Source organism: Hemiscyllium ocellatum, unplaced genomic scaffold, assembly GCF_020745735.1.
Source record: "Hemiscyllium ocellatum isolate sHemOce1 unplaced genomic scaffold, sHemOce1.pat.X.cur. scaffold_1454_pat_ctg1, whole genome shotgun sequence".
Taxonomy (NCBI): Eukaryota; Metazoa; Chordata; class Chondrichthyes; order Orectolobiformes; family Hemiscylliidae; genus Hemiscyllium; species Hemiscyllium ocellatum.
This window is the reverse complement of record NW_026867779.1, coordinates 52,123-109,259: the sequence shown is the minus strand read 5'-3', so window position 1 is coordinate 109,259 and position 57,137 is coordinate 52,123. Positions and strand designations below refer to the sequence as shown.

Here is a 57,137-nt window from a genome sequence, read left to right as displayed (position 1 = left end):
AAGTCGAGGCGCTACTGTACTGTTGTCCAACATCTCAGTTTCAGTAAAGCGTTTGATAAGATTATCTACGGTATAGCTATCAAGAATATACGGAGGCATGGGATTGAGAGTGATCTAGTGGTTTGGATCATTAATTGGCTGCTGGAAGAAGAGGGTGGTGGTTGATGGGAATTGTTTCATCCTGGAGTTCAGTTACTAGTGGGTGTACTGCAAGGATCTGTTTTGGTGTCACTACTGTTTATCAGTTTTATAAATGACCTGCATGATGGCATAGAATGATGAGTTAGTACACTTGCAGATGCCCTTAAGGTTGGTGGAGTTGTGCCAAAGTATGTTGTAGATTACAGTGAGACATAGATAGGCTGCAGGCTGGGCTGGGAAGTGGAAAATGGAGTTTAATGCAGAAAAGTGTGAGGTGATCCACTTTGGATTGAGTAACAGGAATACAGAGCAATGTGCTAATGGTAAAATACTTGGTAGTGTGGGTGAGGAGATAGATCTCGGTGTCCATGTTAGAGCCCTGAAAATTTCCACCCGGGTTAAAGGATTGTTAAGATGGCATATGATGTGTTAGGTTTTATTGGTAGAGGGATTGAGTTTTGGAGCCATGAAGTCATGTTGCAGCTGTACAAAACTCTGGTGTGGCCACACTTGGAGTTATTGTGCATAGTCCTGGTCATTGCATTATAGGAAGGATGTGGAAGCTTTGGAAAGGTTTTAAAGGAGATTTACCAGGATGTGGTCTGATACGGAGGGTAGGTCTTATGAAGAAAGCTTAGGGACTTAATGCTGTTTTCCTTAGAGAAAAAAAAGGTTAAAAGGTGACTTGACGGAGGCACACAAGATGATCAGAGGAATAAATAAGACAGACAGTGAGAACCTTTTTCTTCGGAAGGTGATTGCTAGCACGAGGGGGCATAGTTTAAAACTGAGAGGGTGATACATATAGGACAGATATGAGAGATAGATTCTTTACTCAGAGAGTACAACGGGCATGCAATGCCTTGCCTACATCAGTACAGGACTCACTAACTTTAAGGGCATTTAAATGGTCACTGGATAAACATATGGATGATAATGGAATAGTGTAGGTTAGATGGGCTTCAGATTGATTTCACACGTCGGCAAAATATCGAGCCAGTACTGCGCTGAAATGTTCTAATGTTCTAACACACCCTATCTCTGTAAGCTTGTTCAGTCTCTCAAACATTTTGTATCTATGTTCTATCTCTGTCTGCAGTGAGCAGCAGGGTTGGAATAAGACTGATACTGAAAATTTGGGACCAGTATTGGGTTGCATTTGCAGATGTGTTGTTGGACAGGAAAAAGAGGTTGTGAATGGAATTGATTTTGACTGTGAGGATTCTTGAATTTATTGAGTTGATAACTGACTTTTATTCTCTGATGACATCTCATTTGATTCATTGAATGTTAAGCAGAAAGGATTGTTGGTAAATTTGGATTTTTATATTGTTTTGAAATGTGATAGATGTATTTGAATACGCACTCCACCCATTTACAGAAATTCCCAAATCCCTTAGTATGTTAAGTCAATTCTTGGAGTCTGTTCGATGCAGTATTCTGGAGCGGAGCATTCTTTACACCTGATTGGGTATTCTATAGCACACCTTCTGACATGAACCCGGTATTCTCTACTGCAGCCAGCTTTTCTCGGATTTCCTGGTGTCACCTCTGATCTGCATCGTGTGCAAATATTTTACTGAAGACAAAATACTTGTGAATGTCTGGTTCAGTCCATATGACCGGAAATGGGGATTTTTGCAAGGCATGGATGAACTGACAATTCCCCGTGTTACTGAAGCATTGATCTAGACATGGGCTGTAGGTGGTGTAGAGAATGATACAGCCCATTAGCTGGTTATTGTGCTGGGTTCTGTTATTCAGCAGAGTTTGGAAAAGCTGAGCTGCGGTGCGGTTCCCGTTGATCTGGGCGGGGTTCAGCAACTTACTTTCTGGGCAACTACTGCTGTTGTTCGGGAAGACAGCGAGGTAATTTCTACCTGGGTAGTTTTGGAAAAAGTTCACATCGGAGGTAATGAAAGGATGTGTTGATATGCTGGTGTTCAAGTCTATATATCTATTGGAGTTTCCGCACTGGGAAGCAGGTAAAGCCACCAGGAAGGCGAAGTGTTCTCTCCCATAATCAGATGCCCAGTGCCCAGCACCAAGCGGAAACTGAAATGGGTAAAGTCAGGGTGTGAGTCAAGGGACGGACTTCAGGTGAAACATTCTCTGTGATGACAATTCAAACTTGTGCATCATTGTGACAGGAGGTAAGAGGGCTTCAGAATATGAACAATTTCAGTAAATGGGGGAACACATGGAAGGTGCAAATGGGAAATTGTCCACGTCAATAGGAAATAAGATACATATTTGTAGAGTATTATTCAAATAGTGATTGAATGGAGCAATATTGGCGTCCATAAGGAGAGGAGGGATAGGCTGGGACATTTGTTCACTGGAATGTACGAGGTTTGAGGGGTGACCTTAGAGAGGTTGAAAAATCATGAGTGAGCGGCGGAGATGAGGTAAATAGCAACGGTCTTTTTCTGAAGATGGGGAGTTCATAACTGGAGGGCAGAGTGTTTAGGTGAGAGGAGAGAGATTTAAAAGGGACCTGAGGGGCAACATTGTTACACAGAGGGTAGTTCGTGTGTGGGTTGAACTGCCAGAGGAAGAGGGAGATGCATGTACAGTGACAGCATTTAAAAGACAATTGGACAGATACATGGATAGGAAATGTTCAGAGAGATATGGGCCAAATGCAGCACAATGGAACTAGGTTAATTTGGGAAACCTGATGAGTAGGGACACATTGCACCGAAGGGTCCGTTTCCATGCTGTATGAATCTATGGACGTCTTTTTCCAGAGGTCACTGAAATTCAAAATGAAGGTGCAGCTGGCTGGATAGCAACATGTTAGAAAGACAAACGGCATGTTGGCCTTCATTGGCTGTGGATTTCAGTACAACTTGAAAGCTTATACAGTTGGTGAGACCACAGCTGGAGTATTTTGTACATTGTTGATTCAAGTACCTATGGAAATTGATACCTACTGCGAGGGGATAGCAGTAAGGGTTTATCAGAATAATTGTTGCTGTACAAGGTTGGTCCTATGAGGAGTGTTGGGGTTGGGTGGGCCGGCATTCAGTGGATGGTATCAGAAGGTGAAGTCTCTCACTGATGTGTATAGGATTCTGACAGGGCTCAGGATGCAATGATGATGTTTCCCGGCCTGGGAATCCAGAGAAAGGGGCCAGGGTCACAGCATATACACGGGACACCATTTCTGACTGAGATGCTGAGAAATGTCTTCACTCAGACAATGGTGACCATCTGGAGACCTCTACCGCAAAAGTCACTGTTTTTTTTTAAAGAAAGAAATATATTGATTTCCAGGAGCTAACAGTGTCAGTGGGTCTGAGAAAAGAACAGGTGATAAAGGATCAGCCAGAATCATATCGGAAGATGGAGCAGGGCTGATGGGAAGGTCACCCTTTGTTTCATTGCCCATTCTCTCCTATTCTTAGCATCTATTAACACATATTCAACTTTTCTTCTATCCTGGCCTGCTCTCCGTTATCTCCTTGTTTACCCAACCCTTTCGTATTTTATGGAACAGACCAAATGCCCTGAAGTCAGGGGTGTGAGTCAAGGGACGGACTTCAGGTGAAACATTCTCTGTGCAGTGCCAGTGGGCCCTGTTTGAGATGTGTTACATGGAACAATGCCCATCATATTAAAGAAAAGGAATTCACATTTCAAATTCTTGCATGGGAAGGTCAATGTTGCTTCATTTTGTACCCCTATCTCAGTGTTGTAGTAAATTCTGGGATCTGTGTCAGGTTTAAAGACAGAGTGATGCGACAGAAAGCAGAACATTGCTACTTATTTTTATACAAAACCTCGTGCAATGAATCACAGAATGCCACAAGCCTTCTTGATAACTCACTGTACCTTCATCATAAGGTCCTTTGACTGATGCACTACTCGATGCTCCATGCCATACGTATTGATGGGAAACGTATTGCCATACGTTTCTAACAAAGAGAGATGGGGAGGGAGAAGGAGAGAGACAATGAAGGCTACAGGAGCAGTGAACTAGAACTGGAGGTAGAGAGAATCCTGGAAGAATTGGAAAACAGAAAATGTTTGGGAAATAAGGACAAGGTGTGGAGCAACTAGAAAGCAAGGGAACAGAAGAAAGGGACAGAGAGAAAACAAAGACTTGTGACTGACAGGAAATTGGAATAATAAGTGAAGGAGACGGAGGGAGACAAAGTGAAACTGAGAGGTGAGGCGATTCAGTAAACAGTAAAATGTTGCCTGTGCGTGGGATTTGAGCATTTTCTCCAAACCTCACTTCGATGTATTACACTGTCTCCTTTATTTCAGGGTCAGCGGATGCTATCAATTTCACTCTTAGTGATGTACAGCCCCCCTCCCCCCAACAGCTTTTTTTTAGATTACTTACAGTGTGGAAACAGGCCCTTCAGCCCAACAAGTCACACCGACCCGGTCGGGGCGCAACCCACCCACATTTTCCCCTTCACCTAATACGACTGGCAATTTAGCAAGGCCAGATCACCGAACCTGTCCATCTTTGAGCTTTGGGAGAAAACCGTAGCACCCGGAGGGAACCCACGCAGACACTGGGAGAATGTGCAAACTCCAGTCAGTCGCCTGAGGCGGGAATTGAACCCAGGACTCTAGCGCTGTGAGGCAGCAGTGCTAACCATGCCCCCTGGTCAGGTAAGATCTGTTTCACTGACACTTACCATTTAAAAATGCCAGTCACGGCATGGTTATCCAGTACAGCCGCATCTGACATGGGGATTGTGAGCAGCACCAACAGGAAAAGGCAGAGTGTCCGCATTTTTCGGATTGGTCAGCACCCTTTAAAACTGGAAAGGATGAAAGAAAAACTTGTTCAATTCATAACTGCATTGGCAAGAGCGTGAAAGATATGCAGGGACACATATGTTGGCAAACAGAAACTGTCTCTATCGTCCTGGGTGGTGTTTGCCATTAATTAAGCAGAAGGTCTGGTTACCTCCCATGGGTACAATTTGCAGGTGAAGATTGGAGTTTCTTCCAGGAATTATGGAGTATAGCCAAACTTTCGGAATAGGTGCAACAGGCCCACAGCTCTCTTGGAGGAGATGTGTTCTCAGACTCCAAATACAACAGGACCTTGAAAATGTCCAAAACAATGTGCACTTATATGGAACCTTTAAAGGATCGAATCATCCCACAGGATATTGCACAGGTTCCCTGTATTATAGGAGAAAGTGAGGACTGCAGATGCTGGAGATCAGAGCTGAAAATGTGTTTCTGAAAAAGGGCAGCAGGCCAGGCAGCATCCAAGGAGCAGGAGAATCGACGTTTCGGGCATGAGCCCTTCTTCAGGAATCCTGATTCCTGAAGAAGGGCTCATGCCCGAAACGTCGATTCTCCTGCTCCTTGGATGCTGCCTGACGTTTCCACTGATCACAAACTGACTCTGGTGCAGGTCCAGTTAAGCACAACACATATCACCAATTTGGATGGGTGAATCAAGAATAAAATATCCAGGTTTGATGACAATTCAAACTTGTGCATCATTGTGACAGGAGGTAAGAGGGCTTCAGAATAATATGAACAATTTCAGTAAATTGGGGAACACATGGAAGGTGCAAATGGGAAATTGTCCACGTCAATGGGAAATAAGATACATATTTGTAGAGTATTATTCAAATAGTGATTGAATGGAGCAATATTGGCGTCCATAAGGAGAGGAGGGATAGGCTGGGACATTTGTTCACTGGAATGTACGAGGTTTGAGGGGTGACCTTAGAGAGGTTGAAAAATCATGAGCGGCGTAGATGAGGTAAATAGCAACGGTCTTTTTCTGAAGATGGGGAGTTCATAACTGGAGGGCAGCGTGTTTAGATGAGAGGAGAGAGATTTAAAAGGGACCTGAGGGGCAACATTGTTACACAGAGGGTAGTTCGTGTGTGGATTGAACTGCCAGAGGAAGAGGGAGATGCATGTACAGTGACAGCATTTAAAAGACAATTGGACAGATACATGGATAGGAAATGTTCAGAGAGATATGGGCCAAATGCAGCACAATGGAACTAGGTTAGTTTGGGAAACCTGATGAGTATGGACACATTGCACCGAAGGGTCCGTTTCCATGCTGTATGAATCTATGGACGTCTTTTTCCAGAGGTCACTGAAATTCAAAATGAAGGTGCAGCTGGATAGCAACATGTTAGAAAGACAAACGGCATGTTGGCCTTCATTGGCTGTGGATTTCAGTACAGCTTGAAAGCTTATACAGTTGGTGAGACCACAGCTGGAGTATTTTGTACATTGTTGATTCAAGTACCTATGGAAATTGATACCTACTGCGAGGGGACAGCAGTAAGGGTTTATCAGAATAATTGTTGCTGTACCAGGTTGGTCCTATGAGGAGTGTTGGGGTTGGGTGGGCCGGCATTCAGTGGATGGTATCAGAAGGTGAAGTCTCTCACTGATGTGTATAGGATTCTGACAGGGCTCAGGATGCAATGATGATGTTTCCCCGGCCTGGGAATCCAGAGAAAGGGGCCAGGGTCACAGCATATACACGGGACACCATTTCTGACTGAGATGCTGAGAAATGTCTTCACTCAGACAATGGTGACCATCTGGAGACCTCTACCGCAAAAGTCACTGTTTTTTTTTAAAGAAAGAAACATATTGATTTCCAGGAGCTAACAGTGTCAGTGGGTCTGAGAAAAGAACAGGTATGTGACTGCGTGATAAAGGATCAGCCAGAATCATATCGGAAGATGGAGCAGGGCTGATGGGAAGTCACCCTTTGTTTCATTGCCCATTCTCTCCTATTCCTAGCATCTATTATCACATATTCAACTTTTCTTCTATCCTGGCCTGCTCTCCGTTATCTCCTTGTTTACCCAGCCCTTTCGTATTTTATGGAACAGACCAAATGCCCTGAAGACTATCAAGGAGATAGCCTAGACCGTAACTGTTGTCTTATTTTAAGGCTAGTTTAAGGTGCTTCATTCCGGATTTGAGTGGTCAATCTCATCGGATTTAAGCAAAAGACACTTCGTTCTTAACCACAGTTAGAAAAACTGCAAAACAAAAAAAATGCTCATTTTAATTCTGTCGAAATACTTAACAAAATAATGTATTATTTAACTAATACTCATCAGCGTCCTAGCACAGCAACATCACATAAATGCAGCCTTGGACAAGGCAAATCAAGCAGATTCTAGTCCAGGAGAAGGAACAGTAACAGCAGGAATCTGGCAGCAGGGAGAGAGGGACACCTGTATCTGGCAGCTTCAATTCCAAAACCCCCAACTTCAACAACTGAAAGCAACCCCTAAAATCCGGGGTCTGTGCATGAGGCTCATTCATGCTTCTGTCCTTTCCCTTAAACTGTGACACTGCCCTCACTTTCACAAGGTCGTTGTGTCCTCGGGTTTTTTTTAAGAGACGTCTTAAAGGCAGAGGTGTTGATGGGTCTGGAAAGAGCCGAGTTTAACAACGGCTGGGAAGTGGCCAGTTCTCTCAGCTCAGGGTTTTTTTTTCGAGTTTGTTTAGCAGGCAGTCTGAAGATGATGGATTCCAGGGAAGATTGAAAACTTCGGCAGATGATTCCTGATTGCCTTTCTCTCTGAAATCGCTTTGGAAGTTATTCCTTCCTCTCTGTAAGAAGCTGTGCTGCAATTTACCTTTTTGCCAAGGGGTGTGTTAACGAAGTGTTGCTGTACTGGACTAGTTACCTAGTAGGAGTTACTGTATTGTGTCGGTTAATGTTTTCCATAGTTCGGTTATTTTAAATTCCGTTTTGTTTAGTTTGTGTTTCAACTGTAGGATTTAAATAAATTCTGTTTTGCTTAAAGCTCAGTTATTTGAGCAATTGCTTTTCACCGGGAATATCCACTTCACATCTGCCTTTAAAACAGGATGAAGTTAGGGTCTCGGCTACCTTCTTAAAACATTTTGAGGAGTTCTGGCCTGGTCTGTAACAAAATAAAAGCTACTTACTCTGCTTTCCATGGAGAAGACATCCCACCCTCGTGTTTACAACACATCTCTTGAAAAGAAACAGAACAGAACCAATCCCTCTTAAATGCGCATGTTATCACACACATCTCTCTCTCTCTCTCTCTCCCTCTGGGCTTCATCTCCATCTATCCAATCAGATCTCCCCTTTCTCCCCGCAGCACACCCAACCCATTCTTCACCATAAATACCCCTTATTCCCTGCTGCTATCAGTTCTGATGAAGGGTCAACAGATTGGAAGCATTAACTCTGGTTTCTTCCCACAAATGCTGCCATTAATTCACGATTCACCATATTCATTACAAAGGTGGTTAGGGGTGGATAATAAAGGTTGATTTAGCCAGTGAATACACCAAAGTGCAAAAGCTGAGGTTTTTCCACTGCTACCTCAGAGGTTCGAAAACTGCACTTCCCTCCAGACACCGTACTATCTCTGAGCACAGATACTTCCAAAGTGCAAATCCAAGCATATGCTTCTGCCTCCTGGAACACAATGTCCAGATAATCACCCCCTCAATGAGACATCAGAATGATCGAAGTTCAGACTCCATTACATTAGCACAGAGCTGATGTTCCTTGACCTGCAGGCATTTTCTCTGAGTGTTGTTGGTATCAATCACACTGGTGTGCACCACCCTACCCACAATACAGCTGGAAAATATCATTTACCATCTATCCAAATATTGTGCTTGAAGAATTAGAATTAATTGGTTCAAACAGGACCTTTTCCACACTCCTCTTACATTACCTTGTGAAACCCAGTAATTATAAATATAATGTTATGCCTTCAGCAACCTGCTTCAGATAGAGAGAGACAAATGGGCTGGGTGGTGGTGGTGGTGGGTGGGGGGGGGGGGGAGTGAGGGGAAGAGAGAGAGGCGGGCTGACAGAGTGAGAGAGAAAACCAGACAGACGTAGAGAAACAGTGAGAGAAAGAGACACAGACACAGACAATGAGAGAAACAGTTTGTGTGTGTGTGTGACAGAGAGAGACAGACAATCAAAGATGCAGAGTGGGAAAGAAGAACAGAGAGAGAAGAGGTGAGACAGAGACAGTGGCAGACAGAAAAAACGAAGTCTGAGAGGCAGAGAAGGAAAGAGTGAGAAAGGGAGTGAGAGACAGATAGAGACAAAGAATATGTGTGCGAGAGAGGAAGTTAGTGTGCGACTAAGAGGCAGAAAGAGAGAAAGAGACAGTGAGGGCGCTAGAGGAAGAGAGAGAGGCAGAAAAAAGAAAGAGTGAGAGAGACATAGATGGTGAAAGGACAAGAAATACAGACAGAGAGAGCGACAGCAAGAAATCAAAAATGTGAGAGAGAGACTGTGAGAGAGAGGTAATGACAGAGAGAGTGAGAGATAGAGCGAGTCAGAGACAGAGTAGAAACAGAGAGAGATACAGAAGGAGAGAAAGTTAGAGAGACATGGGGGGTGGGGGCTGAAGGAAGAATGAGGAACTGAAAGAGTCAGAGAGAGAGAGAGACAGTGAAAGACATGAGAGAGAGGGGAAGGAAGAATGAGGAACAGAAAGAGTCAGTGAGAGAGGGAGAGAGAGACAGCATGAGTGTCAAAGAGAGATAACCTGAGGGAGAAAGCAAGACAGTGTGAGGGAGGGTTCGTGACAGAGACAGTGAGAGATTCAGAGAGAGTGGGAGACTGTGACAGAGAGAGAGTCACTGAGAGAGAAAGACAGTGGGAGAGATACAGTGAGGGAGAGAGAGAGGGAGACAGAGAATGAGGAAGTTAGAGTTAGTTAGACAGAGAGAGGGAGAGTTACTGCGGCTGAAAGAGTGAGAGGGAAAGAAAGCACAAGAGAGAGAGAAACAATGAGAGAGACACAGAAAGAATGAGAAAGAGGGACAGAGTGAGATCAATAGTGTGAGAGAGAGACAGTTTAAGACAGAGACAGTTTAAAAGAGAGAGAGAGAGAGAAGAGACATACTGAAGGACAGAGAGAGAGGAATTCAGAAGCAGAGTACACAGGGACATATGAGAGAGAGAGCGGGGGAACGAGCAAGAAAAAGGAACAGAGAGAGATTGTGAGAGAGATTAATTGAGGGAGACAACAAAACAGTGAGAGAGAAGAGTGACAGAGACAGAGAGCGAGAGAGAGAGAGACATTGAGAGAGAAAGATACAGTGGGAGAGGAAGAGAAAGAGCGTAAGAAATAGACAGACAGAGTGTGAGAGAGGGAGAATCAGTGAAAGAGAATGAGATAGACGGAGAGAGGCACTGAGACAGAAAGAGCAAGACAGGGAGAGGGAGAATGACAGCGAGAGAGAGGCAGAGTGGGAGACAGTGAGAGAGAAAAAGAGAGAGAGCCAAGTGAAGAGAAACAGACAGAGAGGCATAAAAACTTTTCACCAACCTGAACCACCTCTTCTCTGAACCAGTTAATGACTCTGCCCTTCAGCCCTCAATTTATGTCACTGTCCCTGTTGGGCCACTCCTTCTTTAGAGTCAGCCAGACATTTACATCTTGCAAAACAATCATGTTGACCAAATGAACCACTGCACGTCTACCCAAATCTTATGTCAACGGGTGTAGAATGCAAAGTGTAAAAACAATTTGATTCCATTTGCATGTTCCCTTGCTTCAAACAATTTAATGCCAATACTCTGGTGGCTGGTTCCAAACTCTCCTCAAGGTGAGACATTGATTCAACAACCATTGCTTTGGGTGGTCTGGTGGCTTAGTGGTGAGCACTGCTGACTTACAGTGCTAGGGACCCGGGTTTGATCCCAACTTCGGGTAACTGTCTGTGTGGAGTTTGCACATTCTTCCCATGTCTGTGTGAGTTTCCTCCCATAGTCCAAAGATGTACAGATTAGGGTGGATTGGCCATGCCTACAGCGTCCAGGGATGTGGAAGCTCGGTGAGGTAGCCAGGGGGAATGGGCTGGGTGTAGGTCAGGCACTGTTTGGTGTGTCAGTGTGGGCTCAGTAGTTAGCACTGCTACCTCATAGTGCCAGGGACCTGGGTTCGATCCCAGCCTCGGGCAACTGGAGTTTGTACATTCTCCCTGTGTCTGTGTGGGCTTCCTCCGGGTGCTCTGGTTTTTTCCCACAACCCAAAGACGTGCTTGCCAGGTGAATTGGCCATGCTATGTTACCCATACAGTCATTGATTAGATTAGATTACTTACAGTGTGGAAACAGGCCCTTCGACCCAACAAGTCCACACCGACCCGCCGAAGCGCACCCACCCAGACCCATTCCCCTACACCTAACACTACGGGCAATTTAGCATGGCCAATTCACCTAACTTGCACATTTTTGGACTATGGGAGGAAACCAGAGCACCGGGAGGAAACCCACGCAGACACGGGGAGAATGAGTAAACTCCACACAGACAGTCGCCTGAGGCAGGAATTGAACCCAGGTCTCTGGCGCTGAGGCAGCAGTGCTAACCACTGTGTCACCATGCCGCCCACATTCAACATTCGACTGGGTGGATTGCTCTTTAGAGGGTTGGTATGGACTTATTGGGCCGAAGGGCCTGTCTCCCTATCGAAGGGGATCTGATCTCATCTAATAACCAACCATTCATGTGTGTGTTTAATTAAATAAACTTTACCTGTATTTTTTTAATGAGGCAAATAGCCTTGCATGCAATACTTACTGTCAGAAGCAAGTACTTCATCTGAACATAGAACATAGAAGGATACAGCGCAGTACAGGCCCTTCGGCCCTCGATGTTGCGCCGACCGAATCCTACCTAACCTATACTAGCCCAATAACTTCCAAATGCCTATCCAATGCCCGCTTAAATGACCATAAAGAAGGAGAGTTCACCACTGATACGGGCAGGGCATTCCATGAACTCACAACCCGCTGTGTGAAGAATCTACCCCTAACATCTGTCCTATACCTACCACCCCTTAATTTAAAGCTATGTCCCCTAGTAACACCTGACTCCATTAGCGGTAAAAGGTTCTTAGTATCTACCCTATCTAAACCCCTAATCATCTTATACACTTCCATCAGATCTCCCCTAAACCTTATCTTCTCCAATGAGAACAGCCCCAAGTGCCTCAGCCTTTCCTCATAAGATTTTCCTACCATTCCAGGCAACATCCTGGTAAACCTCCTCTGCACTCGTTCTAAAGCTTCCACATCCTTCCTATAGTATGGCGACCAAACTGCACACAATACTCCAGAAGAGGCCTCACCAGAGTCTTATACAACTGCAACATGACCTCAGGACTCCGGAACTCAATTCCTCTGCCAATAAAGCCCAGTACACCATATGCCTTCCTCACAGCACTATTTACCTGGGTGGCAACTTTCAGAGATCTGTGTACATGGACACCAAGATCCCTCTGCTCATCCACACTACCAAGTAGCCTACCATTAGCCCAGTAATCCATCATCTTGTTATTCCTACCAAAGTGAACGACTTCGCACTTAGCTACATTGAATTCCATTTGCCACATTTCCGCCAGCTCTGCAACTTATCTATATCCCGCTGTAACCTACCACTTCCTTCCTCACTATCCACAACTCCACCGACTTTTGTGTCATCCGCAAACTTGCTTACCCAGCTTTCAAGTCCTTCCTCTAGATCATTTATAAGGATAACAAAAAGCAATGGTCCCAAACAGATCCTTGTGGTACACCGCTAGTAACTGCGCTCCAAGATGAACATAATCCATCAACTACTAGCCTCTGTCTCCTTCCAGCCAGCCAATTCCTAATCCAAACCTCTAATGTATCCTCAATGCCATACCTCCGAGTTTTAGCATTAGCCTACCTGGGGAACCTTATCGAACGCCTTACTAAAATCCATATACACAACATCTACTGCTTTACCCTCATCCACTTCCTTAGTCACCTTCTCAAAGAACTCTTCCCTGCATATTTCCAGGGCATCCATTCTAATTATTTGTGATTCCATATTCACATCAGCAACAGTGTCCTGTTCCTGAGTGAATACTGATGAAAAGTACTGATTTAATGTCTCTCCAATCTCCTCCGCCTCCACACACAACTTCCCACTACTATCCTTGACTGGACCGATACCTACCCTAGTCATCCTTTTATTCTTGACATACCTATAGAAAGCCTTTGGGTTTTCCCTAATCCTACCAGCTAAAGACTTTTCATGTCCCCCTTCTCGCTTCTCTTAGCTCCCTCTTTAGCTCCTTCCTGGCTACCTTATAACTCTCAATCGCCCTACTGAACCTTCACGCCTCATCTTTACATATGCCACCTTCTTCGAGTAAAAAATGAGGTCTGCAGATGCTGGAGATCACAGCTGCAAATGTGTTGCTGGTCAAAGCACAGCAGGTTAGACAGCATCTCAGGAATAGAGAATTCGACGTTTCGAGCATAAGCCCTTCATCAGGAATAAGAGAGAGAGAGCCAAGCCGGCTGAGATAAAAGGTAGGGAGAGGGACTAGGGGGAGGGGCGATGGAGTGGGATAGGTGGAAGGAGGTCAAGGTGAGGGTGATAGGCCGGAGTGGGGTGGGGGCGGAGAGGTCAGGAAGAGGATTGAAAACCTTGTAGAGGGAGGAAGAGAGCTTCTTCAAGGAAGGCATCCTTGTAAGAGGATTCGCAGTAGGTTAAAATCTTCGAGTAAAAAATGAGGTCTGCAGATGTGGAGATCACAGCTGCAAATGTGTTGCTGGTCAAAGCACAGCAGGTTAGACAGCATCTCAGGAATAGAGAATTCGACGTTTCGAGCATAAGCCCTTCATCAGGAATAAGAGAGAGAGAGCCAAGCCGGCTGAGATAAAGGTAGGGAGGAGGACTAGGGGGAGGGGCGATGGAGGTGGGATAGGTGGAAGGAGGTCAAGGTGAGGGTGATAGGCCGGAGTGGGGTGGGGGCGGAGAGGTCAGGAAGAGGATTGAAAACCTTGTAGAGGGAGGAAGAGAGCTTCTTCAAGGAAGGCATCCTTGTAAGAGGATTCGCAGTAGGTTAAAATCTTCGAGTAAAAAATGAGGTCTGCAGATGCTGGAGATCACAGCTGCAAATGTGTTGCTGGTCAAAGCACAGCAGGTTAGACAGCATCTCAGGAATAGAGAATTCGACGTTTCGAGCATAAGCCCTTCATCAGGAATAAGAGAGAGAGAGCCAAGCCGGCTGAGATAAAAGGTAGGGAGGAGGGACTAGGGGGAGGGGCGATGGAGGTGGGATAGGTGGAAGGAGGTCAAGGTGAGGGTGATAGGCCGGAGTGGGGTGGGGGCGGAGAGGTCAGGAAGAGGATTGAAAACCTTGTAGAGGGAGGAAGAGAGCTTCTTCAAGGAAGGCATCCTTGTAAGAGGATTCGCAGTAGGTTAAAATCTTCGAGTAAAAAATGAGGTCTGCAGATGCTGGAGATCACAGCTGCAAATGTGTTGCTGGTCAAAGCACAGCAGGTTAGACAGCATCTCAGGAATAGAGAATTCGACGTTTCGAGCATAAGCCCTTCATCAGGAATAAGAGAGAGAGAGCCAAGCCGGCTGAGATAAAAGGTAGGGAGGAGGGACTAGGGGGAGGGGCGATGGAGGTGGGATAGGTGGAAGGAGGTCAAGGTGAGGGTGATAGGCCGGAGTGGGGTGGGGGCGGAGAGGTCAGGAAGAGGATTGAAAACCTTGTAGAGCTCTCTTCCTCCCTCTACAAGGTTTTCAATCCTCTTCCTGACCTCTCCGCCCCCACCCCACTCCGGCCTATCACCCTCACCTTGACCTCCTTCCACCTATCCACCTCCATCGCCCCTCCCCCTAGTCCTCCTCCCTACCTTTTATCTCAGCCGGCTTGGCTCTCTCTCTCTTATTCCTGATGAAGGGCTTATGCTCGAAACGTCGAATTCTCTATTCCTGAGATGCTGTCTAACCTGCTGTGCTTTGACCAGCAACACATTTGCAGCTGTGATCTCCAGCATCTGCAGACCTCATTTTTTACTCGAAGATTTTAACCTACTGCGAATCTCTTACAAGGATGCCTTCCTTGAAGAAGCTCTCTTCCTCCCTCTACAAGGTTTTCAATCCTCTTCCTGACCTCTCCGCCCCCACCCCACTCCGGCCTATCACCCTCACTTGACCTCCTTCCACCTATCCACCTCCATCGCCCCTCCCCCTAGTCCTCCTCCCTACCTTTTATCTCAGCCGGCTTGGCTCTCTCTCTCTTATTCCTGATGAAGGGCTTATGCTCGAAACGTCGAATTCTCTATTCCTGAGATGCTGTCTAACCTGCTGTGCTTTGACCAGCAACACATTTGCAGCTGTGATCTCCAGCATCTGCAGACTCATTTTTTACTCGAAGATTTTACCTACTGCGAATCCTCTTACAAGGATGCCTTCCTTGAAGAAGCTCTCTTCCTCCCTCTACAAGGTTTTCAATCCTCTTCCTGACCTCTCCGCCCCCACCCCATCCGGCCTATCACCCTCACCTTGACCTCCTTCCACCTATCCCACCTCCATCGCCCCTCCCCCTAGTCCTCCTCCCTACCTTTTATCTCAGCCGGCTTGGCTCTCTCTCTCTTATTCCTGATGAAGGGCTTATGCTCGAAACGTCGAATTCTCTATTCCTGAGATGCTGTCTAACCTGCTGTGCTTTGACATTTGCAGCTGTGATCTCCAGCTGCAGACCTCATTTTTTACTCGAAGATTTTAACCTACTGCGAATCCTCTTACAAGGATGCCTTCCTGAAGAAGCTCTCTTCCTCCCTCTACAAGGTTTTCAATCCTCTTCCTGACCTCTCCGCCCCCACCCCCTCCGGCCTATCACCCACCTTGACCTCCTTCCACCTATCCCACCTCCATCGTCCCTCCCCCTAGTCCCTCCTCCCTACCTTTTATCTCAGCCGGCTTGGCTCTCTCTCTCTTATTCCTGTGAAGGGCTTATGCTCGAAACTTCTAATTCTCTATTCCTGAGATGCTGTCTAACCTGCTGTGCTTTGACAGCAACACATTTGCAGATATGCCACCTTCTTCCCTTTCACAAGGGACTCCAATTCCTTACTAAACCACGGCTGCCTCACAAGGCCCTTTACACCATGCCTGACTGGTACATACCTATCGAGGACACGCAGTAGCTGCTCCTTGAACAATCCCCACATCTCATTAGTGTTCTTCTCTTGAAGCCTGTTTTTCCAATCCACACATCCTAAGTCATGCCTCACTGCATCATAATTTCCCTGCCCCCAGCTATAGCTCTTGCCCTGCGGCGCACGATTATCCCTCTCCATCACTAAAGTAAAAGTCACCGAGTTGTGGTCACTGTCCCCGAAGTGCTCACCTACCTCCAAGTCTAACACCTGGCCTGGTTCATTACCTAGAACCAAATCCAATATAGCCTCCCCTCTTGTTGGCCTGTCGACATATTGTGTCAGGAAACCCTCCTGCACACATTGTGCAAACACCGACCCATCTAATGAACTCGAGCTATAGCTCTCCCAGTCAATATCTGGGAAGTTAAAGTCCCCCATAACAACCACCCTGCTACCTTCACTCTTTTCCTGAATCATCCTCTACTTCTCTAGGACTATTAGGAGGCCTGTAGAAAACACCTAACAGGGTGACCTCACCTTTCCTATTTCTAACCTCAGCCCAAACTACCTCAGATGGCAAGTCCTCTTCCATCGTCCATTCCACTGCTGTGATACTGTCTTTGACAAGTAATGCCACGCCTCCCCCTTTTTTACCCCCATGTCTGATCCTACTAAAACATTTGAACCCTGGAACGTGCAACAGCCATTCTTGTCCCTGTTCTACCCACGTCTCTGTAATGGCCACAACATCGAAGTCCCAGGTACCAACCCACGCTGCAAGTTCACCTACCTTATTCCTTATACTTCTGGCATTGAAGTATACACACTTCAATCCACCTTTCTGGTTACAGGCACCCTCCTTCGAGATCGCTGCATTATTCCTAACCTCCCTACACTCAAGGTCCTGTACCCTAAAGCTACAGTCCTGGTTCCCATGCCCCCGCGGTGTTAGTTTAAACCCTCCCAAAGAGCACTAGCAAACCTCCCCCCAAGGATACTGGTGCCCCTCAGGTTCAGGTGTAGCCCATCCTTTTTATAGAGGTCCCACCTTCCCCAGAAAGGACCCCAGTTGTCCAGAAACCGGAATCCCTCCCTCCTGCACCATCGCTGTAGCCACGCATTTAACTGCTCTCTCTCCCTATTCCTCGACTCTCTATCACGTGGCACGGGTAACAAACCAGAGACTACAACTCTGTTTGTTCTAACTCTGAGCTTCCAACCTAGCTCCCTGAAAGCCTGTCTGACATCCTCACCCTTCTTCCTATCTATATCGTTGGTGCCAACGTGGACCACGATCTGGGGCTGCTCCCCCTCCCCCTTAAGGACCCGGAAAACACGATCAGCGACATCACGTACCCTTGCACCTGGGAGGCAACATACCAAACGTGAGTCCCTGTCGCCCCCACAAAACCGTCTGTCTGTACCCCTCACTATCGAGTCCCCAAGAACTATTGCTCTACCTTTCTCCACCCTACCCTTCTGAGCAACGGGGCCAGGCTCCGTGCCAGAGGCCTGAACCTCGTTGCTTGCCCCTGGTAAGTCATCCCCCCCAACAAGTATCCAAAACGGTATACTTGTTCTTGAGGGGAATGACGGCAGGGGGTCCCTGCACTGGCTTCCTCCTCCCACTCCCCCCTCACTGTCACCCTTCTATCTTGAACTTTCGGAGTAACTACTTGCCTAAAGCTCCGATCTATGACCTCCTCTGCCTCCCGAATGATCCGCAGTTCATCCAACTCCAGCTCCAGTTCCCTAACACGGGTTTGGAGGAGCTGAGATGGGTGCACTTCTTGCAAGTGTACTCAGCAGGGACGCTAATGGCTTCCCTCACCTGAAGAAATATTTTCATATTGATCTCTCCACTAGCAGCATACCCTTCCCTCATAAGATCGGTGATAATGTACACTTTACTCAAGGACACAACCCAGCTGACATCTGGCAAGTGGACAACCTGACAGTGAAGCATTGCCTCCCCACTGCTCCTGATAATGTGACAGTCTGTATACTCTGTAGTCTGGGTCGCTTGCAATTAAATCAAAGATTTAACTGTTTCATCATTTGTAACAAATTTAAATTCCAATCATGAGCAAAATCTCAACAAGATTAACTCTTGGAATACAGGGAAACGTAAAGATTGTTGTTAATTAAAGGAAGACGGGTATAACGATGATGTTGGGGAAGGGGTGACATTAGATTAGATTACTTACAGTGTGGAAACAGGCCCTTCGGCCCAACAAGTCACACCGACCCGCCGAAGCGCAACCCACCCATACCCCTACATTTATCCCTTACCTAACACTACGGACAATTTAGCATGGCCAATTCACCTAACCTGCACATTTTTGGACTGTGGGAGGAAACCGGAGCACCCGGAAGAAACCCACGCAGACACGGGGAGAATGTGCAAACTCCACACAGTCAGTCGTGGGAATGAACAAGGTGCTTTTAAAATTGGGGATTCAGAATATCTTTTTAAATTCAGTACAGTCGGACTAAAAAAAATGCATTGAGAGAAAACAACATCAAATTAAACCAGTGAGAGAGATGAAAATGTTTGAAAAAGCTTTCTACAGGTGAAGCAAAACATGATCAGAACACACAAATATGTACCGGCTCACTGCAACCAATATTCTGAGGATTTTGAATGTTGATCTTCAGATTCTGGGATTATATTAATTTTCCAGTACTACTTCTTTTCACTCATGACCAATTCAGCGATCTGCTCATTTTCACTAGGACATTGCTTGTATTGCATTATTGAGAAGTGGAGTGAATGTTCCTCTCTGAAGACAGACCCAAAATATCATCTTTATTTCTCTGTTATTCACACCGTCCCAATTGCAGGTTTCCTGCCTCTGCCAGTTGTCTTTTCTGATCACCATTTGCTTTATCTTGAGAAAGCTATTTCAAACACATGTTTTTTGTCGCTCACTAGTTTAATTTCATGTGGTTTCTCTCTCAATGCATTATTTTGTTAATCCTGCTTTCCTGAATTCGAAAGTGATTCGAATCCACAGGCGCAGGCTTTAACGTCAGTTTTTATGTACAATGTTTTTAAAAATTAACCTTTTTAGAATCAACCTGTTCAGAGATGTTAACACACACGCCTCTGGAGCATGGGTAGGGACACCACCACTGTACCACAAAACATCCATCCCACCCAACATCAGCTTTATGCCCGTCTTCCTTTAATTAACAACAATCTTTAACTTCCCCTGGATTCCATGATCAGATATTGTTGAGCTGTTTTCTCATGATTGGAATTTAAATTTGTTATAAATGATGCAACAGTTATAATCTTTGATTTCATTGCTAGCTACGCAGACTACAGAGTATACAGACTGTCACATTATCAGGAGCAGTGGGGAGGCATTGCTTCACTGTCAGGTTGGCCACTTGCCAGATGTCAGCTGGGTTGTGTCTTTGAGTAAAGTGTGCATTATCGCTGATCAGATGAAGTATTCCTTTCGGACTGCATCCTTGTACACAAAACCCTATTTCACTCATTTTTTAAAAAGTAGTTTATTTAGTTAAAAACACACATTGAATTGTTGGATAGTGAATAAATATCTTGCCTCGAGGAGAGTCTGGAACCAGCCACGAGAATGTCGTCATCAAATGGGTCCGAAGCAAGGGATCATGCAAATAGGATTGGATTGTATTTGCATTTTACATTCTATCATTGGTGACTTAAGAGATGGTTTAAATGTGCTGTGGCTCCTTTGGCCAAGAGTTTGTTTTGCAAGTTGTACTTACTTGGAAGAAGGCAAATTTTGATAGTGTTTGGCAAGAACATTCAATAGTTGATTGGGAGCAGATACTTGCACGTAAAGGAACAGCTACAAAAACAGGAAGCCATCAAAAATGAGATAATCACAGTACAGAAACAAGGTGAAATACAGGGCTGGTAGGTGTAAGGTGCAGTAAACATTCCCAATAGATACCCTGGACAAAAACTCTCTGAACTTGGGACATGAGTTTGTGGAATTCACATTTAAACTAAGAGTCGCTGCGACAGATAAGGCAATATGCAAGCTCAGGGACAAGCAGTCTGGAACAGAGGTAAGATAAAGGAAGGCCCCGACAAATGCCTCAGCTCAAAGACAATAAAGGAGAAAGTGAGGACTGCAGATACAGGCGATCAGAGTCGAAATGTGTGGCACTGGAAACACACAGCAGGTCAGGCAGTACCTGGATTTGGCAGTGGAGGGGTCCCAGCACCTGCATGTCCTTGGCAGAGTGAGAGGGGGAGTTGAAATGTTCAGCCACTGGGCAGTGGGGTTTGTTTGTGCGTGTGTCCCAGAGATGTTCCCTGAAATGATCGAGTGCAACAGACACCGCAGATGAGGTGTGTGGATGTGCAGGAAAATCTCTGCTGGATGTGGAAGAATCCTTTGGGGCCTTTGTTGGAGGTGAGGGGGATGCTGTGGATGCAGGCTTTCCACCTCTTGCAAGTGGAGGGGAGTATGGGTTAGTGGGAAGTGTGGACCTAACCAGGGAATCACGGAGGGAAAAGTCTCTGTGGACCGCTTCCATATTCTCTCCGTAACTCCCTGGTGAGGTCCATGACCCCCACTAACCCCCTTCTCCACTCCCGGCACCTTGCCCTGCCACAGCACGAAGTGTAGAACTTGCACCTACACCTCCCTGCTCACTCTGTCCAGGGCCCCAAAGGATCCTTTCACATCCCGCAGAGATTTTCCTGCACATCCAATCACCTCATCTACTGTGTCTGTTGCTCTTGATAGTGTCTCCTCTACAATGGGGAGACAGGACGCCAACTTGAGGAACGTTTCAGGGAAAATTACTGGGACACATGCACCAAATAACCCCACCGCCCTGTGGCTGACCACTTCAACACACAGCATTAACATCGACTTCACCACTTTCCTCATCTCCCCTCCACTCCACCTCTTGCCAGAACCAAACCTCCAACTCAGCACCACCCTCTTGAACTGTCCTACCTGTCCATCTTCCTCTCCACCTATCCACTCCACCCTCTGCTCCGACCTATCATCATCATCCCCTCACCTTCACCCACCTATCACCTTCCCAGCTACCTTCCCCCAGCCCCACTCCCACCGTCATATTCATCTCTCAGACCCCTTCCCCCAGCCCCATATTCCTGTTGAGGGGATTATGCCTGAAACATCGACTCTCTTGCTCCACGGAAGCTGCCTGAACTGCTGTGCTTTCCCAGCAACACACTCTAAAAGACAATGAGCACCAGTCTGCAAAGCAAACAACAGAGACATTCTGCAATTTACAAAATTACATAACTATTCACCTTGTAATCATTTGCTCAGACTCAGAGATCCTGAACACTCCACACCTTTGCAAACCTGTTTGTCTTGAACGGGAAGGCTATCACACTATCAGCAACACCTTAACCTGCACCCCTTGAAGAGAAATAATGGACGTTCAAAACTATGGTATACACCCACTGGCTTTAATTGGAGAACCATTCACACTCATCGAATACTCAGGAAGCTCATTCAGCTCCGAGAGGAGGAACAGCAGCTCGGTGATCCAATGCAGATTTGGCAGGAAACACGGGAAACCTCCAGCAGGTATAACTGGGGAACCCTAATCTCTGGGGTTTGTTCAGTAGGAGGTCCGGCCAGCATCAAGGGAATCAGTTACAGCCAGTCACAGACTCAGGAAAAGAGAGAAAGGGTGGGCTACAGGGCTGACAGTGCAGCGCAGTCCCCAGGGAAGGGAAGTATGAGAGGATCCCGGGATTCGTGTTTGCTCTCTGTCACTTTCTCTCTCCTTTCCCCTGTCATTCAGTAATTAACAGCTCTCTGTAATTCAAACCCCATTGTACCAAGTCAAGGCTGCAAGGGTTAACTGGGGAGTTAACAGCAGTCAGATAAGTCTCGTTTCACTTGATGCATCGCACTGTTTTTTTTCAAAATATTCATTTACTTGTCAATGTTTTAATAAAATCAGAATTTTATTTGCCTCTGAAGCATCTCCATACCGTGTTTTTCACTGCACCATGTCTCACCACATAAGTCCATTGTCAAAACTAGGGAGCTGTTGGATAATAAACTGACCTTCACTTCCTAGATAGGGGCAGGGGGTGCTGGGGGACAGGAGAAGGTAAGGCTTTAGTCACGAAAAAGAAGGCAGCATACATCAGGAATAGACAGCAGGGATTGAGTGAATCCCTTGAAGAGTATAAAGGCAGTGCAAGTATATTTAAGAGGGAATTCAGGAGGGCAAAAAGGGAACATGGGATAGCTTTGCCAATCGGGTTAAGAAGAATCCAAAAGGATTTTTTACACATACATTCAGAACAAAGAAGTAACGAGGGAGAGAATAGGGCTCCGTAAGATCAGCCTATGTGTGGAATTGCAGGAGATGGGGGAGATACTAAAAGAATATTTTGCTTCCATGTTCACGTCGGAAAAGGATATGAAAACCAGAGAATTGAAGAAATAAATGGCAACATCTTGAACAATGTCCACCTTACAGAGGGAGGAGGAGCTGGATATCTTAAATCACGGAAAGGATGAAGAACACCTGGAACCTGATCTGGTGTACCCGAGAAATCTGTGGGAAGCTAGAGAAGTAATTTCTAGGCCATTTGCTGAGATACTCGTTTCATCGATAACCACAGGTGAGGTGGCGGAAGACTGGAGGTTGGCTAACGTGGATGGGAAAGATGGGAAGGAAAATCCAGGGAATTCTCGACTGGTGAGCCTGAAATCAGTGGTGGGAAGGTTTTTGGCGGGAATCCTGAGGGACAGCTCTACATGAATTTGGAAAGGCAAGGACTGATTCGGGATAGGCAATATGGCTTTGTGCATGGGAATTCGTGTCTCACTGACCTGAGTTTTTGAAGAATTGTTGAAGAGGATTGATGAAAGCAGAACGGTGGTCTTAATCTATATGGACTTCCGTATGGCACTTGACAAGGTTCCTCATGGTAGCCTGTTTAGTGGGGTTAGATCATGTGGAATACAGGGAGAACTAGCCATTTTGATGTGGAATTGGCTCAAAGGGAGGAGACAGAGGGTGTTGGTTATTTTTCAGTATGGAGGCCCATGGCCAGTGTTGTCCCACTGGGTTCTGTCAGTTATGCAAATGACTTGGATGTGAACATAGTTCCTAAGTTGCGGATGATACTAAAGTTGGAGGCGCAGTGGACGGGGAAGAAGCTTTCCCTCAGAGTACAATGGGATCTCGATCAGATGGGCCAGCGGGCTGAGCAGCGGCAGATGGATTTAATTTAGATAAATGTGAGGTGCTGCATTTTGGGATGGTAAATCAGGGCAGGACCTACACAGTTAATGGTAAGGTCCAGGGGAATGTTGCTGAACAAAGAGACCTTGAAGTGCAGGTTCCTTGATAGTGGAGTTGCAGATAGATAGGATAGTGAATAATGCGTTAGGTATGCTTTCCTATATTGGTCAGAACAGTGCGTATAGGAGTTGGAAGGCCATGTTCTGGCTGTATAGGACATTGGTTCGGCCATGTTTGGAATACTGTGTTCACTTCCAATCTTCCTGCTGTATGCTGTGAAATTTGAAAGGTCTCAGAAACGATTTATGAGGATGTTGCCAGGGTTGGAGGGTTTGAGCCATAGGAAGAGGCTAAATAGACTGGGGCTATTTTCCCTGGAGCACCGGAGGCTCAGGCGTGACCTACAGAAGTTTATAAAATTATGAGGGATATAGACAGGGTGAAGAGCTAAAGACTTTTCCCCCGTGTTGGGGGGACTTCAGAACTGGAGCACGTAGGTTTAAGGAGAGGGGAAAGATAGAAGGAGCAACTTCTTCACGCAGATGTGTTGCATGTATGGATGAGCTGCCAGGGGAAGTAGTGGATGCTTATACAGTTACATTGAAAAGGCTGAAAATGTGTTGCTGGAAAAGGGCAGCAGGTCAGGCAGCATCCAAGGAGCAGGATAATCGACATTTCTAGTATGAACCCTTCTTCAGGAAAAGGCATTGAAAAGGCACCTTAATGGGTATGTCAATAGGAAGAGTTTGGAGGGGTATGGGTGAAATACGAGCAAATGGGACAGGAGTAATTGAGAATATTTGGTCTTAATGGATGTGTTGGACCATAGGGTCTGTATCTGTACTGAACAGCTCCATGACACTGTGACTCTATTTAGAGCATTGCACGGCAACGAGGCCAGTCCTATCCTTCCCAACACCGGGGACAGGTAGAACCTCAGTACATGGTGACCCTGTGTACCAAGGGTCTACACACAGCTTGATGCAGCCGCACACAAAGGGAGGCATCAGGGTGAGGGCGATGTTGGGTATGTTCGCATACTACACTCGCATGGCACCTGCCCCATCCATTGTGCATTTGCCATGTTGTGGCCCCTTCTAAAAACCCAAAACTTGATTCTTCACCAATTCACATGTGGTCCCCTCACATGCTCCTGATCACATTCCCCAATTTGAAACCATCCACCCACCCAGGGGACTACCGTTGGGATGAAAGAGCAACTGGGTGATAATAAGAGCACATCTGCAGGCTTTCGAGATTGAGATGCTGTTACCGCCACCTTTGTTTGGCATTATCTCCGTCTCTCTTCCTGTGATGTGCTATCTCTGCTTCGTACTGTCTCTCTCTCTCTCTGTCCCTCTTTCTTTCTCACTGTGTCAATGTCTCCCTTTCTATTTCCTCTTCAGTTTGCTGAGTAAAACACTCACTGCCTGCATCCATGGCAGTGCCCATGCAATGGTAGCCCAGCACTACAGTAACAGCCGGCCCGAGAATCTGATTACTTTCTCCCCTGCGATGCTGTTACAGTGTTAACTGTTGCTCCAGAAACCAACTAATCTCAAACGTCTCTCGCTATACACACACATCATAATAGTGATTAGCTTAGAGCATGGATCAGTACCTGGTGCTATGATGTTGTGGCCATAACAGAGGCGTGGTTTCTCAGGGGCAGGATTAGTTGCTGGATGTTCTGGGGTTTAGAGCATGTAAAAAGAATAGGGTGGATGGAAAAATGATGAGGGGGTGTAGCACTACTAATCAGAGAGGGTATCACAGGTACAGAAGTTACCTTTGTCGAGGAGGGTCTGCCTACAGAGTCAGTATGGAAATTAGGAACAGTAAGGGAGCAGTCACCTCATTCGGGGTTTACTACAGGCCTCCCAATAGCAACAGGGAGATTAAAAAAACATAGGTGGGCAGAATTTGGAAAAGTGGGAATGTAGTAGGATTGTAGTAATGGGTGACTTTAACTTCCCCAATATTGATTGGAACCTCCTTTGAGCAGATAGTTTGGAAGGAGCTGTTTTTCTAAGGTGAATTCAGGAGGGTTTCATAACTCAATACGTTGACAGGCCGACGAGGGGAGAGACCATTTTGGACTTGGTGCTCGGCAATAGCTGGGGCAGGTGTCAGATCTTGCGGTGGGATAGCATTTTGGTGATAGTGACCACAACTGCCTCATGTTCTCACAGGCACAGTGTTTCTGTCCCTAACTCCAGTGGGAATGGAGTGTAAGGCAGTGGAATGTTCCTCGTACAGAATGTGGAAAATAAGGGTCACCACTAGTGTCCCTGCTGACGACATTTGTGGGAAGTGCACCCAACACCAGCTCCTTGAAAACCGTGTTAGGGAACTGGAGTTGGATGAACTTTGGATCATTCGGGAGGCAGAGGGGGTAATTGACAGGAATTACAGATAGGCAGTCACTCCCGAGATAAAAGAAAAAGACAGATGGGTAACAGTTAGGGGACAGAAAGGGAGCAGGCAGGCAGTTCTGGGATCCCCTGTGGCCATTCTCCTCAACAATAAGTACACCGTTTTGGATACTGTTGAGGGGGGATGACTTACCAGGGAAAAGCAGTGGGGCACCTGCTGCTCAGAAGGGAAGGGGGAAGAGGAGCAGAGCAGTCATTATTGGGGCCTCGATAGTTAGGGGGACAGATAGGAGGTTCTGTGGGGACGAGAGGGACTCACAGTTGGCGTGTTGCCTCCCGAGTGCCACGGTCCGTGATGTCTCTGATCGTGTTTTTGGGATCCTTTGGAGGGGTGGGGGGGGGGGGGGAAGGGAAGGGAGAGCAGCCCCAAGTCGTGGTCTATATTGGCACCAACAAAAAAGGACGGAAGAGAGATTGGGACTTGAGGCAGAAATTCAGGGAACTAGGATGGAAGCTTAGAGCTAGGACAGAGTTGTTTTCTCTGGTTTGCTGCCCGTGCCTTGTGCTAGTGAGGTGAGGAATAGGGAGAAAAAGGAGTTGAACATGTGGCTACACGGATGGTGCAGGAGGGAGAGTTTCTAGTTTTTTGATAATTGGAGCTCTTTCTGGGGTAGGTGGGACCTCGACAAGCAGGATGGTCTTCATCTAAACCAGAGGTGTACCAATATCCTAGGTGGGAAATTCACTAAAGCAATTAAGGTGGATTTAAACTAGGGGGATGGGAACCAAAATTGTAGGACAGGTACAGAAGAGGATGAGAGTAGGGAGTTCCCAAATCAAGTATTTGACACTCGCAAGCGAGAACCTGATTTGAAGTGTGTGTACTTCAACGCGAGGAGCATCCAAAATAAAGTTGGTGAACTGGCAGTGTGGGTTGGGACCTGGGACTTCGATGTTGTGGCCATGATGGAGACATGGATAGAACAGGGACAGGAATGGCTGTTGCAGGTCCCAGGATTCAGAAGTTTCAGTAAGAACAGAGAAGATGTTAAAAGAGGGGGAGGTGTGGCATTGTTGATCAGGGACAATATTACAGTTGTAGAAAGGATGTTTGGGAACTCGTTAACTGAGGTAGTACGGGCTGAGGTTAGAAACATAAAAGTCACCATTCTATAGGCCGCCGAATAGTCCCAGAGATGTATCGGAAAGGAGAGCAAAGATGATTCTCGATAGGAGTGTGTGAGGCAGGGTAGTGTCATGGGGGACTTCAACTATCCAACTATTGACTGGGATCACGACAGTACGAGTACTATAGATGGGTCAGTTTTTGTCCAGTGTGTGCAGGAGGGCTTCCTGACACAGTATATGGACAGGCCTACAAGGGGCAAAGCCACTTTAGATTTAGTACTGGGTAACGAGCCTGGCCAGGTGTTAGATTTGAAAGTAGATGAGCACTTTGGAGACACGATGGCACAGTGGTATGGGCGGCACGGTGGCACATTTGTGCATGTTAGGTGAATTGGCCATGCTAAATTGCCCGTAGTGTTAGGTTAGGGGTAAATGTAGATGGGTGGGTTGCGGTTCGGCGTGGACTTGTTGGGCCGAAGGGCCTGTTTCCATACTGTAAGTAATCTAATCTAATCCAATCTAATTCTGTCAGGTTTACTTTAGTGATGGAAAGGGGTAGGTTTATTCCACCGAGCAAGAGTTACAGATGGGGGAAGGGAAATTACGATGCAATTGGGAAAGATTTAGGAAGCATAGAGTGGGGAAGGAAACTGCAGGAGATGAGCACATTAAAAATGTGGAGCTTATTCAAGGAAAAGCTCCTGTGTGTCCTAGATAAGAATGTACTTGTCAGGCAGGGAGGAAGATATAGAACGCGTGAGCGGTGGTTTACTAAGGAATTAAAATCCCTGGTCAAGAAGAAGAAGACTTATGTTAGGACAAATTGTGAAAACTCAGTTAGGGCGCTGGAGGGCTACAAGGAAGTCAGGAAAGTCCTAAAAAGAGAGCTCAGAAGAGCCAGGAGGGGACATGAGATGTTGTTGGCGGATAGGTTCAGGGTTAACCCTAAGGCTTTCCATAGGTATGTCAGGAAAAAAAGAATGATGAGAGTTTAATTAGGGCCAATCAAGGATAATAGTGGGAAGTTGTGTGTGGAGTCAGAGCAGATAGGGGAAGCACTAAATAAATATTTTTTCCACAGTGTTCACTATAGAAAATGAAATTGTTGGTGAGCAAGATACAGAGATATTGCATCCAGAATAGAAGAGATTGAGGTTCACAAGGAAAAGGTATTAGAAGTACTCCACAGTGTGAAAATAGACAAGTCCCCTGGGCTGGATGGGATCTATCCTAGGATCCTCTGGGAAGCAAGGGAAGAGATTGTCGAGCCTTTGGCATTGATCTTCAAATCATCATTATCTACAGGAATAGTGTCTGAGCACTGGAGGATAGCAAATATGATTCCCTTGTTCAAAAAGGGAAGTAGAGACAACCCTGGTAATTACAGACCAGTGAGTCTCCCTTCAGTTGTTGGTAAAGTGTTGGAAAAGGTTATAAGAGATAGGATTTATAACCATCTAGAAAAGAATAATCTGATCAGGGACAGTCAGCACGGTTTTGTGAAGAGTAGGTCGTGCCTAACGAATCTCATTGAGTTTTTTGACAAAGTGACCAAACAGGTAGATGGGAGTAGATGGTAGATGGATTTCAGCAAGGCGTTCAATAAGGTTCCCCACAGTAGGCTATTATACAAATGCAGAGGAATGGGATTGTGGGAGACATAGCAGTTTGGATCAATAATTGGCTTGCTGAAAGAAAACAGAGGGTTGTCATTGATGGAACATGTTCATCTTGGTGTCCAATTACTGGCGGTATACCACAAGGGTCGGTGGTGGGTCCACTGCTGTTTGTCATTTTTATAAACGACCTGAAAGAGGGCTTAGAAGGGCGTGTTAGTAACTTTCAGGACGACACTAAGGTCAGTGGAGTTGTGGATAGTGACGAAGGATGTAGTAGGTTGCAGAGAGACATAGATCGGATGCAGAGCTGGGCTGAGAGCTGGCAAATGTAGTTTAATGTGGACAAGTGTTGGTGATACACTTTGGACGGAGTAATCGAAATGCAAAGTACTGAGCTAATGGTAGAATTCTTGGGAGTGCAGATGAGCAGAGAGATCTCAGTGTCCATGTACACAGATCCCTGAAAGTTGCCACGCAGATTGACAGGATTGTTAAAAGGCATACAGTGTTTTGGTCTTTAATAGAGGGATTGAGTTCCAGAACCAGGAGGTTATGCCGCAGATGTACAAAGCTCTGGTACGGCAACAATTGGAGTATTGTGTACAGTTCTGGTCACCGCATTTTAAGAAGGATGTGGAATTTTTGGAAAGGGTGCAGAGGAGATTTACTCGGACGTTGCCTGGTATGGAGACAATGTCTTACGAGGAAAGGCTGAGGGCCTTGAAGCTGTTCTCGTTAGATGGAAGGATGAGAGGTGACGTAGTAGAGACATACAAGATAATCAGCGGGTTAGATAGGGTGGACAGGAAGAGCCTTTTTCCAAGTAGGGGGACGGCAAACTCGAGGGGACACAACTTTAAAGTGAGGGGAGATAGTTATCAGACAGATATCAGAGGTAGTTTCTTTAGTCAGACAGTAGCAAGGGTATGGAATGCTTCGCCAAGTTTAAGTGCATTTAAGTCGTCATTGGACAGGCAAATGGACGTACATGGAAGAGTGTAGGTGGGATGGGCTTCAGATTAGTATGCCGGTGGTGCAACTTTGAGATCCGAAGGGCCTGTACTGCTCTGTAATGTTCAACGTTCTAATTCACTCTGCTTTTGCTACACTCTCAGGCAACACATTCCATACCCTAACCTCTCGATTTACCCAACCTCCCCCACACAAAATCAAGCTACTTTATTGAGACTTGGTGGGTGGCATTAGATTGTCTTCATATGGTCTTAACCTCTTTAATTCGCTTTAATTCTGCTGCGCAATGCTCTGACAATCAGACACGTTTTAGTGACCACTCAAGTTCAGAAGAGGCTGAACGGTGAGAACAAGGACAGGATCGCAGGGATCCAGAGATGGAAAGCTGACGGATGTCTGTGATTTTGCTCTTCAACAAATCTGAGAGCTCTGTCTTCCTGTGTTCAATCAACGTTTTATATTTCTTACGTTTTGTCATTCATGGATTTAATCTGGATGATTACCTACCTATTCCATATGACTTCAGTGCAGTTGGTTTCATGCTGCAAAACCTAAGTTGTTGCACAAACACATTGTTGTTTAGGTATGCAGCAAATTTCAGAAATGCAGTAAAATAACTGAATCCATGAATTCCTTACATTATGAACAAATACAACACCTCAGTGTAGCCCACAGGAGGATGCCATTGTTTCCAGACTATGAAATTAGTATTTTTAATTCATTTGTGGGATGTCAGTATCACTGGCTGGGCCCAGCATTTATTACCCATCACTAGCTGCTTTTTGAGAACGTAGCACTGAGCTGCCTTCTTGAATTGCTGTAGCCCATGGACTGTACATAGACCCACAACGTTGTTAGGGAGGGAATTCCAGGATTTTGATGCAGCAACACAAAAGACGACGTAATATATTTCCAAGTCAAGAGGGTGAGAGGGTTGGAAGGAAACTTGCAATGGGTGGTGCTCCCACGTATCTGCTGCACCTGCACTTCTAGATGGAAATGGTTGTGGGTTTGGAAGGTGCTGACTGAAGAACTTGGGTGAGTCTCTGCAGTGCATCATGCAGATGGTACACTACTGCTATTGATAGTCGGTGTTGGAAGGAATGAATGTTTGTGGATGTGGTGTCAATCAAACAGGCTGGTGTCAAGCTTCGAGTGTTTGTTGTAGCTGCACTAATCCAGGCAAGTGCAGGATATTTCATCACATCCCGACACAGAATCCTTATACCAGTGCAAGGAGAGAGTTTAACTTGGAAACCTGTGGATTCTCCATCATGGACAATTCCTTTGGATTGTGCTTAAGAAATGGAATTTCCTGCTAAATAATTCCTCTCAGCTTGGAACCCTCCGTAAGTCTCCTTTAAAATCAAATTCTTCTGAGTGTTCTGATAAAATTAAATAGAATAGTTAATCAGAAAATGTTTCACTATTAAATACATGGTCTCACTTCTCAGTAACATAACATCAGATCCAATGCTTATGTCACAAACAGTTATATCAACTGTTTCAACTTAGGAAATTGTGGCAGCCAATTACATGAAATTATCGTCACCTACTTCCCGAATATATGAGTGTCTGGGCTCTCTATTTTTCAGCATCAAACTTCCCAATTCCAATGAGCTGTTACTCCAATGTAGTCTTATCGGAAATTTCCTGTCATGTGGTGAAGAGTGAAAATAGCGCAACAATACTCCCTTGTGTTGAAAGTGATATGCCCTCTGCTGGCAGCCCCACACCACTGCACATGGGTGTTGGAGGGTGAAAACTCTCAAGGATTCAGTCAGAGATGGAGAGAGGGAGAGCATCAGGTCACAGCACCATCCAAACAATCAGCACAAACAATAAAGAAATACACTCAGAGACAAACACGGAGACATACACACAAGGCTGGTATACAGAGGGTTACAATTGGGCTTGAGGTCCCTTGTTGTGGAACATGCATATATGGAGAAATGTTGTGCTCCCTCTGCAATGTGGAAATGATTTGTCTTTGCACAATATTCCTGACATTAAAAAGAGTGCACCAGACCTGAAAGGTTAACTATTGAGTTTTCTTCACAAATGCTGCCAGACTTGCTGAGCTTTTCCAGCACCTTCTCTTTTTGCTTCTGATTTATAACATCGGCAATACTTTCAGTTTTTATTTTGCAATGTCAGAGAACACAGACTTTGATATTTTCTCCCAAACAAAATCTGCTGTTTGCGAATTGATGTGGAATGTCCAGTGGAGGGTGGCATTTTATCATTTTAAACTCAAGGTGGATAGACAGAGAAAAAGTGAGGACAAACAGGATTCAGTCCCAAGACAACAGAGACAGCATTGCACAGAGATACTGATATGGAGATACACACAGATGAAGAAGAGACAGCGAGAAAGGGAGAGTGTGAGAAAAAGACAGACAGGGAGAAATGACACAAAGAGAAAGAGTGAGAGGATGGAGAAACAGGGTCAGAGAGAGAAGGACAGACAAAGAGAAGGAGAGAGAGAAAGACAGATAGAGACGGAGAGAGAGAGAACGATCGACAGGGTGGGAGAAAGGACAAGAGACTGGGAGAAAGAAGGACAGAAATTGAGAGAGACAACGTAAACTCCAACAGACACAAAAAGGAGTTAAGACATGGTCAGATTGAAGGGATAATACTCACTATTCCATTGTTCCCAGCTCTCTCGATAGTTTCTCACACGCATTCTCACCTCAGGTTTGCTTCTGCCTGGAAATGTATCAGCATGTCTCCATATTTGTCATAGAGTCATATTTGTACAGCACAGGAACAGACCCTTTGATCTAACTCGCCCATGGCGACCAGATATCCTAAATTAATCTTGTCCTATTGGCCAGCACTTGGCCTATGTCCCTCCGAATCTATCCTGTTCGTATTCCCATCCAGATGCCTTTTAAATGTCATTTGTATCTGCCTCCATCATTCCCTCTGGTAGCTTGTTCAATACACACACCATCCTCTGCATGACAGAGCTGCCCCTTCAGTTCCTTATAAATCTTTTTCATTTCAACTTGAGCCTGTGTCTGAGTTTGAACTACCCTGCCTTGGGGAAAACAAGTTTGTTATTCATCGTGTCCTTAGAAAATCACTCATGATTTTCTAAACCATTATGAAGTCATCCATCAGCCTCCGATGCTCCAGGGAAAATTACCCCAGCCTATTCAGCCTCCTCCCTACACCGCAAACATTCCAAACCTCGTAATACCCTTGTAAATCTTTCAGAAACCTTTCATTTTTCACAACATCCGTTCCTATAGCAGGGAGATGAGAATTGCATGCAATGGACGAATCAATTTCATATACAGCCACAAAATAACCTCCCAACTCCTTATATCGCCAAAATATCTGGCCCCAAATTTTCACTCCCCTCCCAAAATTTATGCCCTATCTCAAAATATTTTGCACTCCCAAATATTTGCCTCACTATGTATGCCCCCCACCCCCATCCCGTGAATGGTTTACTACCACAAATATTGTGCTGAGCCTGATTCCCTGCGGCCAGAGGTAAAGGAGACTGTGTGCACTGACTGCTTTAAGGCACAGCAAGATCCCAATGCCAGAATTACAGAAGCTTCACCTCACAATGGGTGTCCTTTGGGCTCCTTATTAAATGTCCTGGTCCTGTCCATTTCCCCAGGATTTGCCACAGTATGGCCCCATTGAGTATTCTTCCTGTGGAGACCACGTCTCGGCCCTGTCTCACACTCTGTGTCCTGTGCTCTCCTCTTCCAATTGTCTCTCTCCCTCTTACAACAGCCCCTCCCTCTCGCCTCCCTCCTCACCCTCCCCCAAATGTCACCATCGAGCAGCACTCCACTCAGTTTCTTCAGCCCTATCCCTGCTGACCACTCTCTCCCTCAGGAACTCAGGGGCATGGTAACTGCCCCCTCTCACCTTCCCCTCGAAGACTCACCACCCCTCAGTCTCTGCACCACATCCTCCAGCTAACTCACCATTTGACTGACCAAATTAATTCAAATCAAGATCCCCGTCTGCAGTCATCCTGAGCACACTCTCAAAGAGAATGTTACTTCGTACCCCTTCTTCTCCACCGCCCCAGTTTGGATAACAATGTGTGTAAAACCTGGGTGAGATTGGAGGGAAAGGTGGATCCCACTGAATCAAGGTAAAATGGATGGCTGGAAAATGGAAAGCCTTCAAAAATGAGATAACAAGGTTCCAGAGACAGTATACGGCGTTTCGGGCATAAGCCCTTCATCAGGAAGCACGAAACGTCGAATTTCCTGTTCCTTGGATGCTGCCTGACCTGCTGCGCTTTTCCAGCAACACATTTTCAGCTCTGATCTCCAGCATCTGCAGACCTCACTTTCTCCTCCAGAGACAGTATATTCCTGTTTGAGTGAAAGGAAAAGCTAGTAGACGTAGGGAATGCTGGATGATGAGAGAAATTGATGTTTTGGTTAAGAAAAAGAAGGAAACATATGTGAGGGATAGACAGGAGAAATCAGGTGAATCTTTAGAAGAGTAGAAAGGCAGTAGGAGTATACTTAAGAAGGAAATCAGGAGGACAAAAAGGGGACATGAGATAGCTTTGGCAAATAGTGCCAAGGATAATCCAAAGGGTTCTTATAAACACATTAAGGGCAAAAGAGTAAATGGGGAGAGAATATGGCCCCTCAAAGATCAGCAAAGCAGCCTATGTGTGGAACCGCAGGAGATGGCGGAAGATATTAGACATGTATTTTGCATCAGTTTTTACTGTGGAGAATGGCATGGAAGATACAGAATGTAAGGAAATAGATGGTGACATCTTGAAAATTGCCCACATTAAAGAGGAGGAGGTGCTGGATGTCTTGAAATGTATAAAATTGGTAAATCCCAGGACCTGATCAGGTGTATCGTAGAACTCTGTGAAAAGCTAGGGACGCGATTGCTGGGCCCCTTGCTGAGTGAGGTACCACAAGACTGGAGGTTGGCTAACGCGGTGCCACTGTTTTAGCAAGGTGGTAAGGAAAAGCCAGGGAACTATAGACCTGTGTGACTGACATCAGTGCTGGGCAAGTTGTTGTCCTGAGGGAAAGGACTTACATGCATTTGGAAAGGCAAGGACTGATTAGGGATAGTCGGCATGGCTTTGTGCATAGGAAATCATGTCTCATGAACTCGATAGAGTTTATTGAAGTAACAAAGAGGATTGATGAGGACAGAGTGATGGACATGATCTATATGTACTTCTGTAAGGCGCTCAACAGGCTCCCCATGGGAAGCTGATGAGCAAGGTTAGATCTCATGTAATACAGTGAGAACTAATCATTTGGATACAGAACTGGCTCGAACGTAGAATAAAGAGGTTGTTGGTGGAGGTTTGCTTTTCAGACTGGAGACCTGTGACTAGTGGAATGTCACATGGGTCGGTACTGGGTCCACTACTTTTTGTCATTTTTTATAAATGATTTGTATGTAAACATAGGAGGGGGGACAGTTAGTAAGTTTGCAAATGAAACAAAAATTGGAGGTGTAATGGACAGTGAAGAAGGTAAACTCAGAGTACAACGGGATCATGTTCAAATGGGCCAATGGGTTGAGTGCTGGGAAAAGGAGTTTAATTTACATAAATGTGAGGTGCTGCATTTTGGAAAAGCAAATCATAGCAAGATTTATACACTTAATGGTAAGGACCTAGGGAGTGTTGCTCAATAAAGAGACCTTGGAGTGCAGGTTCATAGTTCCTTGAAAGTAAAGTTGCAGTGAGATAGGATAGTGAAGAATGCTTTCCTTTTTTTAGTTAGTATTGAGTATAGGAATTGGGAGGTTATGTTACAGCTGTACAGGACATTGATTAGGCCATTTTTCGAATATCATCTGCAATTCTGGTCTCCTTCCTGTCGGAAGGATGTTGTGAAACTTGAAAGGGTTCAGAAAAGATGGACAAGGATTTAGCCATGGTTGGAGAGTTTGAGCTAGCGGGAGAGGCTGAACAGACAGGTGATGTTTTCTCTGAAGCATCATAGACTGAAAGGTGACCTTACAGAAGTTTATGAAGTCATGAGGGGCATGGATAGGATAAATAGAGAAAGTTTTCTATCTGGGGTTGGGGAGTCCAGAACGAGCGAGCATAGGTTTAGAGTGAGAGCGGAAAAGATAGAAAAGGGACCTAAGGGGCAACTTTTTCACGCATACGATTACACGTGTATGGAATGAGCTGCCAGAGAACGTAGTCAAAGCTGGTACATTTAAAATGCATCTAAATGGGTATATGAATAGGAAGGGTTTAGTGGGATATGGGCCAGTACTCTCAAATGGGACTAGATGAGGTTTGGATATTTGGATGGCATGGATGAATTGGACCAAAGGGTCTGTTTCCATGCTGTACATCTCAATGACTCTATAACTGTATAGTACCCTGTGTCACTGAGTCCAAGATTTCCCAATGCTGCCTCCCCAGTCACTGGGACAGAGCAGAGGGCTCATGGAGGAAAAAAAAGTGAAGGCGGCATGGTGGCTCAGTGGTTATCACAGCTGCCTCACATTATGTGAGACCCAGGTTAGATTCTAGCCTCAGGCGACTTTCTGTGTGGAGTTTGCATATTCTCCCTGTGTCTGCATGGCTTTCCTCCTACAATCCAAAGATGGGCAGGTCAGGTGAGTTGGCCATGCTAAATTACCCATAAGGTTTGTTGCATTAGTTAGAGGGAAATGGGTTTGGGTGGGTTACTCTCCGGGGTTGGTGATGACTTGTTGGGCCAAAGGGTCTATTGCCACAATGTAGAGAATGGAATCTAATCTAAAATGCAAGGAGAAAACGATGGAAGGACAGAGAAAGGGAGGGAGTGAGAGAAAGGTAGACGGAGATCGCGAGATAGAGAGTGAAATCCTTCGGGACGAAACAGAATGTCAGCAGGTATGGGAAGAAAGTGGGGATAGAGGGATGGAAAACGCAGGAAAAGAAAGAAAGTAGGGAAGATGGAGAGAAATCCCAGGGACAGGCATAGGATAGGAACAGACAGATATTTGCAAAAAACAGAGAGGTAGAGCTGAGAGAGTGGGTGTGCCACTGCAATGCAGATAAAATGGTCGACAGACAAGAACAGTAAGATCCTACAGAGCTGAGACAAAGATGCAGAGAGATGAACAAAGATATTGATTTTGGAAATATTGAACAATTAAGCATTCCTTTAAAAAAAATGGTGAGGTGACAACCAAGCAGAGAAATGTAAGAAGGGAATTCGCAGGGCAATGTGAACAGGATGGAGGTGTGCAGAATATGGAGAGGTAGATTGAAGGAAAGACGTGGGAGAGACAGCTGGGAACGTGGAAGTAAAGATAGAGGGAATCAGTGAAATCTGTGGGGTTAGACTATGCAGCAGCCCCTTTGCTATCTTTTTGCCCCTTTAACTCACCCTTTCCATAGCTTGTCCCTTATGGTATAAATCCCAGAGACAGCCTGAACCCCACAACTGATTTCTCCTTGTGTTAATGAAGGACAAGGAGACAGCTCTTGTCTGACAATTCCTCATAGCAGAATAATTTGATTCTCTCTATCACTGTATTGTCAGAGTTTCAGGTCCCAATTCAAACATTGAATCAGTCATGATCCTATTCAATGGTAGAGCAGGCTCGAGACGCTGATTGGCTGCTTCTATTCCTATTTTGGATGGTCGTATGTCCTCAATGTAATCTTCCAGCTCTTGGCTATGATGAGACAGGACTGATCTGAAGAGTGATCCATCGTCTGAGAGTTTCAGAGTGAATCAGCCTTTCCGGATTAGACTTCCAGGCTCTGTGTGAGAAGTGAAATCCGCTTGATTCTCCCTTTAGTCTCTCACTGCAAGGTGGAGCAGGCCAGTCACAGGGAAACAAATAGTGGGCCCAATGTGCTCTCTCCACCAGCACAGTTTGGGAAGGACACATGGAGAGACTATTTCCTTCACTGGCTTCCCGTGGCCTCCCTTCTGGCTCGAGCAGGCCTAATGGCCTTGCTCATGGTTCCTATTGAATTGAAGTGAAGACTGGCTATAATTGTGTTGTACAGGGTGTGCCCCCTGAAGTGAGGTTGGTCAGCTCAGTTGGATGGAGAGTTAGTTTGCAATGGAGAGTGATGCCAACAGTGTGGGTTCAATTCCCACAACCAGCTGGGGTTACCATTGTGGGAGATTAAAGATGTAGTTTCTGCAAGAGGGGGAGGGGGTGTTGGCGGGGAGATGGAGGGGAAGGGGAACACTACTCAAACAGTCGCAGGATTCTTGCAGCATACTTAAGGCTAAGATTTTAACGAATATAGAGGTTTTTGCTTACAAAATAGTTTTAAACTAAGAAATAACTTTAAAGTGTTATAGTTGACCACAAAAGAAACAGTAGGGGCATTTCACAATACAGCTTATAGTTTGATAAGAGAAACTGCATAAAAGAACCAAGCTGTAACAAACAAGGAACAAAGAATGTAGACATACAAGGACAGCAGGATGGCCAGATAAGAAAATAACGAGAGAGGAAAAAAACAAGTGGGGTAATCGGCTAATGATAGGATGGGAAGAGGGAGGCGTGATTCCGCAACTTGCAAACTCAATAAGAATGCTTACATGCTTTGCTTTCGTGTGCATTTTTTGCTTTATTGCAGAGGCGTCCGGTACTTGCAAGGCCGTAATAAATTGTTCTTGTTTCCAAGGCTTTGTCTCAGGCTGATGTGTGAGTGAGTTCTGTTTCTCACACCATGAAGGATTCTCCTTCTCAACTTCTCCCCTCCCCTGGGGCACGCTGACCCTCGGATCCATCAGCCACGGTATGAAATGGTGTTAGACCAAACAGGTGAACGGTTACATTGAGGGGACTGAGTGTGAAAGGTTCTTGTCCCAATGGAACAGGGATCGTCATAAGATGGAACAGCAGAAGGAAGTGATTCACTCCCAAAGTCTGCTCCACCTTTCACTCAGACCATGGTTGATCTGATCATTCTCAACCCAACTTTCCTTTCCCCATCCCCATACCCCGCTGTCCTCCCCCCACCCCATTACTGAATAAAATCCCTGTCCTTCACGTTGGAAGATCACATTCCCAGTTCTCCAAGAGGACACTTATTCTGAACACTTATTATTCACAAAAATAAATGTCCAGGGAGATTTTCCAAAACAGTGAAATCTTTTGATTGTCTGCACAATAAGTTAAATAAGAAGGGTTGTTTTACCTACCTGCTGTTAGTTGTGTCGAAGGGTGAACGGATGGGAACCGTTATCTCTGCTTTAATCCCACAGGAGCTCCAGGGATTCACCTCCAGGGGGCGGCACCCAAGCGGGACCGCAATCCCTATTGGCCGGTACCATGACATTGACAGGGCCCTTACCCAATCGGAGGCAGCGGTGGAGTCGATTCCCGCCCTTCAGGTTTTCCAAGCGCGGCCGTTTAACCGACACTGCGCGAGGGTGGGTCTTGCGCATGCGTAACATTTCAAACCGGGACCCGCGTGACGGCCGTTGGTTAGTCTTCCCTGGGATTTCGGCTGGACTGGACGCAGAGAGCTTGTTTAAAACAAAAATCCGTCCCGTGACGGTATTAAAATCAAAAACACTGTTAATGTTCGGATATAGACTGTGGGGGAGGGAACACCAACCAGCTTATGTTCCCCGGGCAGGGACGGACGGACTGATGGAGGCAGGGAGGGCAGAAATGCCCCACAGACACACAATCAGAACTTAGTGGAAAAGCCCAGCGGATCTGGCGGAGTTCACGTTTTAGGTGGAGAGATTCTTCCTCAGAAGTGGAGGTGGTTACTGCAGATGCTGAGGGTTAGAGTGGTGCCGAGGAGCGTGGGACATTCTGATGAAGGCCTTTTGTCCGAAATGTTTATTTTCATGCCAGGCGGACGCTGTCTGAGCTGCTGTTGCGTTTCCAGCACCAACTCTGATCCTTCCTCAAAGGTACCTTTGGCCCAACCCCTCTGTGCTGATCGGACTCCGGATTGGCCGGAACCACGGCGATTGACAGGTTACTTGACCATTCGGATCCCGAGATAGTGCTAACCCCCGCCCTGAGGGATCCTGCGCAGGCTCGAGGCGCTGCTGTTGATCTGAGTCTGCGCGGAGGCGGGGCGTCTGGCTTCCAGGAAGTGCACACGCGTGGTGTTTAAACCCGGAACTGGGAATGTCTTCTGCGTGGTTTCGGCTGAGCGGACTGAGTATTATCATCCTTCCAATGAGGGTGAGAAAACATCTTTGATATTAGTTAACAAATTAACTGTGTACACATTGGGTAGGAGATCACACAATTCCCGGCGAGGGGAGGAGCTCGATGAAATCAATAGTCATAATTGTACAGCTCAGAAACAGACCCTTGGTCCGGCTCGTCCATGTCAACCAGATATCCTATATTAATCTAGTCCAATTTGCCAGCGCTTCGTCCATATTCATCTAAACCCGTATTCATTTTTTCCATTTTTAAATGTTGTAATGATAGCCACCTCCTCTGGCAGCTTATTCCACATATGCATCACCTTCTGCGTGAAAAAGCTTCCCCTCAATCCCTTTTAAATCTTTCCCATTTGTCCTTAAACCGCTATCTTCTAGTTTTGGACTCCTCCACCCTCAGACCCTGTCTATTTAACCTATTTATGTTCCTCATGACTTTATTAAACTTCTAAAAAGTCATCCTCAGCCTCAGGCGCTCAAGGGAAAACAGGTCCAGCCTATTCAGATTCTTCCCCATAGCTCAAACCCTCCAACCCTAGCAAAATCCTTCTAAATCTCTTCTGAACACTTTCAAGTCTGAAAGAATAAGAACAAAGTCACACTGCACACAAATAGGCTATTTGGTTAATCCTCGGGTAAAAAATGAGGTCTGCAGATGCTGGTTAATCCATCTATCCCGTCCGGATTTCCTAAACTGAACTAGATGAACTAGCTGAAGTATCCCTCTGAACCTTTTCCTTTCGGGTGACATGGTGGCTCAATGGTTAGCATTGCCTCACAGCACCAGGGTCCCAGATTTGATTCTACCTTTGACCGACTGTGTGGAGTTCGTATATTGTCCCCCTGTCTGTGTGGGTTTCCGCTTGGGGCTCCAGTTTCCTCCCACAGTCCAAAAATGTGCAAGTTAGGTAAATTGGCCATGCTAAGTAACCCATAGTATTCAGGGGCCTATAGGTATGGTAGCCATGAGATATGCAAGTTTACAGGAATTGGGTAGGGGATGTGGCTGGGTGGATCAGTGTCAACTCGTTGAGCCGAATGGCCTGGTCCCACAATGAAGAGATCCAATCCAATTACTTGTCCAGTTTATGTTGCAATCAGATGTAACAGGACACCAGAACTGGATCTGATGCATCGTAGGATTTTGCATGAAGTGAGAGGAGAAATTATGGGGGCACTAGCCAGAAGATTACACTCTTCCCTGCAATCTGATGAGTACCAGGAGATTGTAGGATTGTTAGCATGGCAATCTTTTATTTTTCTAAAAAGAGTTGTAAAGTTAATCCTGTCTTGTCTGTTTAATTCCAGAGAAACCTCTGGCAACAATTATTTGGGATAAAGCTTGTAGTCAGGCTGATAAAGGCGGGTTGGTTAGGAAAAATCATGGTGAAATTGTGCAGAACTAACTTGCTGATGTTTTTTGATGAAGTAACAAAGTGCTGATGAGGGCAATCTACATGAATTTCGTGAAGGTACCACGCAACAGACTTGAGGAAGGTTGTCATTCATGGTACAACAGGGAGGGGCAACATGGATACAACATTAACTATGTGATGGGAAAGAGAGAGAGTGACGGCTAATGGATATTTTTTGAGTTCGAGGAAAGTTTGGGATAGAGCTCGCAGGATGTCAATGTTGGGAACAGCATGTTCCGGGGAGGAGGAAGAGCAAGGCTATGTAAGGGATCCTTGGATAACAAGGGAGAGTGTGAATTTAGTCCAAGGGTGAAAAAGAAGCATATGGAAGGTTTTAGAAAGCTAAAATTGGGTCACACCTGTGATGAATATAAAAAAGCAGAAAGAATCCAAGCAGGGAATTAAGAGAGCAAGAAGATGCTGTGAAATGATTTCAGCAATTGGGGTTAAAGAGTATCGCAAGAGTATTCTACACATTTATTAATAAGAGGATAACTGGGGAGAAGGTAGGACCACTCCAGGATAAAGGAGGGAGCATTCATTGGTATTCTCCAGGAGAAGGATATGGTGGATAGTGAGATTAATGCGGAGAATGCAAACATGCTAAGGCATACTGAGACCAAGAAAGAAGTGTTCGATCTCTTGATGAGCATTAAGGTGAAGGAGTCTCCAGAGCCTGATGGTTTCTACCTCAGAGGAAAGAGAGCAGATTGCTCAGGCCTTGATGAGCTTTGCATCCTTGCTAGCCATTGGACAGCTCCTGGAAGACTGGCAAGTAGCAAATGTTGTTTTTTCTGTTCAAGAAGGGAGACAGGGATAATCCAAGAAACTATAGACCAGTGAGTTTCTGATCAGTGGTTGGGAAGCTGTTCAAGAGAATACTTAGAATGTATGTGCTTTTGGAAAAGCGTGGCCTAATTAGGGACAATCAGTATGGTTTTGTGTGTAGGTCATGTCTTACTCACTTGGTTGAACTTTTTGAGTAGGTGACAAAGGTAATTGATGTGGATAGAGCAGTGGATGTTGTTTACATGCTTTTTAATAAGGCTTTTTTAACAAGGTCCCTCATGGTAGGTTCATCTAGTAGATTAAGATGCATGGGATCCACTATGACTTGGTTGCTTGGATTCAGAGTTGGCTGGCCCGTCGAAGGCAGAGGGTAGTAGTGGAATAGTATTTTTGTGGCCAGAGGTCCACGACCTGTGGTGATCTGCACAAATCTGTACTGAGAATTGTACTGTTTATGATACATATGAATGATTTGTATGAAAATGTAGTTGGGTGGGTTCGTAACTTTGCAGTTAACAAAAACATTGTTGGAATTGTGGATAGTGCAGAAGATTGTCAAAGGCTACAATGGAACATAGATCAGTAGAAAATGTAGGCAGAGAAATGGCAGGTGGAGTTTAATCTGGGTAATTGTGTGGTGCTGATCTTTGGGAGATCAATTGTTAATGAAAAGCATGCAGTTAATGCCAGGACATTGAGTACACTGATGTACAGAGTTGAAGTCCATAGTTCCCTGTAGGTGGCCATGCAGGTGGGTATGGTGGTAAGAAGACATATGACATGCTTCCGTTGTTGGTTAGGGAATTGAAACAAGACTCGGGATGTATGTTGCAGCTTCATAAGATCTTGGTTAAGTCACAGTTAATGTTGCATTTGGCTTTAGAGTGGGTGCAGTAGAGGTTTACCAGGATGCTGCCTGAATTAGAGGGTATGAGCTCTCAGGAGATGCTTGAAACACTTGGATTGTTTTCTGTGGAGTGCTGGAGGCTGAGGGGTGACTTGAGAGAAGTCTGCAGCCCGATCTGCTGTGCTTTTCCGCACTGCACTCTCAACTACAAAAGTTAGTTGTTTGGATAGGCTTGACAGTAATAATCTTTATTCCAGAATTGAAATGTCTAATACAGAGAGGCATGCATGTAATGTGAGGGGAAAGTTCAAAGAAGATGTGGGGAAAAAGGTTTTTAGAGAGTGGTAGGCGTTTGTAACATGCTGCCAGGGATGGTGTTAGAGGCAGATACAATGGGAGCGTTTGAGATTATAAGATAAGCACATGAATTTGCCAGGACTGGTCAGATATGGAGCAAAGGTAGGCAGAAGGGATTAGTTTAATTTGGTGTCATGTCTGATACAGCACAGTTGGCCTAAGGCCCCATTGCTGTACTGTATTGTTCTATGGTCCGATGGTGAGAGACTCTGTGCAAATTTCCATTAAATGCCTAGTGCAATTTAATGTCTGTCACTTCAAAGCAGCTACTAAAGTAGCACTATTGCAGCACAGTGGTACTGCCTCTCTCTCAAAACAGAAAGGAACACAGTTAATGGTAGGGCCTTGGGGATTACAGTTGAAGAGGTAGACCTTGAGGTTCCTTGAAAGTGGTAGACTGGCTAGTGAGGAAAGCATTTGGCACGCTTGCCTTCATTATTCAGAATATTGAGTACAGGAGTTGGGACATCATGTTACAGCTGTACAAGACAATGGTAAGGGCACATGTGGAGTACTGGGTACAATTGTGTTTGCCTGCTTTATGGCGGATATTATTAAATTGGAAGTGTGTAAAAATAATTACGAGGATGTCACAGAGATTAGAAGGTTTAAGTTATAAGGTGAAAATGGATAGGCTGAAATGTTGGAGGCTCAGGGGTGACCTTTATGGAGGTTTACCAAATCATGAGGGGCATATCCAAAGTCTTTTCTCTCGCTTAGGGGATCGAAAGATATTAGTTCAAGTTGAGAGGGGAAAGATTTCAAAGAGACCTGATGATATATACATGAAAACAGACCCCTCGGTTCAACTCGTCCTTCCTCACTCTCCTATCGAGCTGTGACTCCACTTTCAAGGAACTATGAACCTGCACTCCAAGGTCTCTTTGTTAAGCAACACTTACCATTAAGTGTTATTAAGACCCATCCTGATTTGCTTTTCCAAAATGCAGCACCTCACATTTATCTAAATTAAACTCCACCCCTTGGCCCAATGGCCCATACTCTATGGTAACCATCTTTGCTGTTCACTGCCCCTCCAATTTTGGTGGTGTTTGCAAAGTTAAGAACCATACCTCCCATGTTCATATCCAAGTCACTTGTATAAATGATGACAAACAGTGGATCCAGCACTGATCCTTGTGGCTCGCCTGGTCACAGGCTTCCAGTCTGACAATCAATTCTCCATCTCCGCCCTTTGTCTTCTACCTTCAAGCTATTTGTGTATCCAAATAATTCTCCTTCTATTCAGTGTGATCTATCCTTGCTAACCAGTCCACCATGAGGACCTTTGTCGAACATCTTACTGACGTCCAAAGATCATGTACATTACTCTGCCCTCATCAATGCTCTGTGATTCTTCAACAAAACTCAATCAACTTAGTCAGACTGTATTTTGCACGCACAAAGCCAAGTTAACGATCCCTAATCAGTCCTTCTTTTCCAAATACAATACATCCAAATACTCAGGATTCCCCCCCCACCCCCCCAACAACTTGTCCACGACTCATGACAGGCTCACTGGTCTATTCTAGAGCTAACTGTAGTTGCACTGACGTGGAGGAAAGTTGAATAGGTAATCTTAATATTTTCAAAAACCTTTCAATTTTTTTTATTTCAGGGCATCATCATTTGAGAAGGTGTAATGCTGCCATGGGTGAAGGTTTGAGTAAGAGAGAAAATTAGATATTTTCAACAATAATGGGAATAGACACAAGGTATTTTCTGAGTGAAAAATGTTTTCTCCTCTCGAAAAAGGCTGCTGAACTTAAGCAAAAAGTTGACATAGCACGAGGCAATTGGCTAGGTACTAAGCAGGATGAGTGAAGGAAGTGGCCATTTAGAATAAGCTTGTCTATCAATTGGCCCAATGACTGGAATAAATGTAGACTTCTGTCCCAGCTGTAGAGACACTTCCCTCTGCACCAATAGACCCAAGAACAACATTGCTTATTTATCATTCTGTCCATTTCCAAGATGTTCTCAATAGCCTCTATTAGTCATTCATTCCAAATACAGATGAATGATTCTGAAAGGAGTTGCTCTTTCACTCGGGCCATTTTTTACCCGTGAGCCCAGTAGCAACAGCAACTGTGGGAGAGAAAAGGTCTCAGGCTGGAAAAGCATCAGGCCTATATGAACCTCCCTTCTTTAGGTCAGGCTGGGATTTGGACGTGAGGTGCAGCAGTGCTTGAGGCTGCGGAGCAATGAGAGGTGAGTGAGGGCCAGGAGGCCACCTGGGTAGGTGAAGGCAAGAAGCTGAGATTTGGCGAGCAGGGGGAGGCTGCGAGGTAGTGAGTGGTTGAGTATGACTGTCCATGTACAGCCATCTGAAGGAGAGCTGTTGATGTGGTGCTGTGGTTTTTCTGTGTCACTGGAGAGAAGGAGGGCATCTCAATAGGGTTAGAGATTGGATGCATATAGAAACATAGGAATAGGAGTGTGTGCTGTGGGTGAGAGGAAAGATTAGGAGCCGGAGTAAGCGATTGAGAACTGGTAACTCCTTTTCAGTTAACTTCTTACATTTGTGGCAAATCAACTGTTTAGTTATGATACATAGAGAGGAAAAATGTATGATCTGTGTCAGTTGAGAGTGGTTTACTGATCTCTGAGAATAAACAGGCATATGGTGTGGATGTGTTGCTTGTGGCAACAGTCTTCTGTTCAAGTGTTGGGTCCCTCTTCCTCTTGGTGTTTCTCCATCTTCTTGGTGAGGACTGTTCCTGTCGCCAAGCACTAATTTGACTGAGCAACAGTGAAATGACAGCAAATTCCTTCCAAGCTTTCATGGTGGATGACTTGGAAGGAATCTTGCAGATGGTTCCGTGCATTTGATGCCCTTGTCCTTCACGATGACAGAGGTTAGAGGTTTAGAAGGTACTGTCTAAGGAGCCTAGATGAGTTATTGCAGTGTTTCTTGTCAATGGTGAAGGTACTGCCATTCAGTGTTGGTTGTGAAGGGAGTGAATTTTGAAGGTGGTGGATGGCGTGAAACATGTGATATTGGTTTGACCTGTCACATGTCAAACTTTTTCAGTGTTGCTCATCCAGGCAAGTTCCATAACATTCGTGACTTGTGCCTTGTGGATGGTGGATGCTTTCTACATCTAATCTGTCTATCTCTTTAAGAACATTATAACATAGTTGATTCTTCTAATCTTCAGAGAAAACATGCCCAGTCTCCTCAATCGCTAATTTATAGGACAGTCCCACCAACCCAGCAATCAGTTTAGAGAACATCCCTATACTCCTTCTTAGGTAAATAGGCAGGAGGACCAGAAGTGTACACAGTACTCCAGGTGAGATCTCACCTGTACAAAGGAAACCAACAGCTAACGCAAAATTTGCCTTCTGAATTGTTTTGTGCACTGTCATGCTAACGTTCAGTACCTTGTGAACTGTACCTTGTGAACAGTATCTTGGTCCTTCTAGACCTCAATATTTTCAAACTTTTACCATTTTAAGAAATGGTCTGCATTATCAGGCCTCCAACCTTGTACTTACTCACATTCTCTTCCATCTCCCATGCTCTTCTTTATTCACTCGGCCTATTTAAGTCTACCTGAAGCCTCTTGGCACTTTCCTCAATATTTGCAATCTCACGAAATTTTATGTCATCTGCAAACTTGGAAATATTACAATCAGTCCCCAGAACAGGGCCCCAATCACTGATCCTTCTGGTCACACCTTGGCAACCTGAGAATGACTCTTTCAATATGAACTTATTAAATAGTGGCACGGCTTGAAGAACCAATTGGCTTCTTGCTTGTATTTGCTATGGCATTGTCAGGACCATGTGTCGATTTACAATGAGATAACTGGAGTATGGGGTGGGTGGTTTTAATTAAAGATCCAAGGGAAAGTAGCACCAACATTGAACTCTTCATGTTGAGTTCAGAGTGAAATCAGCTGATTATTGAAACAGTTCTTGATCCTTGTCCACTTTCAAATTTTTTTCCTTAATCGATTCAGTTGCTGCTCACAGGTTTATTGAAGGTGAAAATAAAATCTGCACCAATTTATTCAATAGTAATTGCCAAAGTCATGAAATGGTATTTGGAAATTGTTGTAATGATAATATAGCTAACATTGAGAACTGCTATCTCTTTGTTCTAGGTGAAGGTATTCAGCAGAAACACAAGGAAATACTCCAGGTACAAACTGAAAAGCTGTGTGATCACTATCCGAAGAAACAAGTTTCCAGCTGGTTGATCGATATGCTGAGTTAATGCTAATCGCTAATGTACGAAATTGGACATTTAGAGAAGATGAACATCTGGTAAGAGGCTGAGTCCGTGAAGAGTGTAGAGAGAAACATCCCTGGAGAGAACTGGACAAAACACAAACTGATCAGTTGTCCAAGAGCAGGTTTTTTTTTCTCCCCAGAGAACTTCCACAGCTGGGAGTGTGGTAGCAGTGATTGGGGACCCAGGGACTGGAAAAACAACAATGGTAGAAAAGACTGATTGGGCCACTGGGAAAATATACCCAGAATTTTTATCTGTTTTCCGTTTTAAATTTCGGGATTTGTATGCTATTCACTCAGGAATGCTGGAGCAGTATCCTTATTTTGGGAATGATATGGGAGAGGTCTGGAAGAACCCAGAGGGATTGCTCTTTATATTTGATGGTTTGTAAGAAATCAAATACAGTATCGATTTTTCTGATGGTCTTAAAAGTAGACCCTCAGTTCATGTGCACTGATTCTGAATGCTGGTGTGACAGTGTCTGACATTGTGTACACTCTAATCCAGCATAAGCTGCTCCCGGGATGTTCAGTGCTCGTGGCCAGCTGTCCCATTTAATGGAAATAGCTGAGATCATGTCTGGGCTGAAATCCTGCGATTTGTTGGTGATGAGCGGAATGAATATTTCAACAGGCTTTTTGAAGATCAGATGATGGCAGCCGCTGTTTTCAAACAAGTGAAGGGGAACAAGATCCTATGTACCATGGTCTACAACGTTTTGTACTACTGGATCCTCGATCTGTTACTGAGTCCCTTTTTCACATAACAAGACAGGAAGCTGCAGCAACTTCCCAAGATTATCACCCAACTATATTTTTACTATAGTTACAACGTTGTGAAAAACCATGGCTGAGAGATTGAAGACCCCTGTGTTGTGTAACTGAAGCTTGGTGAGATGGCTTTCACAGGATTCTGAAGAGGAAGGTTGTGTTCAGGAATGTAATTCTTGTCTGTTTTCCTAATGGAACTATTGGAGAGAGATGATTCTGTGCACTGGGTGGTTAACACATTCCCACACCTCGCCAGCCAAGAGTTTGTCGCTGCCTTTGCCCCAGATCCCAGGGACATTTGAAGCTCTGCAGTGAAGCCCATAGCAAGGAAAACGAGCTTGATGGATTGAGGCTGGCTCCTGGTGGATAGTGGAATGTCAGTGAATTCTATGACACAATTAACCACCTCAACGTGCAAGACAATTCTGAAGGATTCCAATATCTGGCTCCTGAATGCCAAGTATTGAGTTAATGCTATGCTGGTTCTTAAATCCTTTCTGAATCTTCTCTAGTAAAGTAGTATCCTTCCTGTAGCCAGAACTGCCAGATGGGAGGGTTGTGTTGTCTCATTTTAACAGAGATTGGAATTAAAGAAGGAACAGAAATAGAGCAAATTTTCCAGTCGTGATCATTAATATCTTGGACAGTATTTCCGATAAGGGATTTAGAGTGAACTGAGGGGGATTGAGAGATTTTACAGGTGACGGTACATTTGTATAGATCTCTAGGTCTCTTCTCGAAACACTACCCAGGGCTCCACCATTAACTGATTAAATCCTGCCCTTGTTTACTGTACAAAAATGCAATAAACTCCATCTGCCACTCCTCAGCCTGTTTTCCCAATTGATCATGATCCCTTTGTAGTCTCAGATAACTTCGTTCACTATTGAGCATACTAACAAAGAGAGTGGTGTAAGGAAGGGGCTGAGCACTATTTCTGAAGCACTAGCATGGGCAGTAGTATCAACAGGACAAGGATATGCGATGGGGTGGGGAGCATGATAGGCATCGGAGTCTGTGAGCTTATACATGCAATTGACAAGGAGGCAATTGTCTGAAATGAGACAGGAGAAAGGTACCATAGAAGGTCCATTGAAAAAAGGGCATTTGTGGAAACTGAAAATAGGTCAATGAATTTGCTCCATATCCAGCTGATTGAAGGGGATGGCGTAAAGACAGTAATGAAAGTACTGGCTGGAGCAAGGTAGCTGAGTAAGACCGGAACAAAAACAAATACACACAGGCAGCCAGACCAATGCGTCCTACACCAACACCAAGTGGGGATGCTCCAGTGTTTATACCCAGCACCCTCACAAACACCCCTTACAACAGCACATGAGCAGTGATTTTTTTTTTCATTTCTGGATCAGAACTGTTATTTAACAGTTGACTGTGTCAATGAGCTGAAATGAATCAAGTCCAAATAGGGCACTGGGACCCACAAGAGGTGGTTGAAGGAAGCTGAAAGGGAAAGGGATTGATGGGTCCTTCTCAGGGAAGATCGCAAGCTCTGATAATTTTATCCTGCTCCTTTTAACTGAGCTTTATACCAGTTAGAGAAAGGTCAACATGGACAAGAATGTGAGTGAACTTTAACACAAACACACAAAACTTACTCTCAGTCTGACTGCACCCCTTCATCAGTCTTGACAAGCCCTTGAACTGACTATCTCCTGACCCAAACTGACTAGTTTTGACTAACCTCAGGAACCTGCCACCCTCTGCATCCACCACCCTCTTAACCTGCCACTGTAGCCACTTACCTCACCCACATGCCCACCTTGCCCTTTTGTGAACTCACTCACAAGATGTGAGCATTTAGCATCCATCCCTAGCTGCCCTGAGGAGATTAGTAGTGTTCTGCATTTTCGAACTGTTGCAGTCCATTCACTCATTTGCTGATTCACTTGTTCATTCAGGCAGACACTCAGACACACGTGCCAAAATGAGTTTTGTCTTCTGCTTCCCTTGAACCTACAGCGTATCAACAAAGATGTCCAAGGGATGCTAGACGTCTCACTTCTGGAGAAGCCAGGCTTAAACGACACTCCTAGAAATACCAAATAACATCCAGGAATGGAAACGTTTGAGCAGTTGGCACTCCATTGATTATTGCTTTGCAGAAAATCCAAGTATTTAATAAATGACAAAAGAGGTAATTTGCAAAATAAGCAAAGGTGAAGTGTGGTAAAAACATCTTCACTGAGCTAGCAGCCCTATTTGGTGTATGAACTATGTTGTCTGGGAATATGGTGAAGGCAGGTTCAATCGAGGCATTCAACAAGGCATTTGATGATCATTTGGCTAGAAATGATGTGCAATGATATGGGGGGAGAAAAGGAGGCTATTAACACTAGTAATGATGCTCATAGAGAAGGCAGTGCAGGCACAATGGGCCAAATGGTCTCTTCCTGCACTTCTGTGATTCTGCGTGATATCAGATTTCAACACAGCATAAAACCAGTGATAGTGAATTGACAGCCAGTCCACTTTGTTCTTGTTTCTCTGTTCCATTGGCTTGGGAACTTGAAATTTCATTGAAAGTGAAATTGGGTGAGGTATATCTCCAGTGATGGGTCTTGAGTCAAATATCATTGTTACTTGCCATTTATTAATTACAGTAGAACCTTCCAATTTGTCCTGGTAAATTGTATTTTTACATCAAAGAAGATTTTATTTGACTTTTTCTTGTTTCCTGTAATATTCAAGACACAAACTTTGCATATGTTTTGGTTTGACTGTATATGTTTCTCGCTACCTTTGTTTAGTCTCCAGAGTAATGACCCAGAAGATTCAGAAATAAAATTACATCTGTGGTTGAGAGGAAACCGAACTGCAGAATACAGGGACTGGAGTAAGTAACAGAATGTGAGATGTTTATAATGGCTAGATGTCTGACAATGTACACTTAATAAAATGTGTGCAAGTTTAAGCATATCAGGAATGACATTAATAGCAAACAGTGGAAGTGAATTTGGAAAAAAGTGGAGAGGTAAATTAGATGGCATCATATTTGCCAGCTTTTCCAGGCCCACCCAGTAATCAAACTCTGAATTGATTGAACCTAAACCGGCTGTGCATGGTACAGAAGAATTGGGCAATCTCCTGTATTCTGTGTCTGTACTAGTGAAAGGACTGTGTGAGACTGAGGAATACAAACTGTAAAATGCACACACTGCAGGAGGTACCAGACTTTGTGGCATTGTGTTTGACATTGTCAGACAATGTACTGTATCAGCAACGATTAAAAAGCACTGCATTTCTAAATATCAACAATACTTTATTCACAGTACTCAGTGAGAATGATAAATTTGGTACATTGCAATTAATAAAAATGGTATAGTATTGGTATTGTTAAATAAGGTGCACTTTTGTTAGAATTGATAATCGTACAAATATACTCCAATCAGTAACATTATTCTGTAAAGACTGTACGTAGTTGCAGTATCCTTGTCCATACTGAATTTTATTCATGCTATCTTTCCTGCTTTCCATTATTTCCCTTGTTTGATCCAATTTAGCATTAATGGTGTCCGTGACAGATTCTGGGACCTAGGACCTCATCTCTGCTCTCACGGCACACTGATCAGTGATGGACCTGGCCCAAAGTGATGATAAATTGGGTCATTTCTGTAGCTCTGGGGATTCCAAACTGTAAAATATAGATTCTGAGGTAAGTTCCAGATTGTGTGATTATAAGAAATGAATATCTGGCACAGTGTGATGACAACTGACAGTAATTATTTCATTAACAACAGTGCATTATTTTTAGACCCCGTAATGACTTATTAATTAAGCTGCCCGTTATTTGTGTTAGTGATTGTGTATTTTGAAACAAAGTACTTAACCAGCAGAAGTAGTCATGGCATTAAACACTGTGACAATTCTTATCAGCAAAATTGTCAATAATAATCATTTTGTACATTAATAGTTCTATTACACATTAACAATAATTAGCTTGTTGCTAGTACCAGTGTGTTTAATAAATTCCATAGTACTCATGTCAGTGACCGTAATTAAAATATTTTAAATATTCCACATTAAAGGGACACTGTACATTATTATGGTCAGTGATAGTGTTGTAAAATGTTATACATTGTATGTCATTAAGACATGAGTCCATAAGTAGTAACAGGCCATTCAGCTCCTTTAGCCGCCTTTGACATTCAATAAGATCATGGCTGATTTCCACTTTTCTGCCCTTTCTTCATAATCCTTGATTCCCCGACTGCATCATTGAAGTTTGCATCATACGTAGGGTGTTTAGAAATGCGTTTGACATGCTTGTCTTCGTTGCTTAGCCTTTTGAGTAGAGGGGTTCAGAAGTTGTGCAGAATATTGGTGAGGCCTCTGCTGGAATGATGTGTCTGTGTATGCTAGCCCAGTTATAGGAAGAATATTATTAAGCTGGAGATGGTTCAGAAGAGATTTACTAGGCTTTTGCGTAGTATGGAAGGCTTCAGTTATAAAGAAAGGTTAGAATTTTTTCACTGGATCATAGGAAGTTGAGAAGTGACCTGACAGAATTTCATAAGATAATGAATTAATTTGTAGTTTTTTTTCACCAAGGATGGGGGATTTTGAGACTCGGGTGCATATTTTTCAGGGAGAAGAGATATTTTATGAAGACTTAAGAACAACTTTTTTTCCCACAGAGGGTGGTTCACATGTAGAATGAATTTCCTGAGGAAGTGATGGATGTGGGTACAATTGCAATGTTTAAAAGACATTTGGATGGGTAGATGAATAAGGAATGTTTGGAGGGATGTGGGCCAGGAGCATGCAGATGGGGCTAGTTTAGTCTGGGATTATGTTTGGCATGGACTGGTTGGACTGAAGGGTCTCTTACCATGAGGGATGACTGTGATTCTGCCTCCACAGCTCTTTATGGCATGGAATTCCAAAGACAACCCTCAGAGAGGACATTTCTCCTCATCTCTGCCTTAGAATAAAGAGGTGCTAATTTAAGACTGTCCTATGGTTCTAGACTTTCCCATGAGGGGAAACCTCCTGTCAGTATTTACCCTGTCAGGTCCATTAAGAATCTGGAATGTTTCCATGAGATCACCTCTCATTTTTCTAAATTGCAGTAAATAGTGTCCCAGCCTGTTAAACCTTTTGTTTTTAAGACAATCTCTCCATATTATAGATCATCCAAGTGAATCTTCTCTGAACCGCATCCAATGAAATGAAATCTTTCCTGAAAGGAAGCAAAGCTGCTCACAGTACTCCCAATGTAGTCTCATCAGCATCTTGTGCAGCTGCAGTAAGACTTCCTGACTCCTGTATGTCAACCAACTTGAAATTAGATCAAACATTCCATTAACATTATCCCTGTTTGCTAGCTTTGTGTTTCCTGCGCAAGCTCCCTTCAGTTTTTGTTTTACAGCTTTCTGCAGCTTTTCCCTATTTAAATAATACTGATCTATTGTTTTCCTTCCAAAATGAACATGTTTATTTGTATTGGAGTGCTCATGGCAGATTTCATGTCTGCTTCACTTTAATTTCAATTTTCCATTTCTTTCCTCTCTCTCCATCCCTAAACCCAAGCCTGTCAAATGCTGGCCTCTCAAATTCTGGTGCTCATGATCTTGTTTCTGCTGTCACTACAAATCAGTCACTAACGTTTCTGAAGCTGATCAGTAATAAACTGGAAGGTTCAGGAGTGGAAATGTTGACACCAAACTGAAAAACGCAGGCAATAAGGGGTGGGGGGGGGGGAGAGAGAAAGAGAGAGAGAAGTACTGGGCATTCATTCATAACAACTGGGTGGCTACAGTTGTAGATTAATATTTGAGCCACATCATTTGCATCATTGGACCTGTCACTGTAAGAAAGAATGCCATTCAAACGGTGCCAGCTTCCTTACAAAGACCTGCAAAGTTTTATTTGTCTTCCTTCTCGCTGTCAATTTACACGTTTTGCTTTTAAGAAAATAATCCAATGCTGTCTTGAATGCCTGATTTGTATCGACCTCACCATGCCCACAGGCAGAACATTCCAGATTCTAGCCATTTAATGCAGAAAATAATTTCCATATGTTGCCATTGCTTCTTTTACCACTTACCTGAAATAAATACTTTCTGGTTCTCTATTCTTTCGCCAATGGGAATGCTTTTACCCATGTATTCTAAGTTAATGGATGCACTAAGTTCTGAAAATATTTTTGCTGTCTACTTAATTTTAGAATTGGTTACCTTCACTATGCACAGAATAATCAAGAAAATTGAAATATTCCTTTGAATTCAATCTGATGAGATTTAAGGAAAGTATTAATGTAACCTTTGACCTGGCCCTCAGTAATGACATTTCAAAGTTTTCTCCTGTTGGTAATGCAGACATTTTCTGCATTTAATTCAAATATTAACTCACCCTGATTTTAACATTTTTGAGGTTGGAGAACTAAAGCAGTTTGTTCTGTAAGTGGGACTAAGAGCTAAATATAAATCCTAGTACATGTTTCTATATCCTTGTGTACTTGATTGACACCACATCTGCATGTATCCCCAGTCCCTCCATCATCGATGCTCAGTAGCAGCAGTGTGAATTATCTACAAGATTCGCTGGAAAAGTTAATCAAAGATCCTTTGACAGTAGCTCTCAATCCGTGACCACTTCCATCTAGAAGGATAAGTGCAGCAGATACATAGGAGCACCACCCTTGAAAATTCTACTCGAAACCACTCACCATCCTGAGTTGGAAATATCACTGTCAGTGAGTGAAAATCCTGGAATTCCCTCCCTAAGATATTGTGGGTCAACCCACAATGGACAGTTAGACTGCGGCGATTCAAAAAGCTCATCCCCATGTTTTGAAGGTGACAACTGGGAATGAGCAATAAATGCTGGCCCAGCCAGCAATGCCAATTCCCATGACTGAAAACAGAGAAAAGCTCCATTGGGAATTGTGATTTATTGCTCTTGATGTCAGGGAAGGCACTGCTTGAGTTCTGATGGAATGGTCCCAGGCTTCTCATTGTCATCTATGTCAGTCAGGCCTGGGAACATTCCACCTGCTGCTTCTCTTCACTTTACTGGAACAGAATATCCCATATTTTCCAGTTATGTCTGTTTCAGAAATACTGCTGTTAATAAACTTTAGTTCTTGTTCTTTCTTTGTCTCCCCTAGGGTATGTGCTGCTGCCTTCTCAGAGCTTTGTGCTGAGAAACTTGCCCTTGCTTTCAGTACAAACCAGTCACTGATGGAGTTGTCCATCTCATTAAACATCTTCACCAACAATTCTGTCCCCTCATTTTTGCATGGTGTACAAACTGCACAGTCTGCAATGGATCAAGTGAGTGTTTATGAGCTGCTTTAGTATTAAAAATTCAATATAGATTATGTTCAATACACTTCTATATTTATTATTGAGCACTAACCCCAGTCTCTCCATTATTTACACGGTGTTTCCATCTCTTTAGTTTCTGTTTAATCTTCAATATGTTTCAGATTGTGAGGAAATGGAGTTCACTCCAAATGGGAAGTCGCTCCGATCCAGACCGAGAGGGACTGTGTGAATCTTGGAAGTTATAGCATCACTACTGTCGTTATTTGAATATTTTTCGCTGATTCTGCACCCCACCCCACCCTTCCTTCAACCGGCTGTGTTCAAGGTTGAAATTCTATTGACGATTTCCCAGTCTCCACTTGAGCTAAGGTCATCTCTCATTGTGAGGTCAGAGGGCCCAGTCATAGAGTCATTAGACTCAGGGACTCAGCACTCAGTGTGGCTTCTACAGGATATCTTTGCCTCATTGTGACCTGCTGGGGACATACATTGGCATCAAGGAGCCAGAGTTGGACTCTGTCTGGGCTGCAATGGAACAGTGACAGTTACACTCAATATTCGTGTGTCTGTGGGGTAGATTACTCCAGGTTCCTGCTCAGTACCTTACGCAGTAAGGAAGGTTTAGATTACTTACAGTAGTGGAAACAGGCCCTTCGGCCCAACAAGTCCACACCGACCCTCCGAAAAGCAACCCACCCAAACCTATTCCCCAACATTTAACCCTTCACCTAATACTACAGGCAATTTAGCATGGCCAATTCACCTAACCTGCACATTTTTGGACTGTGGGAGGAAATCGGAGCACCCGGAGGAAACCCATGCAGACACTGGGAGAACGTGCAAACTCCACACAGACAGTTCCCTGAGGTGGGAATTGAACCCGGGTCTATGGCGCTATGAGGCAGTAGTGCAAACCACTGTGCCGCCATGTGAATCTGTGTCAGAGTGAAAGGGGACTGTGCCTCTCACTTGAGATGGACTCCCCTTCCAATAACATCCACTCTCTGGATTCACTCAGAGTGACAGCTTTGTTTTGGATATTCCTCGAATTGGACTTCACAATCAAGCAGCTCCAGAGAGAGAGAAAACTAAAGGATAAGCTTGAGCATGGAACATTGAGCACAAAACCTCAGCTTCCTGGGTAACTGCAGGAGTAAATTCTCAGAGTGACAGAACGTTCCTATACTTTGTTAGGATGATCTCCTCACTCTGTTGCATTATGTTGAAGTATTTGCAGTATTGCTTTTTCTTTTGAAGAGAATATTCCATCAGTGATAGTATAGTGTCTGGAAATGGCAGAATCCAAGCATGAATGAGAACCAGATATTAAAACAAAACATTCTGATCACGCATTTTGTCAAAAGATGTGTGGTCTTAATACAGGAACCGGTTGTAAAAGACAACATGCCAGTGACAATCAGACAACCGTGCAGAATAAAAACTAAGAACTGTGGATGCTGTAAATAAGAAACAAAAATAGTAGTTGCTGGAAAAGTGCAGCAAGTCTGGCAGCATCTGTGGAGGGAAATCAGTTCTGACGATGGGTCACTCTACCCGAATCGTTCACACTGATTTCTCTCAACAAATGCTGCCAGACTTGCTGAGCTTTTCCGAAAATATTTAGTTTTGTTTCAGAAGACAATGCAGGCTCACTGAGCCTTCACTGGTGATGGTGTCTCTTACTGGAGCATTGCTTTACTTTCAGGGATTCACAACTTGTTTGATATTTGGTGTCTTAACCTATTTACAGATACAACGGATAACGGGTTGGCTGGCCAGACTAGAATTTTTGTCCAACCCTAATTGCTCAGAGTGTAATTAAGAGTTGCTGTGTATCTGAAGTCACATGCAGATAAGATGAGTTTCCTTCCCTGGGCGTCAA

The 57,137-nt window shown here is 44.6% G+C and overlaps 2 long non-coding RNA genes across 3 annotated transcripts; one reads left to right on the top strand and one right to left on the bottom strand.

Moving 5' to 3' along the window:
* Positions 1-29,844: 29,844 nt before the first annotated feature.
* Positions 29,845-39,298, bottom strand: LOC132809939 (uncharacterized). Of its 2 annotated transcripts, none has more exons than XR_009642648.1 (2): positions 38,552-39,298; positions 29,845-30,787 (listed from the first exon to the last, which is right to left on the bottom strand). It is a non-coding gene; the product is annotated as an uncharacterized LOC132809939 (long non-coding RNA). The 2 variants fall into 2 exon arrangements; XR_009642649.1 differs by lacking the exon at positions 38,552-39,298 and adding an exon at positions 32,049-32,867.
* On the top strand, positions 38,822-56,732 carry LOC132809938 (uncharacterized). The gene is made up of 6 exons (XR_009642647.1): positions 38,822-39,557; positions 47,066-47,228; positions 50,735-50,820; positions 51,488-51,639; positions 55,096-55,261; positions 55,417-56,732. It is a non-coding gene; the product is annotated as an uncharacterized LOC132809938 (long non-coding RNA).
* The last annotated feature ends 405 nt before the right edge of the window (positions 56,733-57,137 follow it).